Here is a 72,089-nt window from a genome sequence, read left to right as displayed (position 1 = left end):
TGTTTTAGGATGTTAGGTCAACATTGGGTCAGTTTGAACGCTGATTTTCTTGAACCCTGATTTAGCACGACCCCACTTTTATCGCAATGACATTTTATGGACCCAAACGATCGCATTATAACTGGGTTTCACTGTACGTACTGTAAGTGTGCAGAGAAAATTCAAGCAACGGTGAATGCCCCCAGGCCAAAGGATGTGTCACAGTTGTGGTTATTGTTTGGATTTGTTGATTATTATAACAAGTTCTTGCCAAACCTGCCACCTGTGCTCTACTCCTTGAATTCATTACTACAGATTGAGAAGAAATGGCAATGGACAAAGCAATGTGAAGTGGCTTTCTAAAAGGCAAAAGAAACGGTGACATTAGACACTGTACTGACGCATTATGACCATGTTGTCCAGTGAAGCTTGCTTGTGACTCTCGCCTTATGGTATAGGTACCTTGATATGACATGTAACGAGTGATGGAAGTGAACACCCCAAAGCTTTTGTATCATGTTTCCTTACTGCTGCAGAGAAAGTTTGCACACAGATTGACAGAGAGCTCTTGAGTCTGTTTTGCGGTTTAAAACATTTCAACCGGTACTTGCACGGGAGAGAGTTTACCCTCATTACTGATTGTCAACTACTAATGTCTATTTTTAATCCACAGAAGGGTGTTCCACTAACAGAAGCAGCACAAATACTGAGGTAGGTTCTGTTTCTTGGAGGCACAATTATTAAATCAAATTCCAGAGGACAACTAATCATGCAAATGCCAATGGATTGTCTCATTTACCATGGGATAAGGAAATACGTGAAACATTTACAAAAGAAGACACTCCTCTTGACTTTTCTCCCTCATATAAGTTGAAAATCTCCCTATTATGACAGAGATGATCTGAAGGGACTGTCTCAGGTCTACATGATAACATAAAATGGCTGGAATATTCTGCAGAAGTTCCAGTTCCACTATTTTTACCGGCACAAGGTACTTGCCCTTTGCGGGGTGGGGGAGGGGGTTGATGAGGCTTGTTGTACCATAGAAGCTGATAGCTAAAGTGTTTCAGGAGCTACATGCTGGTCATCTAAGCATGGTCAAAATGAAGCGTGGGTTCAAAGCTTTGTTTGAGGGCATGAAATAGATCAGCAGTTTGAGCAGATTGCAATGCACTGTTCGGGATGCCAACACATCCTGAAGATGCAAAGGGCAGCACAACTCCATTCCTGGGAATGGCCTGCATTGCCCTGGCAGAGGATTCATGTGGACTTTGCGAGACCATTCATGGGCACAAATGTCTTGGTGCAGCTAAAAAGTGGCCAGAAGTGTTCCCAGTAGCCTCCTCCTCAGCCTCCTTCATGTGTTGAGAAGCCTCTTTTCAGTCATTCCTGAAAATGAATGGAAAAAGACATTTTACATCTGCACCATACCACCCAGCTACAAATGGCTTAATAGAAACTTTTGCCCAGGGTCAAAAGAACATACTGCAAGAAATGTCAGCAGAACATACGAAATACACTGAATCAGATGCTCACCAATTTCCTCCTTGCATTATCACAATGCAGCACTCTCCACAACCAATGGCTTACCAGCTACGCTCTTCTTGTGTTGTTCCTTGCACCTATGCTTGATTCTTCTCAAGCCCAATCTCAGAAGGAGAGTGCAAGACAAGCAGCTGAGACAAGTTCAGGGCTTCTCAAGCAAGTAGGTTTTACTCCAGGACAAGCAATCCTGCTGAGGGACTACAGAGATGATCAAAAGTGGGTACGTGGAAAGATTAAGGACAGAACTGGACTACTCTCCTGCACAGTGGAAATGGCATTTGATGTCATCTGGAGATGACACATCAATCCATTGAGGAGAGCAGTGTCCATGGTTGGAGAAGAAATGTGTCCAGAGCTGTCAGGACCACTTCCTGCAGTCCCAGAGTCAACTCCTATAACCTCTACAGAAGGGGCCCCAGAACCTGAGATGATTTCACACCTGCCAAGTAGCATGACTCCCTTATCAGGAAAGATGTTATCTCACAAGGGTAAGAAACCTTCTATAGTGGTTAAATTGTTAGGTCTGAATGAGACTATTTAACATTTACTATGCTGTGGAAGTCTATATAGCAATTGTATTTTATATATGTATACCTATAGAGAGAGAGAGAGAGAGAGAGAGAGAGAGAGAGAGAGAGAGAGAGAGAGAGAGAGAGAGAATGCAATTGATTACATATTTGAGTTGATATGCATTCTATATTGAATTGGAGTTTATAGTTAAGCAGAGAAGAGCGTTGTGCATTCAATATCTCAGTATTATTTGAGTAATATTGTTAATATATTGTTTGCTTAATCATTCTTTGTTACCTTTGATAATTTTATATGTGAGAAGTATGTGAATGTCATATGCTATTATGACATCGCATCTTATGTAAGCACCTCACCAAACAAAAGGGGGAAATCAAAGTAGGCAAACATCCCGGCTGCTGTGTTTTTCTTTTGTTTAGTTTCAGGAGCTAAAAATATTAAGAGTGATCAATAAAAAGAAAAACATAGTGACCAAAAGGCAGTAAAAGCAGGAATTTATGAAAAGCGAGATCTGTTAATGCCAAATCACACTTTTCTTAGTAAAGCCCTTCTTTTTGTATACACACCAATCATAGAAAATATCTAGGCAAGTCTTCAAATCCAAAAGAAAATCAAGGTTTAAGTGGTTAGTTTCAACATGCCTCTTGTTGAACTAAGTTAAGTCTCTCCATTCCAAACATTCTATGTGTACTGACTTCTATTCAAACCATTCCAGATTAAATAAACATTATTCTACCAGCAAATATTACTTCAACGTTTAACTGAATTGGCTGGAAAGAATAAGAATTTCACCAGAAGACAACTTGGTAATTCTGTTTCTACTGAAATATGCTCAATACAGTATAGATCTGAATATTGAGTAGATAGATAGATACTTTATTCATCCCCATGGGGAAATTCAACATTTTTTCCAATGTCCCATACACTTATTGTAGCAAAACTAATTACATACAATACTTAACTCAGTAAAAATATGATATGCATCTAAAATCACCCTCTCAAAAAGCATTAATAATAGCTTTTAAAAAGTTCTTAAGTAGTTTACTTAAATACATTGAGTCCTAACCCCGGCACTTTAACATATCTTACTCCTGGCGGTTGAATTGTAAAGCCGAATGGCATTGGGGAGTATTGGTTATTTTAATGAGTTATTTTAAATAGGCTCATTCAGTTTTGGCATGCGGACACTTTTGCGCCCCTGTAAAATTAATTGAAAAGGTTTTTGTATCAAATTGATACAAATGCTACTTTGAAAATTTATGTGAGATGTTTTCAACTGCTGACAGCACTGGACAAAATGTTTTGACACCTTCTTGCAATCACCATGTCTGGCTCTGTGGCCATTTTGACTGCACCTTTGTGGAATGCTTTCCGATATTTGCTTAGAAACGGGTCAGCACCTCACCTGATCTTTCACCAAAATGTGACACAGAGAGCAAATCATATAGCCATCATGTCTGAGGGAGATCACAACTTTTGCAAATTTGAACAGGGCGCACCTGGCTGGCTTCTACACCACGTCGTCTGATCTTTACACAGTATCAGAATAGATGCAATCATGTAACAAGTTTGGCACCACATCTTTCACCCATTGTTGACCAAAATTGGACCTCCCATGTCGAACAAATGACTCCAGTATCAAGCCACTGAATTCCCCTAGAGACAGAAATGTTTCTCAATTTGATACTGATATGCTGAACACATGTGCCAGCCTCATTTTGCAGATATTTGTAGACGCATCATGATTTTGTCACTGAAGATTATGACCATCTTGCCGGCTGGTGGCGCAATGGCATCAGCGCTGGACTCTGGAGCGAAGGCTCCCGAGTTCGAATCCAAGTCGGGCCGCCCCTGAGCATGCTTTCCATCCATGTCGGGTTGAGCGTCGAGCTAGCCACTCGGCCTCGTAAAAAAAAAACACAAGGATCGAGTCAGTAACATTCATATCGTGATCCGGTTAATCTGAAAGGAGACCAATCCAGACACCACGCGCCAGACACTCTGACTCTCTGGTGCGACACGCTAAAAGAAAGAAATAACCATCTTATTTTCTTCTCCTCAGTGCAATGAACTGCCTCACTTATTGGCCAGTTCTTAAGAGTGCAATAGGAATACTCATGGCCGAGGACTCCATTAGGGCAGAGAATTGAATGAGAGATGATGAAGCACAAAGATCTCCCTCCTGTGTGTCTTCAGCCTGTCTGTGACTATGATAAGGAGAAGTCTTTACTTTAAAGACCTAACAACCTTTCCTGTGAAAAGACTTGAGCTCTCCAGATTGGGAAATTCGCAGCTCGTACCCAGCCTTTCCAATTTGGCTCGGCTCTTAAATCAATCAATTGTCCGATCTTTCCTCATCTTGTCTCGCCTCACCTCCCCTCCACCTCGAATTGCCTCCAAGTCTGTTCCAGCAACTCCAGTCCAGCCATGCTGCAATAGCCCTACCCCAGTGAGACTCCAGTCACACCAGAAAAAAGCTAATCGTACAGGAGATTCAGCTCAGCTCCAACAGGGAAGCCACAGGCTACTGTTTGCAGCGATCATTTACGAGATAAAGTATGAAAAACAAAGTATTTAGTTGCTTTCTTTGTTTCATTGGCCACAAAAAGTTGTTGCTTAAACCAGTAAGTAGCGCCATCTTAAACTGGAAGATCCCAAAGGCCTCTGGATTGGTGGATTAATTGCCTATTGTAAATGATGCCGAGAACATCATTAAGGGAATGGTTGGCTCTGGGTGAATTGATGTGGAGAGAAGAAAGCAAGGGATTAATGTAGGTTAATGTAAATGAATGATTGATGGTCAACACAGGTTAGTTGGACCAAAAGGCCTATTTCTGTGCTGTACCTCTCTGTGACTCTGTGATTAACAGCATACTTTCAAGGAATTTTTCATTCAAATTAATGATTTCGTTTGAAAGTGGTGGAGAAAAACTTGAAGTGAAGCTCTTCTGAAAAGACCACAGAACTGTTTATTTCACTTCTTTTACATCCATTGTTTTAAGATCTTAAATGTGTTTCTGGAACTGTTAGAGCCTACGATTTACAGTTTGGAGATCGATTAAGAAATCCAACGCTTTGCTATCTCCAAGAAGATTCTGGGAAGCGAGTGTGAGCTCAAAGCCTCGAGGCAAAGAAGTTTCCAGGTGGAACGCAAGCCAATGATTGACCCAATTTTGCCAATTAAAGCCACAAGGAACATTGAAACATTGAGGCAAATTTGGAAGGTGAGCAAAAGTTCAGTGCCGACTACCTGTCTTTTGTTCACTGATGGAATCCCTCTGTGGTTGGAGATGGAGCCCGCGTGGCCTATTGGTCTGCCCGGAGGGTAGGCCTCAGTGTTCGCGCAGTGTCTCTCTCTCAATGATGTCAGAGGATATTACTGAGGTTCTGCATTTATGAATTTGGATTACGGACTACGGACTTTTTCAGTCTTATGGTTTTTATATTCCATGTTGTAGCCCATTCTTTCTTGTTTTTTATGTGTGGGGGGAGGTGGGGTTTGGAAGTCTATGTTCTTGTTGCATTTTGTGCTATGGGAGGGGTACTGGGGGCTGTTGTTCTTGTTGAGGGAGGTTTGGTCATGATTATGACGATGATGAAGTCACAGATCTCATCCCTGGCTGTATAGTTGCTTGAGGTCCAAGTGCTGACACAGGAAGTAGTCTTCACCCGAGGAACAGGAAGTCTTCAACCATCATTGTTACAATGCATGTTCTGAGACAATTTTATCAATCCTGCTCAGAACCATTGCCTATTGATTCCATTTGAGACTGCCAATGAGCCCTGCTTTGAGTTATTAGCACAAGTTCCTTGCAATAGATGCAGATCACTCTTCCACTTTGAAGATTACCTCGACTTCAAAAAAAGTATTTACAGGACTGGAAGTTTTCTGACAAAACATTAATATTTGTCAATTATTTATATCCCTTCAGAATCTGTTAGTGCCCTGACTTATGGAGTCATAAAGTCATGGAGTTACAAGGACAAAAAGGACTATATAAAGAAAAAACTTCGGTCCTCTCTTCCCCCCCCCCCCCCCCATTCCTGATGAAGGGTCTCGGCCCGAAATGTTGGCTACTCTTTTCTCACGGATGCTGCCTGACCTGCTGAGTTCTTCCAGCGTTGTGTTCGTATTCTAAAGAAAAAACTAGTTCCTGCGATCTTTCTGGTCGAGGAGCCCCAAAGTGCTAATGAGTAGGCACTTCTGGGATGTCGATCCAGCAACGATGAAGGATTGTCAATACATTCCCAAATCAGGATGGTGTTTGATGGGTGACAGGAACCTACAGATGGTGGTGCTCCCATGCAACTTGTTCATCTTGATGGAGAAATTTACAGATACCTGAGATTCTGTTGCAGTGGCCTTAGTTGAGGAACAGCATTGAGTGTTGTAGATGATCCACACTGTGGGAATTGTGTGGAAGTGATAGAATGAGTGAAGGTTTCGGGTAGTGGATGGAATGCTATTCCAAGGGGCTGCTTTGTTTCCAATGGAGTATTGTTGGAACCACACTCTACTGGACACATGTAGGGCACTCCATCACACTTCTGACTGTAGATAGTGGAGTGTTTTTAAGAAGTGAGAAGTGAAGCTTTTGCCATTGGTTAAATACCATGTGATCTACTCTTATGGCCACTGTGTCAATTTAGTTGGTTCAATTTCTAATCAGTGGTAATGCATAGAGTATAGAGAATGGAATTTCAACAATGATTATGCCACGACATGACTTATGCTCGCAATCTCTGCAGAATGAACACATCAGCTGAGAAGGTCATACTCATCCTCATCCCGAAACTAGTTTTCAAGCATATTTCAGGAAAACAAGTAATCATCAGTAAAATATTGTAATGATAACTGCAGACTTCAAAATTGTAGAAAGATGTTAAAATGAATACTGGTTTATTATCAAGACAAGTTCAAAGTCCAAAGAAAATTTATTCTCAAAGCACATATGTGTTACCATATACTACTCTCTTGAGATTATTTTTTGTGGGTATTCACAGTAAATACAAAGAAACACAACAGAGTCAATGAAAAGCTGTACACAACAAAGATGGACAGACAACCAATGTGATAAAGGGAACAAATTGTGCAAATGCAAAAAAATTATAAAAATAACATAATGTTAATAATATAATGTAAGAAATATTGGAAATGAGTTGTAGAGTCCTTTGTGGAATCATAGGTTGTGGAATTATTTCAGTGTTAGAGTGGGTGAAGGTATCCCCTTTGATTCAAGAGCCTGATGGTTAAGGGGTAGTAACTGTTCCTGAATCTGGTTGTTCAGGACCTGAAGTGAATCATAGAAAGTTTTGGCCGAAAGTGATTGCAACTTCCTTCCATCCATATCACAGGTTACAGTTTTCAGGTTGATTAACTTTCAGATCTCCCAGTCCAGTCAGGAGGTTCTAGTAAGCAGGGGATGGGCTCCGTGTGAATGCGAAGTTTGCTTCAGGGGAACTTACCAAGCTAACTTATCTATCATGAGGCAACCTTTATGATGACCATGGATTGCTCTGTATCTAAAACTTGCTGAGGTGGTAGCCTTGAAAGAACTAAAGAAGGAAAGATATTTAAAAAAATGAAAGGGTATTATGTTGAATATGCTAATGATGGTGGTTCCTTCAATTAGCACGTTCAATTGGCTGGTGCAATCTATCAAGGTCTATTAGAAAATTCGATCAGACAAAAATGGTTAAAGCTATTAGAAGCGCTCATTCATAAAACCATATCCAAATGATTAGCTTTCCAAAGTTTGCTCTAATGTTTATGCACATATTGATTTTTGAACTATAAATATTGACACCAGAATAAACTTTGAGTGACTAGCTGGCAGATAAGAGTTTTGATCAATTCATATTGACTGCTGGAGTATACTAGCTCCATTAGCTACAAAGCATCTTGGGACATACTGGAATAAGTCTATCCAAAATCATATTGAGAAACCAGCCATTTTAAAGTTTATTTTGTAGTTATTGAGTATATATTAACTTATCAGCAATTCTGGACTTGATGCATGAGCCAATATCATCCGGGCACCCATAAACAATGTGGAAGCAGTCGAAGTATTTATCAAGCAGGACTGAGAGTTATGCTGAGCATCTCCTGGACTATATATAATGCTTTCCACTTTTATGCTATGCTAATGGCAATAAAAACAATTTAGCTTTTGTCTTCTCTAGACATGTGATAAAAGCCTCGATATATCTCAGGGGTAAGAGGAAACAGTTTGAAAGCTTCTGATGCTCCTCCTGTGATACACTATACTGTGACTGCCCAGGGATTGACCCTAGCTGATAATACTGTCTATGCAACAACTCTGCTGAGAAGGTGAGCCTAAAGCATACTTTCAGACAGGATGCTAATTGTTAAATGTGTTGTCTCACATTGGAGGTAGACTTAACACTTAAAACAGCCAGGAGCTGCTGGTTCTGAAAGCAAATATTAAAGTGTTGACGATTGCTGCTTTTAGTTAGGTATTGATCCTACTTTATAAATATATCATAGCAGACACAAATGCCATGACAACTGTTAAAAATAATTTTGAAAAACACAACAAAGTTTGATAGGCAACTTTTTTCCCAAAGGTTAAAGAAAGACTTATGGTCAAAAAGTTACCACAAGAAGGACATTGCAGGTAACAAGGTAAATAATTTGTAAAATAATTAGATAGGTGTATATAGAAAGGAAGAATTTAGGACTGTGAGCAGACTGGGCTCATTGATCAAATACAGATGTCTTACTGAGCCCACAGCAGCTCTGAATTAGCTTTGGTTCAATTTATTAAAGATTAAACTACCTTATTTCTAAATATTACTTGCACGAACGTGGGTTGCATGTTGAAAATAACCTTATAACCTTTATTAGTTGTCTGAGATAATGGAATTTAGTGGCCATTTTGCAGGTAGAGTCGGTGGTGAGGAAGGTAAATTGCAATGTGAGCATTCATTTCAAGAGGGATAGAATACAAAAGCAAGGATGTGATGCTGAGGCTTTATAAGGCACTGGTGAGGCCTCACCTTGAATATTGTGAACAGTTTTGGTCTCCTCATCTAAGAAATGATGTGCTAGCATTGGAGTGGATTCAGAGGAGGTTCACAAGGCTGATTTGTGAATGAAAGGGTTATCAGACGAGGAACGTTTGATGGCTCTGGGTCTGCGCTCACTGGAATTTAGAGGGATGGGGGGGGGGGAATCTCATTGAAACCTTTTGAATATTGAAAGGCCTAGACAGAATAGATGTGCAAAGGATGTTTCCCATGGTGGGGAAGTCTAGGGCAAGAAGGCACAGTCTCAGGAAAGAGGGGCATTTATTCAAAACAGAGATGTGGAGAAATTTTTTTAGCCAGGGGGTGGTGAATTTGTGGAATTTATTACCACAGGCAGCTTTGAAGGCCTGGTTGTTGGGTGTATTCAAGGCAGAGCTTGATAGGTTCTTGATTGGAGAAGGCATCAAAAGTTACGGGGAGAAGGGAGTGAGGCTGAGGAGGGGAGAAAAGGATCAGCCATGATTGAATGGTGGAGCAGATTTGATGGGCCAGATTCTGTTCCTATGTCTTGTGGTCTAATGGTCTTTTTTCCCCCAAGTGTCGTAGGATAGGGTGAGAATGTTAGGGTTATGAGTGTCCTGGTTAGGGGGGCCCGATGCAATTCACATCTGTAACTTTACCTTTACACTTTAGATGGCTGGAGATCCTACACATTTTGTGATCGTAGTACTTGATTGACAAGGTAAGTGTCAATAAGTGATTTAGCGTTTATTTTGTTTAGACTTAATTTTAAATTTATGTTTTTGGAATTTAAGTGTTTGTTGAGCTTTTCAAAATTTCTTTACATCCACTTCGACAGGTCTTAAATGTCTTTGATCATCAAAGGCATTTAAAGATTTTTCAAGTAACACACACAACATACTGGTGGAACACAGCAGGCCAGGCAGCACTTAAAGGGTAAAGCACTGTTGACGTTTCGGGTCAAGACCCTTCGTCAAAGGCCTTTGAATCCAGGATGTACCAGTTGAGGCCTATATGTTGTCTGTGGTCTGTACTGTGTTGCTTGCTCTCAACAGTAGACAGGCTTCAAGGACAATTGGAGTCACATGGCTACAAAAGGTAAATGAGCCTGCAGGCATAGCAGAGGAAGTGAGCACGGGTGGTGGATCATATCGAGTTTAAGTGGACTATTGTATGAAAATTAATCGTCATGAAGTCCTCTATGTTAGGGTCCTTGAAACTAACCTAGGTCACTTGAATGGTTGTCACAGTGCCAAATGCGACTAACGTAAACAAGTATTATGCTAAGAATGGAACTTGCCTTCTCCTCTTGTACAATTCCAGAACAGGAAAGGCTTTCAAAACTATGATCTCAGGAGATTGATTCAGTTGTGTTGCAAGTGCCATTAGTGCTGACTTCAAATGTGGCTTTATCATGGTAAAGTGCCTTTCGATGCAGTTAGTTTTACTTATAATCAGAGTGCTACATGACGACATGATCAATAATTAAATATAATTACCATAGTGATAGTGCATTTCTCTATTTTACATAGTGTCTTTCTACTTCTCTCTATCCTCTCCATATTCTTGACAGTAAGTGGCCTTATCTCAGGTGTTATTAATAGTCAAGGGTTTATGCCTACACAATTTGGGGTTTTCTCTGTGGTAATCTAAATAATATTTACCTTGAGGAATGAAAGCTTACATGCACACACAGTAGGCCTATTTTAAAGTGTTTGTGTGTTTGTGCTTTTAAGTGTGACCCTCCAAATGTTGGTAAATTTAAATTTCTTTGGACACGTCTTCCGTCAACTATCTGCCCATTAATGTACCACAACAGTACAGAATGAACTTTCTCCCTGCTGTAACCTTGACTGCATTATCCAGAAGTTGAACACGGGGAGGGGAAAAGGGTAATCTCTTGGGCTGATAAAAAACTGGGATAAAGAGATTCGTCACAACAGAGGCCGGAGCGAGTGCTCTCTGAATGTTGGGCAGGGAATTTGTGACTTTTACCTCAGATGGGTATGTTTCTTTGAGAATGGAATGATTAGAGGAAAATGTGAGGATAGGACTGATGCAACACCTTACAATTATAGTGTGGATTGTGATAGAGAGTATTCCCGTTCTCCCATTCTAGCAACACCTCATAAACCTACCGCCTCCAAAGTCAAGTGCAATATGGGCAGCTGACATATGGAAACAACACCACCCCTCCATGTCCCATACTATCCTCACCTAGAAGTTCACTGCAGTTCACTCATTGACACTGGTATTAAGTACTGGGACTAAGGGAGCACCTGCATAAACAACTGCATCAGTTCAAAGACCATTCACTCCCAGCTTAAAAAGATTAAAGTTTTTTGCCTCCATTTTTTTCAACAATCCTTGTGCTCCATTTAAGAGAGTGTAGACCTGGAAAATGAGTCAAAGTCTGTGCAGAAGGTGACAGAATTAGGTACACGGCACTGTTTTGTATATTTCAATCAGCCCAGTTTAAATTTCTCATCAAGTCAGGTCAAGTTTATTGTCATTTAACTAGATACATGTATAGCGCCAAGCAAGATATTGTTTCTCAGATCCAGTGTGTACAGCACTGTAGTATAAATAACAGCATAACACACAATAACCTACAAAAGTAAGGATGAAATCTACAGATGAATTACACATAAACAAACAAACTAAATTGCACAAATTACATATTGTAAAGTACAGAAAAGACTAATCAGTGACACTTTGAATGTAATGCAGCTGGGATTTCAGAAGCCTAATGGTCTAACGTGCTAAACAAGTCTAAACACAGTCAGGATCATTCTGGTGGTGAATCTGTTGCTAATGCTGCCTGGGTACAGAACCACCACAACCCCACCACTCCCGGCTAGAAATTATGAACATCTGAAGTGCAAATCAATCTCAGTTCCTGGACCTCTGCATCACCACGCTATCTATTTCAAAGACACCAATGTCAAATGTCTACTGAAGAAATAAACATAGAAACATAGAAAACCTACAGCACAATACAGGCCCTTCGGCCCACAAAGCTGTGCCGAACATGTCCTTACCTTAGAAAGTACCCATAGCCCTCTTTTTCAACCACAGCTCCTCTATTTGCTGGAGCCATCTCTCTCTATAAATGGTAAATGTAAGGAAGGCCCTGAGTTTCTGTTTATTATTATAATTCTTCATTCCCCTCCCACTATGACCTCCTGCATGGTTCCAACGACAAATGACATAGGCTCAAAGAACCACATCTCATCTTCAGGCTGACCGTCCTGACTCAGCACTGATTTCAAATTACCAGCCATTCCAATCTTGTGCTTCACATTCTGTGCCTTCAGCTTTTGCTCCCTCACTCTTCTGTTAATCTCATACTTCATCCACCTTGTTTCACACTCCCTAAAAATATATTGACTTATTTCCCTTCTTTAGCCCCCCCATCCTTCTTTACCATCACCCCCTGTGTCATACAACCTCAGCTGATCTGCAGTCTATTACAAGCCTTGTTGCCACCTCACTCTGTTTTTCCTACAGATCTCTACTTGAATTAATTTTTACTTTCTCATTTCTACGAAGGGTGATTGATAAGTTCGTGGCCTAAAGTAGAAGGAAACAATTTTAGAAAACCTAGCACATTTATTTTTCAACATAGTCCCCTCCTACATTTACACACTTAGTCCTGCGGTCGTGGAGCATACGGATCTTGGACCTCCAGAAAGTGTCCACAGCAGGAGTGATTGAGAAGTTTGTGGCCTAAGGTAGAAGGAGATGAGTTATACAGCTCTCGTTACGTGCACATGCAGGTCAACTCATTGAGTGATAATGCAGAAAGTTTGAAGTTAATAACTCATCGGGGTGATTGATAAGTTTGTGCCCTTAGGTAAATGGAGATGAGTTATTAACTTCAAACTTTCTGCAGAATAAAATGCAGAATCTGATAATAGTCTCCACTTAAAATAGCCTGACAGTGCATGAAAGTCACTTTTCCTTATATTTCAGCAGCAAGCAATTGCAGTTCTAATCAGAAACAGCATGGATAAAGGATTGGTTCAAGAATAGGAAGTAAGTAAATGTAGAGTGGATTTGGTTAAATGGAACACATCAGGACCAGTACCTTTTGGCCCAATTAAGCAACTGCCACTGATAATAGAAGCTTAACAGTTAAAACGGTATAGAAAAGACAAATTAATCTTCGATTAAGCTATAAGCCACTGTGAAAAGTGAGAGTAAAGGCAAATACCTACAGTAGGAGAAACACTAGTTTGGCAAAAGTAATTTTATTATGTTCAATGCATTACAGTTTAGATGAATTGGAAGGGGGACTAATACCCTAGCGGGAAGGTCTGTTAATGCTGCACGGTGGGGTTTAAACCAGAGTTGCATGGCGCTACTAGTGTCCTGAGCTGTCTATATTTCAATCCAAGAAGTATCGTAGGAAAGGCAGTTAATAGTGCTGAAGATGAGGTAGCTGGTTTACAAACAGAAGCAATATGTAGCGAGGAGAGGCTATTGATTAGGAAAAATTACAGTCAACAGGATGAGTTCCAATGTAAAAGGTGGACAAAATTGAAAAGGGTGAATGCAGGACTGGAGATGTTGTATTTGAATGTGCACAGTGTATGGAATGAGGAAGATGAATTTGCAGCACAGTTGCAGATTGGCAGGTATGATATTGTAGGCATCAAAGAACCATGGCTGAAAGAAGGTTAGGGCTGGGAGCTTAAAGTCCATGGATACATATTGTGTCAAAAGGACAGGCAGGAAGCAGTGGGGGCGGCATTCCTGTGTTGCTAAAAATAAAATAAAATAATTAGAAAGAGGTGACAAAGGGTCAGAAGGTGTTGAAACATTGTGGATAGGGCTAAAGAACTGCAAGGATAAAAGGACCCTGATGGGAGTTGAATATAGACACCCAAAGAGTACTAAGTATGTGGCCCTCAAATTGTAATGGCAGATAGATTATCCATGCCAAAAGGACAATATTCAATAGGTTCAACAGGTACATTTAATGTCAGAGAAATGTATGCAATACAGGTAGTTCCCGAGTTACGAATGTTCGACTTACTGACAACTTGTACTTACGAACTGAGGAAGGAGAACACTGTCCGCCATTTTAAGTTGTTGCCGTTGACACTGTGTTGAGTATTTAACTTTGTAATTGGCTTAAGTTTTTTTTAGTAAGATTCACCCTGACCCCGTCCCTCCCACGTTCCGGTCGACTGGTGGCACAGTCAGATCAGCACCAGGCTCGAGACAGACCGCTCCCATGCCGGGCTGATGTCGATCCAGTGACTCCCATACCATCCGTGCCGGGTTGATGTCGAGCTCGCAACTCGACCTTGTAAAAAAAACACTGCCACCTCCAGTTTAAATTCCCACGCAGAATATTATGGAGGATCAAATACCCAAACCCAGCACAGCCCCCACTTGTCCCATTTTGCCTGTCTCAGCGCAGTGGTCCTTAGGACCCAGCGGACCTCGGGAGCCGGCGGAGCTCGGGACCCGCTGCCCACAGTGTTTCTGTTCCATTTATGGGAAGCAATCACGATTGAAAATAAAGTGGAAATAATAAAGCGTTTTAAAAGAGGTGAAGCACCATTGGTCATTGGAAAAACGTTAGGCTACAGCCGGTCAACGATCGGAACAATTTTAAAGGATAACGGATAAAGTGAGAATAATGGAGCATGTGAAAGGCCCTGCCCTGATGAAAGCTACATTTATTACTAAGCAACGCAATGGTTTAATTATTGGAATACATACATTTCTTAAATGTTTTGTATGCATAGAAAGGTAAAGTATATACTATATACTAAGACAATCGTTTTACTAACTGACGCTAAATAATACTGGATGTTCTTGTTCTGACTTACATACAAATCCGACTTAAAGACGGACTCAGGAACGGAACTTGTGCGTAACCCGGGGACTGCCTGTATACATCCTGTAATTCTTTTTCTTTACAAAGAACCACGAGAACAGAGTGCCCTAAAGAATGAATGACAGTTAAAACTTTAGAACCCCAAGAGCACCCCTCAGCTCCCCCCTCCCACGCACAAGCAGCAGCAATGCAATAGCACTCCTCACCCCCACCAGCAAAAGAGCATTGGCGCCCTCCACCGAGCACTCAAGCGTGCAGCGAAGCATCACTAAGGGCACAGACTTGCAGTGCCCCAAAGACTACTCGTTCACCCGGTAATTTGACATGCCACAGGCTCGCTTTGTCCCTAATACTGGAAAAAGAGGTGTCCCCGTTTCACAGCGAGAGGGGAGACATAACAACCAACTCGCAGATTTGTGACATTAAGAATCCGTTGCATCACTTTTACCAAGCTCTGCGCCCGGAGAATCAGCCCTGGAAAGGCTCACCAGCCAGCAGCTTGTCCGCTGCTCCCGATGTTCCATGTTCTCCCGCGACGCCTCAGTCAGGGGCACTGGCCTTAAATCAGCTCTTCTCCAGAGCCATGAAAATCTGGCACCCTGAAGGCACGTTGGATTTCCAGGTCGCATCCTTGGGATATCAATAGTCACAATAGTCATGAAGTATTTCAATGTGCAGGTAGATTGGGAAAAGCAGGTTGGTGCTGGATTCCAGGACGGTGAGTGTCTATGAGATGACAGCTCATTTTTTTCCATTATAATAATTGAGAAATAATGTTAAATTTAAACAAGAATTAAAGGCAAAATATGTAAAAATATACTGTAAATTATACAGCTTCTGAAATGGAAAGGAAATGAAAATATCCTATTGGTAAAATTGCAGAATAACAGAAAAGAGGTTCAGGTTGGAGTGAAGAAGACAGACAATTAAATGGTGAATTATATTCCTTTTTTTTAAAAAAAGGGTGTAAAAATAATGAGAAGATAATGAATCTGAAAAGATATTTATGAGGACACCAGTCATTTGAGATTTCCTCCATAGGTCAGTTAATTGAAAAGGAGTGTTTATCTAGAGTTGTTAAGACCAGAAACGGAGAGAGAAAGAGTTAGAAAGAATACTTAATGTGAAGACTTAATTCCATATGGAATGCTTTACTGCAAATTGCTACTAAAGTTGTATCGATCAATAGATATAAAAGGAATGAGATAAGTGCTGGCAAAAAACAAGGAGCAGGGAAAATGACGGGAAATGGGACTTGAGTGGATATCTCCAATGGGACGAGTTAGCACCATCAGGTGTGAAGGGGTAAATATACTGAAACTTCGATTAATTGGGGTACAATTCTTCACTTCTGACTGATAAACTGGTGCAATTTACCAGTTTTATTTCAATTCTCAGAGAAAAAAAATACTCAAATTCAAAACTGTAGGTAATGGAATTTGTGACAGAGAATAGATCTGCTATTTCAACATTAGCTTATCTGGTTTTAAAACCATAAGACCATAAGACATAGGATCAGAATTAGGCCGTTTGACCCATCAAGTCTGCTCCACCATTCCATTGTGTCTAATTTATTATTCCTCTCAACCGCATTCTTCCAGCTTCACCCTGTAATCTTTGATGTCCTTACTAATCAAGAACATATCAACCTTCGCTTTAACTATCAACCATCTGCGACAATGAGTTCTACAAATTCACCATACTCTGGCTACAGTAATTCCTCCTCATCTCTGTTCTAAAGGGACACCCTCATATTCTAAGAATGTGCACTCTGGTCTTAGACTCCTCTACTCTAAGAAACATCCTCACCACATCCACTCTGTTTAGGCCTTTCAATATTTGATAGGTTTCAATGAGATTCCCCCCCCCAACCCCCCACCATTCTTCTAAGCTCCAGCAATACAAGCCCAGAGCCATCAATTCTCCTCATATATTAACCATTTCATTTCTGGGATCATTCTCATAAATAAACCCCGATTAAGGAATGAGCTTTAGAGCAATTGAACGATTAAAAGTGATAGCATGTTGGAAACCTAATGCCAATGCTCCAATTTGCCAATTTAATGTGCATTGCAATATGTTAATCATTTATTGTGGCTGATATTAACAGGAGCTTAGGTTTTTAACTTAGTTCAACTTGTCAGTGAAACAAGTCAGACCACAGTGACACAGGCTGCGGACTAGAAATTTGACAGGCAATAAATACCGCAGCCTCACAGTTGCTCTCTTGAGTGTCTGTGAAAGGCTTTTCTCACAGAGTTATGTTGGGAAAGTTTTGTGCTAACTTAGCAAACTTTGCTGTTTGCAAATCTTGGAAGTGCCTACTCAGTTGTTGTAGTTGATAATTCTTCTCACCAAGGTCAATAAATAATGTTTATATGGGCTCAAAGATGTGACCCACATAAAGGCAGGTGGCCTCGTGCAACATAAATCTTGACTCTTCCTCTTCCTAAAGATCAATGATAAATCTCCTGAGGCTGCAGCACAGACGAGCGTTGACTCTTGTCCCGAAGACTGTGATGCTGATGGCCATTGTTCCATGTTTTGACGACTGCAGAAGCTCTTCATTGGCTTCTGGACTCATCCAAGGCAAGCTTGACTTTAGCCATGCACAAGATATCTAGCTCTGACTGAGACAGCACGGTGACTCAGATGTGGAGTTACTTTGATCGACTCTAAATTCTCTATCATAATCAACCAGCTGACAAATCACTATGAGACATTGCTGCTAGCATTGAGCTGGTAAATGGCTACAGTACCTTTGCTGAGAATTTCATTACTCAAAGCAGAGGCTAAGTGCACCGCATTATAGCTTGGGTCAATACTCTGCATGGGCTCCATCACTGAAGTTCATTCCACCTTGAAAGGTGAATTTCTAACACATCTGTCCATTCACTGAGATTCATACGTGAGAGTGAAGAACCTCTCACACTCACTTTTGCATTGCTGGCTGCTCTTTCCATGGATAAAGAAAGCACGACTTGCTATATAATGCCAGGCTTCTTCAATATCCCTTCCAGCATACACAATACTTGATCTATTGCTTTATAAGATGAATGAATAACACATGGTTTTAACATCAGTGACCAGAAGGTGAATCTAGGTTAGAAGATTACAATTAGGAAAATTACCTTCAGTGGACAATGTAAAGACCAACATCAAATATAAATTTCAGATCAAACTTCTTATTCCATTAACTGTGTCTTTTCACAAATTGTGTGGTGATTGAATGTCCGGAAGTCCTTCAATCAACTGACAAATGTAATCAAATATAAGCAGATCTTGCATACAATCAAATTGGTAATTGTGGACATCAGCCTGGTGTTGTTCAAACTCAGGAGCTCATCTACAATATTTATCTTCATAATTTACATAACATTAGGCGTTGTTAAAAATTACAGCAATTACTTATGCTGGAGATAAACAATGATAGGATAAAACTTGCTTTGTATAAATGATATATGTATGAACTATTTCAACTTCCCAATACTGTGTCTTTGTCAGTGTGTTGAATATCCTCCTTTTCTTGTGCATTACATTTCCAACTATGGTAATAGCGATCTCCATATCACTTCTGTAGTAATTCCTACTTGGGGAACTTACACTGCACAGGGCTAATTTCTGACAAATGTTCAGTTTTAAAAATAGCTTTCATAGCCAGTGAAACTTATAGTCTGAAAAGACCCTTCTGGAAGCACAGCTGACCATTTACTCTGGTTATAGCCCACACAGTAATTGGAATGGTTGCTTGGCTGAAAACATATTTTCCGAAGGATGACAGTACTTGGGAACAAGCTGAAAGATCGGTGCAGTCCAAGGACGAGCAACTAGTTAGCTCAGACTAATAGCTAGTCAGTGGAGGATTGAGGTCAATATTATTGCCTAATTCCATATGTAAAGTTTATTTTAATTCCTGTTTTACTGATATTACCATTACACAGATGGTTCAGCGAGTCCTCCTTCATTATAATATTGTCCAATTTGTATTTTTAGATTAATTCGTGAAAGATGGACTTGACTAATAATGACAACATTTACTGTTCATCCTGAACTATCCCTTAAATTAGAAGATAGTTAGGATTATATTACATCATATTAACATTTTATATTCTAATGTTAATTCAAACATATTTTTGTGGATATTTTCAGAAGATTACTTCTGAAGAAAAGAAATCAAAACCTAATTAATGAATTAAAAACAACGAGGCTTTAATAGTGATGACTTCTTACCACGTTTTCTGGCATTGGTCTGTCTGAAATCTTATTTTGCTCTGCTTGCTCTGTGATGCTGCATGTGGCTAATTCCTTCACCATATCTAAGACCATGAGATATAGGAGCAGAATTAGGCCATTTGGCCCATTGAGTATGCCCCCACCCCCATTTCATCATGGCTGATCCATTTCCCTCTCAGCCATAATCTCCTGCCTTCTCCCCACAACCCTTCATGCCCAGATTGATCAAGAAACTATCAACCTCTCCCTTAAATATACCCAATGACTTGTGGCAATGAATTCTGCAGATTTGCCACTCTCTGTCTAAAGAAATCACTCCTCATCTCCATTCCAAATAGACATCTGTCTATTTTGAGGCAGTACCCTCTGTTCTGAGAACCTTCCACCATAGGAAACATCCTCTCCACATCCACTCTATCGAGGCCTTTCAACATTCGATAGGTTTAATTGAGAACCGACACCCCCATCCCCCATCCTCATTTTTCTGAATTCCAGTGAGTACAGGCCCAGAGCCATCAATTGGTCCTCATGGTAACCCTTTCTATCCTGGGAATTATGCTGTTCTGAACTCTGTCACAGGAAAAACTTAGCTGGCAAACTGGGAAAAAGATTAAAGAACGCGTTCAAACTTGTCCTGATGAAAGGCAGCTTTACACGCTACTCCAGGTAATCTTTGGGCTTTGTGTCGAAGTGGTGAAAGAGTGCTCAGGATGGTATCAAGGGCCGTGTTCATTCTGTGTTCATGCACACATAACCCCTGTGTAAATAGTAAAATGAAAACACCACCTCATAAACTACCTACAGATCTGCCCTGTTATGAACCTCCACGGAAGAGTCTACCGTCCCCACATTGGCCTCATTATTCACCTCCAAACCCAGAGTGAAAGTAAGTCAATATCGAAACCATCAGATTGGCTTAGAAGTATGGAGGCAAGTTCCACATGTACAGCAAGTAACAAAATGCTCAAATCTTTGCTAAGGCAGTTCTAACTTAAACTGTTTACTTTTAATAAAATCAATTTAATTAACAATTAATTTAGTTTTCTACTCATTCTTTTTCTCTCTTTTTGGAAGCTTTTCCCAACTACAGAGTGTCATTCTGGAGATAATTCTACCCATTCCATGATGCCAATATTCATTCCAAATTGGAATTTATTAAGAGGTTTTTATTAAGGACCTTCGCAATCCACAACTTGCCTTCTTCTCCTTTCTACCATTGGAAAAGAGGTACTAGATCCTTAAGATCCACACTCAGCAATTTAGGAATAGCTTCTTCTCCTCCATCATTACATTTCTGAATGGTCCATGAAACCCATTGTAATTTGCCCTGTACTGCTACTGCAAAAGAACAAATTTTATATATGTATTTCAGTGAGAATAAATCGGATTCTGATTCTAGAGATGTATAGGATTGCGTATGTCTTTCTTTTAGAGGGATTGATGTTGTTTCTAACATACTACTGCTGCCTTGGTGTTGAACATTCTGACTGCTGAATATGTGGGCTATTAAATAGCAGAGGAAGAAATAGTAGATAATAATGGAAGGCTTTTGTCAAGCAGTGAAAAGAATTAAATACAAAAGATGCCATTTCATTTTAACATCCATTTTATTTTTAGTGTAATTTTATTGGAGAAAAACTGGTTGGTTGTTTGACATGTCAGGTCAAAATCAGGCTTTAAAATACAAGCAGAAGCATTTACATCAATATGAGTATCCTACATCAAGATATTTTAGCATAAGATTTAATTCCCTTCTCAGTGCATATCATCTTGAAAAGGAGTTAAAACTGAGTGACTGCTTTTCCCACTTAGAGTTTCCTGAATCAGACTGATGCTTCATCAATCTATAGTAAAAGACGTTTTATCACTCATCTGGTATCCCGGGGCAAATTTAACATCCTACCTGTCGGAGTAGTTGTTCCTGCAGTGAAACCTACTAAATATATAGTGAAGGTTCAGCTAGGTGAGCCAAAAGAGATTTCTTCATCTGCTGGGAGAAGCACAATTTCTTTTATGGGACCCACAAGGATATTTGGGCCCCTGCCACCCACAGGGTTTCCTCTTCCTTCCCACCCCCGGAATCCTGTGTCATCAGTCAATAAGAGCCTGTAGAACAAACAAGTGTGGCAGTTAATGGTGTTGGTAACACTGCAAGCCCACCCTTACTTTCAATTAAGAGTGCTTCTTGTGCATTTACACAGTGCTTAAGGTCTCACCCTAATGGATGATAACTCACAACTTTATAGCGTGTAAACCACTTCTGCCAGGTCTGTCAAACCAACATGACCTACAACAATACAAAATTAAAAGAAGGTGTAACCCAGTGACCACTGGGCCTCTTGGGACTGACTTCCTTTTATAGCTTGGAAATCTCTGCAGGAGAATTTAAAGAAGACTAGGCCAGGTCCACTTTACAAGCTGTTTCAAAAATAAATGAAGGGGAGTACACACACACACACACACACACACACACACACACACACACACACACACACACACACACACACACACACACACACTATATATATATGAACAACAAGATTATGTAGAAATTAGGATTTGTGAATTATTGAAAAGATCAACACAGATTGCTTTTTGCTGCTGATTAAAATGAATGGACTTCCTTTGTTTTGTAATATTTTATGTACAGCACTTCTTTCAAAGAATTTCAGGATTTTTATATGTAATGGGAAATGGAATTCTCACAAATCAATGCACAAACTCCCAAGTCCCAGAAACTAATTTCTTATATATAATAGTGCAATGCATAACCTGACATGATTTACTTTACTTCCCAACTTCTTAAAAAGAACAGAACAAAGAAAAAAAATTCTATTAAGTGAAAAAGGAAATTAAATTTACTTCAGGTAAAGATCGAATCATACAAGTTCTTGTAACCTGATCCCAAAAATCTGAAAAAGGCTAAGTCAAGTAAATAGCCTTGGAACACATCCTGTTCAAAAGACAAGCCATTTTTTTCTTCGTCTAGCTGGATTGTAGACTGTAATGCTCCCGAAAGAACAAAACTATTGGGAATGAAATAAAGAATAGAAACTGGATAATGAATCAGTTTCTTTTGTGACTCTATCAAGGTTTCAACCAGAGGAAACGTCAAATGCAACTTTCCAAACTACAACAATATATGACAATTCATATGTGTGCTTTTGAGAGGAGGGGAAAATAACATCCAAGTATTGTGAATCTAAGCTGGGAACCACAAACTACTTAAAAACATCACAAGGACAGTCAGAGTGATACCATTTAAAGCGACAGCAAATCATGTTGTAGCCAGGGAGGCAGGAGCTCCTTGAACCCACTTAGAGTTGGAGCCACAAGAGGCAATAAAACTCATTAATGCCATTCCCTCAGTCTGTAGGGAGCCAGTTGTGTCAGTTACAGCAGCTTTTTTTTAGCATTTACTTACATGATGTATGTAAGGGCTGAGATCGCACAAACCAACAGTGGATTGGAATCCTTCCATAGCTGGGTCAGCGCAGTGCCTCTGGGCTGACAATTTTTGAACATGAAGATATTTTATGTATTTTTTAGATCATAATGAAGTACCTTGAGAAAGAGGCTCGGCAGTAAGATCTCTCCACGGTTAATATTAAATATCACATAGTCTGATGCAGTTAGATTAGATGGCATGTCAGGAACCTGGTGAGCAAAAAGCTAGAATTCTAAAGGCAGAGAGAAAAGTTAGTACACATTGGAGAGAGAGAGAGAGAGAGAGAGAGAGAGCAAATCTTGATTTTGTCCATATTCCTTCCTGCAAAGTTTAATGTGATGAGATAGCCTTTTTGAATTAATACCCTGTACCCTAAGGGAAAGAAAGTTTGTACATTATGTACTAGTTGGAGATACTATAAATAAATACAAGCAATTTCAGGGGCAATGCCTAATTGTGTATGAGTGTAACTATTTACTGAAAGACTTTCCAAAGTAAAACTTTATCAGTATTGCACACAACGGTACTTCTTTATTGATTTTCTAATGAATAAAACAGGAATTTTCTGTATACTTCTTTATAACTAGCTTCCCATTTCGAACATAGCACTGCATTTATCTGATTTTCAAAGAACACACATGAGAATGATGCAGTGGCATCGCACCATCACCATTTTTGATTAAGCCTCCCAAATTTGTTCAGCTCCCACAGTCAGGTTTCTTGCTGTTTGTTCCTGGGAAAGCAAATGAAGACTCCAGAAATGCCCTTAATGGTTGCCAAAGATTTGGCTATGGACATGTTGGTACATGGAACCAATTATTCCCTAAGAATGCAGACGCTGACATCAAAAACAGCAAACATGATGCTGGAGGAGCTCCATGGGCCAGACAGCATCTGTGGAAGGAAATGGACAATCAAAATTTTGGGTTGTGATCCTTCATCTGGACTAAAGTATCCCGGTTAAAATGAAATTACATATCACATTCATATTATGGTTTTACAGAGGAAATTATTAATGAAATAGTGCATTGAGAAGGATGGTCATCTTCTTCATCTCATCTTCTTCATCTTCATCTGTGTTATTCTTCAGTTGTGGTAAGAACAGCAGTCCCAATTATTACCAAAAAGCAAACCTGAAAATAGAAATGCAGAAATAAATTACTGTCAGGTCAGGCCTTATGAAATGATGGAGCCTGTGGAAGGGCCCGTGTGGACATCAGATGTTCCTGATTTCTATACTCATATCGGAAATCGAAACCAAAACTACTGCAACAATCCATGCTGCATCTCTGGAGAAAGAACCAGACATTATACTCTATACTGGTCATTAAAATGAGGACTGTTGAATTGTTGGTTGCTTCCCCCCCATCCAGGAACTCAGAGTGAAGCAGTGATTCACTTGCATTTCTTCTAATTAAGAGAACTCCATTCAGTGCTCAAGATCTGGTCCCATTTACTTTGGAAAATGAACCACATACTGAGTGATTACTTTGCGTAATGCCCATGCTCAGCAAGGAGGAGTAATCCTGAGCTGTCAGCTCCAGCAATGTTAATCCTCTGGCCCATTCCCAGATGAACCTCTCTGCTTAATCCCTCTTACGCTATTCCAAACAAGCTCAACGAAAACAACCAGAATACTCTCATTCTCTTAAGATTCAACACTAAATTCAGCAACTTCATGTCAGGACTTGCCAGTTCTGGTGAGAGGTCACTAACCTGAAATATTGTAAAGCCATCCATCTTGCATGATCACCTAAATGCAATGGAATATCGGTATACAGGAGTTGGGGCAATTGAAAACCTCTGCTCCTCTTGGACCTACCCAAGGTGTTACAAATATAGGTGATGTTAAAAAATAGTGCCATGATAGGGAAATTTCATGGTGATTTTCACATTCAGCAGCCCAAAATCCATAAAATACGCCCAAAAGTATTCAGGAAGCAAAATCTTTGTTGATACAAAATGTTAAGGCAAGTAAACCAGTTCAAGCCCACCCAGATTTAGTTACACTCTGGAAGGTATATAGCCTTTGTACGGAGATGCTCAGATATATTTCTCCCTGCATATAGTTGGAAGTGCAAGCACCTTCCACAGGGGTTGGGGAGTAGGGCCTTGGCACATGATGGGGGCTGACTCTACCATTAACTCTTTAACTTTTCCAATTTAATAAATCTAACAGTAGAATGAAATCCAGAATTTTAGTTTTTGTTTTCTGGTCCTATTCATTAACTATTGGCATTTTCTTAAAAGAATAGTTAAAATATTAATTGCTTGATCAGTTGAAACACATCTTATGCTGACCCTAGTCAACACAAATTGAACAATTTTTTTTCCTGTGTATGGAAAAAAGTAATTTGAGAGCAGAACTCGGTTGTCACATCCAACGTGGTTTCACTCTGGTTTTAAATTATGCTCAGTTCCCATGTGAAAAATGTCCAAATCCACTTGTCATAATGATAAAGTTTAACAGGAAGGCATTCTTGCTTCCTCTCTTCATTTATTTCCATTCATCCATGCCTATTTCTCCCAGTTCACTCATAACACTTTCTTACCATTTGTCATTTTATTTAACTTTATATGTTTTCTCTTGTCTACTCAAAGAGCTGCGATTTGGCCTGTCCTGCTATTTATAAGGTGAGCTGCAGTAGCTAGCTGTGTTGATTTCTTACTAAGAACTGAACAGGCTGATCTCTGTTATATTTCAAAGATTTCGAAAAAGGTAGACATTGAACTAATGGGTTCTAACAGATGAAAACCCAAGTAAAACCTGGCTTTCAAAGCAATTGCCTCTGTGGACATTCAGGAGTAGGTCGGGGCTATTCCCTTAAATGTTAACATTGTTCTTCAACTTCACAGAGAGAAAAAAATCATAATTATAAAACCTATTTCATAGAATTATGAAATAGTTTCAATTGCTGGGTGACTTTCAAACCTTTTGCTAGGAACTGCACTCCACCAGTCACCCTCCCACCTTCAGTTCAATAGTTTCAAAGCCATCTGAGCAGGAGGTTGCGTAAAAGGGAAGGTTTCAATCATGGGAAATGCTGTCCAGGTGAAGAATACAACATCTCATTTATCCCACAGCGTTTTGTGTTCAAGCAGTTCCCACTATGCCAGAGTAAATGGAAGCCGATGAGATCTTTTTTTATATAGTGATCAGGAGACTGACATTTCAATAACAAAAAAAACACAAGTCATCTGTCTGCTGTGCTGGGAATGGTGTGGCGGATGGAAATCATGAAGTCCGATGCATCTCAATATTTACACATTGCATTGTAATTGATTCAATAAGTGCTTACAGCATGACGTGAGCTGTACCCGCAGTCACAATGCATACTGTTTGTTCAGTTGGTTAATTATACATATATGTGCATTTCACTCTTCAAAGTCAATAGATCTTGAAAATTCAAAGACATTGATTTTTTAACATAATTTCACTAGAGTTCAGCTTTTCTGTGGCATACAGAAATCTTCAGAGCTGTCCACTGGTAATTAAGTCTCTCTTATTTTTGCGAGTGCAGCAACAAAAAACTTACTTGTAACTTCATCCTGAATTACGGTGCATGCCAGCCACTTCCACACCATCCCCTTCATTAACAACAATCCATGTTCATCTGCTTCTATCAACAGTCCTCTGTCCCATCGATGCACAATTGTTAAGGAGAAGAATGCATGCAAGGCATAAATGTGAGAACAATCTGTCGAAACTCGAATGTGTGATTGCATATAAGTTCTGATTTTGCTTTGATTTATTAAAAGAATGAGCCTTTTTCACACGGCCCGTGCCTGATTGTAGTCTGGTTAACTGAAGAAGGCATTGACTAGAGGCTGAATGTTTCCCCGAGGGGTAGAGGGACAGATATTGCTCACGACATGTCCCTCAGGCTGCTGTTAACTAAGAGACGGGAGAACTGACGTTCTCCACATTAATTCGGCTGCAGAATAATGCATAAAATGGGAGATATGAGTTATTTAAGTTAGGTTACAGGACTGTTTTAATATTTTATGTTAAATCAGACACCACAGAACTTAAAGGACCTGTGTATGCCAATCAGCAGAGATTTAAAGTGCTTTTAAAGACACTAACTGACAAATGTGCTGGTTTGTTACTGACAATTGTTGTTAAACATGCTACTTATTCATACAGCATGGAAATCGATCCTTTGGCCCATCGTCTGCACAGACCACTGGCCATTAATCCAGACGTACTCCAGATTAGCGCTATATTTTGCTCTTCCCATTAGCTCCCCTGGATTTGATCACTCATCTACACACTTCAGCAAAGCACCTACTGGTGGATGGTGCAGGTTAGAAATAACTGACACATGGATGGAAGTTGTGTGCCATTCTATGGAAAGCCAACAGCACCACCAGAGAGAACCAAAATGAGGAGAAAATAAATGTTAGTGGAGTAATTATGATCCAAGCTATGGAAAATGCTTATAGTAAATCGCAAAGTTCTATGTAAATTTTATTATCAAAGTATATATATGTCATCATATACAACTTTGAGATTCATTTTCCTGCAGGCATACTCAGCAAACCTGTAGAATAGTAACTGGAACACGATTAATGAAAGATCACCCACAGTGAAGAAGGTATTAAACGGTGCACATGCAAGTATAAATAAATAGCAAAAAATAAACCAGAACGTGAGATAATGAGATAAAACGTCCTTAAAGTGAGATCATTGGTTGAGGGAGCATCTGAATGCATGGGTAAATGAGTGTAGTTATCACCTTTTGTTCAAGAGCCTGATGGTTGTGGGGTAGTAACTGTTCCTGAACCTAGTTGTGCAAATCCTGAGGCTCTCGTACATTCTTCCTGATAGCAGCAGCGAGAAAAGAGCATGTACTGGGTGCTGAGGATCTCTGATGATGGATGCTGCTTTCCTGTGACAGTGTTTCATGCAGATATGCTCACTGGTTGGGAGGGTTTTACCCGTGGTGTACTGGGCCAAATCCATTACCTTTTATAGAATCTTCTTTTCATAGGCATTGGTGTTTACATACCAGGCTATGATGCAGCCAGTCTATACACTCTCCACTGCACATCAGAAGAAGTTTGTCAAAATTGTAGATGTCATTCCAAATCTCCGCAGACTCCTAAGCTGCCTTGCTTTCTTCGCATTGCACTTAAATGCTGAGTCTAGGACAGATCCTCTGAAATATCAACACCCGGGAATTTAACGGTGCTAACCCTCTCCAACCCTGATACTCTGATGAGGACTGACAAATGAATCTCTGGTTTCCCTCTCCTGAAGTCTACAATCATTTCCTTAGACTTGCTGACATTTAGTGAGAGGTTGGCATTGTGGCATCACTCAGCCTGATTTTCAATCTCCCGCCTAGAATCTGAGTCGTCACCAACTATGATTCGGCCCACGACAGTGGTGTCATCAGCAAACTCGACTGTGGCATTGGAGCTGTACCTAGCCACACAGTCATAGCTGTAAAGCGAGTGGAACAGGGGGGCAAGCACACAGCCCTGTGGTGCAGCTGTGCTGATGGAGATCACGTGAGGAGATGTCCCAGACCACGAGCAGCAAATGGTTGATGCATTTATCCTGGAAGAGTTACCTGAGAAAAGGATTCTCAACACTTCCTTGATGCTACACCCAGTGGTCACTCTACGAGGCATCTCCTGTTTTCTGGTGGTCTTCTGCTGCTGCTGTCCATCCTCTCCAAGGCTCGACGTGTTCTGCATTCGGAGATGCTCTTCTGCTGTAATGTGTGGTTATTTGAGTTACTCCCATCTTCTCAGCTTTAACCAGTCTAGACATTCTCCTCTGACATCTCTCATTAACAAGTCCACAGAACTGCCACTTATTGGAAGTTTTCTTTGTTTTTCGTACCATTTTCTGTACGAAACTCTAGAGAGTGCTGTGCATGAATATCCCAGGAAATCAGCAGATTCTGAAATGCTCTAACCACCCTGTCTGGCACCAACAATCATTCCACTGTCAGTGTAATTTCAGTCATAATACTTCCCCATTCTAACGTCTGGTCTGAACAACAATTGATTTTTTTTACCATTACTGCATGTTTTTATGCATTGAGTTGCAGTTTAGGTATTTGCATTAATGAGCAGGTGTACAGATGTACCTAAAAAAGAAGCCATTGAGCATATTTGTGACAATTGGAAGGAACATGAAAACACCTCAGATATGAAAAAGAAGTTTATTCTGAATCTCTTATGCTAAATGTGTGTGCATTGAACTTTGCTTATGATGTTCAGTTTTGTAAAAGACAGTAGAAATAAACTTCAGAGGCAGAAAATAAAATACACAATACCATTTCACACATTGAGCAACTTGACTGATGAGCTTCCACCACAACTTTCCAATAACTTTGGACTGCCTTGCCCTTTGCTGCAGGATCCTGCTTGGTATATGTTCAAGATTTTAGTGGGCTTCAAACCTGCAACCTTCTGATCTGGCATCAAAACTGCTCAACAACTGAGCCAAGCTAATGCAAAAGAAATGGATTATAACCTTCTGTCTACTGCCATTATTCAACAGTTAGCAATTTCTGCTAGCAAGCATGTCAGAGAGTAGCCATCTCAGTAATTGTTCCATGATAATCAACTCCAAACAGCTTCAACAGACAAACAATCCTTAACAAAGCACCAAAAATCACACTGGATGTTGTAAATGCCTTTGCTGTTAAACTTAATGGCTGAAGTACTTCTCATCTTGGATTCATGTTTTTGTAAGATGCCAAGCAGCTATCAGCCGACAACTTATGTCTGTTTTCAAACAAAAGACAAGTAGTTTTGTAATTTAAAACTAGGTCACTGTGTCCAGCACTTCAGGACCCACAGGATAGAATCTAAACAACTTCTGTTCCGTCCTCCCACCAAAATAAATAAATAAATCAAGATTATTTTATATTTTGCTACCAAGAATTCTTTAAAAGATTCCAATAAAATACAACTCAAATAATTTTGATATTGTATTTGAAACTGGTTAACATTTCAAAACGTTAATGAACAGGTGAGCTGATTAAAAATGTTTCTGGTTTGGTTTTTTGAGTTTGCCACTCATTGAAGACTTTTCCCTTGTACTTGGAAACAGCTTCTTGAAAAGCTGTGGGGAGGTAAGCTGGATTGGCTCATAGGATGAGCAGGAACTACCTCCTGAAAATGACACGGAATAGGGCGGCATTCAGATGGAAGAGGGTTGACTGCAAAACAGAACGATCAGATAGCTTGTTTAGACAGCAGTGAGTCAGGGTAACACACTAAGAGCAGAAAGTGCTTGGAACAGGGCTAAAAGGTTGTTAGTGGCCTATGGATATAGCTGACACAGTATCTTTGTACAATATCAAAAGCACTTTGCTTCCCTGTTGCTTGGCCTGGCATTAGCGAAACACTGCTTCATTGGCACTGCGCCTTGCAGTTTATTAACCGTAATCGTATTGAAGCAGTTAGTAGTCTTTGGACAAATCAGAATGAAGCTGGATTCGGCAAGTATGAAGACCATTAATAGTTGCTTGTATGCTGAAAAATAAGTACTTCAGTTTTCTTTTTTTGCCATAACAGGGAGAATTGAAAAAATCATGTCACAAACAGCAGAATGGAGTTGTACTCTAGACCCCTCACCATACGTGGACCACAGCAGGTGATTCTCGTGATAGTAATATACAATCAGTGGCCACTTTATTACATTCTGTTGCTCCTAAAGTGGCCTCTGAGTGCACAACACACTGGAGGAACTCAGCAGGTTGGGAAGCATCCGTGGAAATGAACAGTCAACGTTTCAGGCCGAGACCCTTCCTCAGGACTGAAGAGGGAGGGGGCAAGGGCCCTATAAAGAAGGTGGGGGGACGGTGACGAAGGGTCTCGGCCCGAAGCATTGACTGTTCATTTCCACGGATGCTGCCCGACCTGCTGAGTTCCTCCAGCTTGTTGTGCGTATTGCTTTGACCCCAGCATCTGCAGAGTATTTTGCGTTTATGTAAGGCTAGTAAGGGACGGCTGGCTAGCAATGTAAAGCGCTACAGCCTCAAGAACTTATAGATCATGGGAGAATCGGGATCGGCTGATGCCGAGGTGGCATCAGCGTTCTCAGGAGAGCTACAATGGTTGCGTCTGTACTGAACATGTACAGACTTTTTTTCTTTGTCATTATTCCCTAAACAGTACAGTATAACAACTATTTAAATAGCATTTGCATTATATGGGTATTACAAGTAATCTAGAGATAATTTAAAGTATACGGGATGATGTGCATAGGTTATATGCAAATACTATGCCATTTTATATAAGGGACTTGAGCATCCGCGCTTTTCGGTATCCGCGGGGGATTGGTTCCGGGTCCAATCCCCCGCAGATAAGGAGGGCCGACTGTATAGCAGTAAATATATAGTTACACAAGTAAATATGATGTAGCACAAGTCCCTGAGTGACATGTCCTGCAGATTGATGGTGCATGGATGATTGTCAGCAGGAACAAGCCCTAGCACTCTGCAGATGAATGCATGCAATCTATTTTGTCTTCCCGCTATGTAAGCACTGGAGAGCAGTACTGATGGGAGGGGCCTGTCCCCTATCCAGCACGCATTCCACACCACAGCACCTCCTTCTTCTCCTGTGCGGCCGCAGCATGAGTCGCAGTCGGCATGGCAACCGACGTCATGCAGCTCTCCCACCATCAGACTCGGACTTGCAGAATTCCTCATTACCAATGTCCAACAGGGTCCTGCGATCACAAGACAAACGTCCAAGATATTCACTTGCTGTTAAACTGCACATCACCTTCACACACTGACTCCAACACCTTCCTGTAGCAGGCAGCAATGTGGCCCACACAAAGTCCAGCTCCTCCATCTCCCCTGCTATTGAGCAACTTGCTAGTGTTGTAGACCTGCAGTATCTGAAGTTCTTAACGACCAGCAGCCACTACGTCAAAGTGCTACTGTCAGCTTGAACCAGTCTGGCCATTCTCCGCCGACCTCTCACATCAACTAGGCACTTTCACCCATAGAACTACTGCTTCCTCGATTAAAAAGAGTTCCTCACCATTCTCTGCAAACTCTTGAGACTGCTGTACATAAAATCCCAGGAAATCAACAGTTTCTCAGATACCCATACCACTCCGTCCAGCACCAACTCCACAGTCAAAGTCAACTAGATCACATTTCTTCCCCATTCTGATGTTTGGTCTGAACCACAAATGAACCTTTTCACCATGTCTGCATGTTTTTATGCATTGAATTGCTGCCACATGCTTGGCCAATAAGGTATGAGTAGGTGGACAGGTGTACCTAAAAAAGTGGCCACTGAGTGTATTTCTTAAAACCAACTCTGAACCATTGCAAAATAAATGCCCACAAAATAGACACAGCTGTCCTACAACAGTAGAGTGTAATGGTAAACTATCCACCAACAGAAACTGGTTATAATAATATTCAACAGAAAGGCCTAACTTGCCATCCTAAAAACCACCTTTCCACTTATTGATGATCATCAGGAAGTGAAGCTGGTCCTGCTCAAGACCAAAAAAATCTCACTGATAACAGAGACGCTCTTCTGGTTGCCTCTTTCAGAAGAACGAGCAATGTTCACAGTGTTTGGAATGTCTGTGACGATGTCAAATGTGCTCAGACCAAAAAAAGAAATAAAGTCTTCATCAAATAAACAAATATCTTTCATCATATTTTGAAAAGTGGATCTCAATTTTGCCTAGCAACCACTTGACAGTCATGGTTTGCACTCAACAGAGATATTACTTGGTTTAGGTCAGCCAGTAAAAATGAAACATAGCTGCTGTGAATCTTTCCCCCTTCCCCGAACAGCAAGGAACTGAATCATCACATTCTCCTTCATCAAAATAGTAGCCCTTGAAATTTGAAGCTGGAGGGATTGTGGAAAGCGATTATGTTGGCGGCATTTTCACAACAAAAATGATAACGGTCTCCAGCTGTAGTCGATTAATGTTCAATTAATCCACTAATTGTGGTCCCCTGTAGTGCACGTGCTGTTGGAAAGGGTAGGTGTAGAACCTTGCCCCAGTACTCACAGGGTCAACAGGGGTTGGTTTTACAATGTCTGCTCCCTCCAAGACATTTTTATTAAAACCACATTTTTATGCCTCGGTATGTAAAGCAGAAAAAATGCATCATGTTTACACGCAGGCAGTCTACAAGTTTCAAAATGAAACCAAGCTATAAACAAAATCCAGAACTGGCTGGATTTATTTTTTCCTCTGTGAAATGAAGCCAATTTTCTCTGTATGGGTGTACAAGTGCAGGAAACAACAGCTCAGAGACTCGCTTCTACCAAGGCTGCATTGGTAACCTGAGGTGTTAGGCAGTTTTGACGCTGGTGTATAAGCCACCAGCTGACTGGAATATGACAGCCGTAAACCCTGTAATATTTGTCCTTGTGGGCTCAGAATACATCATGTTATTGCTTCTAGCCTAATGCACAAGATACCAATCTCCAGTCCAATTTCCTGCTGTACTTTGGCAGCTATTTCCCAGAGAACACTATCCCAGAGATATCCTAACCTTCCTTATAATTACTCAGGTTTAGAAAGCCTAGAAGCCTGCGACTTTCTAATGAAGCGCTGGGTCATATGGCATATGGTTGCTGTCTTTAGGTTCCCAGCAAAGGAAAGGCCCGGAAAATCACAGTGGCCAATTTACTTGCTCTGGCATAGAAATCAGAACGTATGGCCTGAGTGTGGTCTGAATGTCATTTCAGGTAACATGCCATTTGTACCTGGATGACAGCCAGTCCAGAGGAGAAGGACAAAGCAGCCTTACTTAAGTACTTTCAATGAAATGTTCTTCTCCAGACTTAGGTCTCTGTGTCTTCTTTGTGCTAGTTGCTGCCAGGCTGCCCACGGCACTTGATAGTAATTCTGATTCAGCTTGTCTTCCCTTATCTTCCTACTAAATGTCAGAATTACACATCCTTGTTCTTGCAGTGAAAGATTTAATTAGAGCAGTGTGTTTACCCTTTTCACACTGTCACCTCTTTCCAGGCAGGATTGTCACCAGAGGCTCAAAATAAAAGCCTTTATTACCCCCAGTGTTTGACTTGCTACAAATGAATCCCTTATTTCAATGCTGCTGCATATTATTAAAGTGAAAAACAATATTTATGGAAGGATTCACGGAGCAGTCATTTTTAATGATCTCCAGCAACCTTTGTCTTCAAAATGAGCTAACCATTTCAATGCACTGGAATTATTTCCTAGCCCACTTCTTAAAGTTGCAATATCTCTTCAGTTACTCCATTTCTGAGGCTGGCTGCCTTCAAGGTCGTGTAACTTTCTATCCAAATTTATTTTAACATTCTTGGTTTGTCCAATGTAAATACAGACTGCCATATTTGTACATAGAACCCTGGGCCATGAAAAATGCAGTACACTCAGCTTTTAAAAAAATTTCCATTTTTAAACTGCTCAGTGACGTGGATTATCTAGCCTTCATGCATGATGTACCAGCTGAGAAAGAAATCACACCAAGTCAATAAGAAACATTGGGCATAAAATTGGGCGGCTTGCTGCCTTTCCTTCAGTAATACTTGGTTGATTTGTACTTAATTTGGTGACTGTTGAACGCAGCTTCAGCATGCTTGGTGCTGTTAGGCACAGTGCTATGTGCTGACCATATGCATGTTGGAAGCATGGAGGGTAGGCAGCTGGTGTTATGAGTAGCATTGAATTGATCATAGCCATGCCAAGTCAAGTTTATTGTCATGTGCACAAGTGTGGAGAGATACAGTACAACGTAAGGTTTGAATTCACCACCATAAGTTTCAATTTTCACCAGAAGAGAACCAAGAGTCCACTTGTTTGAATTCTAGTCATCCTGATGCAATTTCAAAAGAAATCAATTAATCTAGCAGATAATATTAATCAAAGCTTTACCGTTTGCATAATTCAGTTTTCCGTCCACTAGGGTTTGCTATATGTTTCCTTCTATTCTTTGTCTAATGTCGATGTGTTTTCCTCTGAAAACACTTCCCTTTCACAAAATTCCTGTTGAAAAGGCAAATCCATCTTTGTTGTGGTAGAAGAAGTCTTGTAAGCTGCACTTCTCCTGTAGTGCCATTACCCCATTCCTCCATCCCTTCTTCACAGATCTAAAAGAAGAGAGCTCTGCTTCTGTGAGAACTTATCCTGCAAACTTCTGCTAAGGTCCATCCCAAGAGACAGTTTTGCACAAATCGCACTTTCTCACTGGAGTTGACATCATACTATTCCTTCGATAACTTACTTTCATTCAAGGTAACTCTTCAATCCCCTGCTATTATGACAGAAAATGGTGATGAAGAAGAAAAAGTTAAAATATTACCAGTTTAACGTGTAGCATTCAATGTAAAAGTTATGATATCTATTTACTTCATAAATTTCATCTCTAGATTACGTATGTATGCAGAACCCAGTCATTTGCATATTTTACATTACCCTGATCAGACACCTTTTTTCTCTCTGCTAAAACATCAAAAAAACAACCAAGCTAATTATAAGGCACCTTGAATAGAGTATGAAAGCAAAATGAAAACACCCTAACAAAACTCACTCCACCAGGTTCAAGAACAGTTGTTATCTGACAACCACCAGGCTCTTGAACAAAAGGAGATAACTACACTCACTTGCCCATCCATTGAGATGTTTCCAGAGTCAATGTTCTCATTTGAAGGACTCTTTGTCTTTGTTATTTCATGTTCTTGTTTATTGCTAATTATTTATTTTGTATTTGCAGAAGAATGCAGAAGACTGTTTGTTGTCTCCTGCTCTCTGGCTGATCTTTCATTGATACTGTTATAGTTACTGTTCTATAGATTTGCTGAGTATGCCCACAGGAAAATGAATCTCAGGGTTTTATGTTGTGACAGATGCATACTATGATAATAAAATTTACTTGGAACGGTGTAGATTGTAAAGCACGGATGACAAAATGAAAAAAGAAATCAGAAGACTAGTTATTTAAAGAATCGTGGGATTTATCACTTAGTTTAAAAGTAAATAATATAGTCTTGATGCATACATAAAACTAGTAAAATTAAAATGGGAGTAGAGCTCTTAAAGTAGAGCAAAGCACATATCAAGTAATGACTGAGAATTGGCTGAAGTATGCAATAACTGTTTTGTCTCAGCCACCATTGACGAGATATGATCAGTACGTCACAGGAACATAAGCTTGAAAAGAATGTTGTGCAATAGGAATAGAAAGGAAGGAAATAATAGAAAAAAACAATGCGGCTGAGAGGATAAAAGCCAAGGCTCAGGTGGCATCTGTGTATGTCTAAGGAAACTTGGGAGGTGGTAGCAGTAACAATAAGACAAAGTTACACAGAGAGGATTGTGCCAAGACACTAAGAAACACAAAATGTTGCTTCTATATACAGACTAGAAGACAGTGCAAAAACAAGGAACTATAACTCAGCTTAATGTCAATAAAAGAAAAGATACTGGATTTTTTACAAAAAGAAGTGATTAAAAACTAATCTAGATTTAGAAAACATAATAGGAGTTTCTGTGCCAGACAAGTCTTATTGAAATTTCTGAACAGGTAACAGATCAGAATCAGAATCAGCTTTACTATCTCTGACATATGCCATGAAATACATCATTTGGTGGCAGCAGTACGTGCAAGACATAAAATAAAAATTCCAAGAAGTTGCATATAAAAATAAGTAAGTAGCACTAAAGAGGAATAGTGAAATAGTGTTCATGGACTGTTCAGAAATTTGATGGCAGATGGGAAGAAGCTGTTTCTAAAAAGTTGAGTGTCGGTCTTCAGCCTCACCTCCTCCCTGATGGTGGTAATGAGAAGAGGGCATGGCCCAGGTGGTAAGGGTCCTTAATGATGGATGCTGCCCTCTTGAGGCAGCACCTCAACATCCAACCAGATGGCATGAATATCAATTTCTCCTTCTAGTAAAAAACATTTCCCCCCCCCCCCCCCCCCCCCGTCCCCTCTTCTATTCCCCACTCTGGCCTTTTACCTCTTCTCACCTCCCCCTAAGTATCTTCCTCCTTCCCTTTACCAATGGTCCACTCTCCTCTCCTATCAGGTTCCTTCCTCTCCTGTCCTTTATCTTTCTTACCCACCTGGCTTCATCTATTGCCTTCTAGCTATCCTCCTACCCCTCCCCCCACATTTTATTCTGGTGTCTTCTTTCTTCCTTTCCAGTCGTGAAGAAGGACCTTGACCCAAAATGTCGACTCTTTATTCTCTTCCATAGATGCTGCCTGACCTGCTGCGTTCCACCAGCATTTTGTGTGTGTTGCTTGAATTTCCAGCATCTGCAAATTTCCTCGTGTTTGCAATTTGTGTGTGTGTGTGTGTGTGTTGTTTTTGGATTTCCGGCATCTGCAGACTTTCTTGTGTTTCCCAGCTTTTGAGGATGTCCTTGACGGTGAGGAGGACTGTGCCTGAGATGGAGCTGGTCGAGTCCTCAATCCTTTGCATATGCCTCTTATTATCCAGTGTGTTGAAGCCCCCGTACCAGGCGATGACGCCACCCGTCAGAATGCTTTCCATGATATATCTGCAGAAATTAGCTGGTCTTTGGCGACATCAAATCTCCTCAAACTCCTAATGAGGTACCGCTGCTGGTGTGCCTTCTTTGCGATTGCATTAATACCAGGTTAGATCCTCTGAGATGCTGACCTCCAGTAACTTGAAGCAGCTCACCCTCTCAACAGCTGACCTTCAATTAAGGACTGATATGTGTTCGTTCTCCTTGCTGAAATCACAATCCATTCTTTGGTCATGCTGATGTTGAGAGCAAAGTTGTTGCAAATAGGTGTGAACGTACAAATTTCAAGCAAAACCAGGCCTTTCAGCCCCTCAAGTCTGTTCCACCTATAAGAACGCCGTTGCTTATTTGATTGCAAACTGAACTCAGTGTTGCTCCTACCTATGATATTGTTTTATGCCTTGCTTATTAACAATCTCACTGCCTCTGCCTTGAATCTTTTCCAAGACTGAGATTTCACCAAGTCTTCAACAAAACAGCAACAGTTGGCTCATGATTAAGATCAGGTGATATAGACATGGCACGTAATGATGATGATGCTGACGTACCATTCCATAACATGTATGCCAGGAAACAAGAATCTGCATGGGGCTGAAATGCAAATGGATCAGAGAACACAGTTTATAATAATCACTAAAATTAGCACTATAGTTCATTGAATCTATTAAAAACATGAACAGTACACTGGGAATTCCCGTAGTGACATTTTGTTAAATTTATATGGTATGCATTTTAAGCGATAATTAGTACTGTGCCCGATTCTGAGGTAGAGTTTTCTCTTGGTTGCATTTCAACTGTAAAAGTAAAGTGCTACAGATTCTGGAAAGCAGAAATAAAATAGTAAATTCTGGAAATACTCAACTGGAGAGGCAGCATATATGGGAAGATTTTGTTTGGACATTCGCCTTGTTTGACCCTGCTACTTGCCTGTAATAAAAACAGGACATAAAAACGCTGCAGAAATTGGGAAAAAAAATATTTTAAGTGCTGTATGTTTACAGGACAGAGGTTGCAGCTAAAGGGAAAGGTTCAACAAGTTAGCTCATTCAGAGTCTCTTTCGTTATTGATAGCTACTGGCTGGATCTTGTGTTGTATGAGAGTTACTCCTCTGTTATCACGTCTGAATGATGTCTAGGGTTTGCTGTGTGTTAACTGCTTCTTTATCTCAGTAGGTGTAAGTGATGAATCAGAATTAGACTTATTATTACTGTCTGATATATTGGGACATTTGTTATTTTGTGGAAGCAGTACAGTGCAAAGGGGTGTATAGGGTGTCAGGGAGGGGTAGCACCTCTAGTGTGAAGACTTGTCGTACCTTCCGAAGTAGGTCCTCACCTGGCACTCAACTCTCACCAGTGGCTCCAGGTAAGCTTTTTGCATGCAATATCAGCCACTCTCCGGGCAACAGGCCAGCCAAGCCGGGTGAGAGTAGCCATTGGGGGGTTTTTGAAATCTCGGTGACTTCGGGCTTGTCTACCCAAAGCATGTGAAGACTGGACTCGGTGGACTGTGTGGAGGGAACCAGCAGCTGGTTCATCGGGCAGGAAGGAAGGCATTTCCCAGCATGCATTGTGGAGCACCAAAAGCACAGCAGGACATGTAGATCTCCCTGGTTGTCCATTGCATCCTGACCCATCTCCAGTCGTCTTGACTCTCATCTTGGCAGAAGACCTAGACAGACTAGGACGGAAGAGTGAGGTTGATGACCTGCGCAACTCTCCCTCACTTTAATCAAACTCACGCGCAAGTCGTGACATCCAAATCCAAGTGGCGATGGGTGAGTGAGGAAGCAGCGGGTGAGGATACACCAGAAGCTGTAGATGCTGACCTGTACACACAGGTGGCTCAGGGCAACGGGTCGTTTTCTCGTTGACTGAAGTAGCAGCAGAACTCGGCAGCCACCTGAGTAACTGAGCAGCCCTTTTCAGGACCACACTGGAAGGAAGGGGCTAGAAAAGGAGTTATAATCATTGTCTACTTTTACTCAACCCAATCAGCAAACTGTGGCTGGCGGTCACAATGGTTTAGCAGTCGAAATCAAAGAAATCGAACAAAAGTGACACCGCTCAGAATCGGCACATGGAAGATCCGAACCTTGATAGACAACACCAAGTCTAACAGCCCTGAGAGAAGAAGTACTTTGGTGGCAAGAGAAGTGGAGAGGTACAAGATTGGTATTGCAGCTCTCTTCGAGGCTTGCCTGGCCAACAAAGGCCAACTGGCAGAAGCAGGTGGCGGCTACATGTTATTCTGGAGTAGACGCAGCAGCACTGAACATCACGAAGCAGGAGTCGGAGTTGCTAGCAAGAACCACCTTGTCCGAAAGCTTACCAGTCTGCCAAAAGGATTCAATGATCATTTAATGACCATACAACCACCCCTGAAGAACATACACATCACGCCGTACAGCTCAATGATGACCAGCCCAGAGGAAGTCAAAGACAAGTTCTAAGGAGAGCTTGATTCCCTGATTGTGACTGTACCAAGGTCAGACAAGTTCCTTGTCCGTGGAGATTTCAACAATACTTGGGATGGAGGCTGAGGGCACTTTGGATAGGCAAATGCAACAGCAATGGCCTGCTTCTTTTGAAAACCTGTGTCATGCATGACCTGATCATCCCCAACATAGCCTTCTGCTTGCAAAGCAGTAACAAGATGTCTTGGAGGCACACTTGCTTGAAGCGCTGGCATCTGATTGATCAGCAGAAGACGTGACGGAAACGATGTCAGAGTGACCAAAGCAACATGTGGCACAGACTGCTAGATAGAACACGGCTTGATCATTTCCAAACTTAACCTCCACATCCAACCCAAATGACGTTCACAGGCAAGGAAATTTTCCAAGAAGCTCAACGTCAGCATGTTGAAATCGGGTTCTACTACAGACCACCTGGCTCACCAATGCTCGTCTTGGAGGGGATGTTGAAGAAGACTCGGCAGCTTTCAGAGATTGCATTCTCTCGTCTTCTTTGAGGGCCTTCGCCATACCACAAGGAAGAACCAAGACTGGTTCAATGAGGATGATGAGGAGATAAAAGCTCTTCACAAAGTAGAGCCCCTGGCATGCCTTCTTCATGATTGCATTGGGGTATTAGGCTCAGGATATTTCCTCAGAGATGCTGACACCCACGATCTTGAAGCTGTTCACCCTTTCTATCGCAGACCCCTCAGTGAGGACTGGTGCATTTTCTTCCGACTTCCCCATCCCGAAGTCCATAATCAATTCCTCGACCTTGCTGACAATGAGTGTGAGGATAATCCAAAGGAAACATCCCCGCTTCTATTCCTATTATGCATGAGTGTTGAGAGAGCAGCTGATGGTGTTTGAACATTGGACACTGCCATGCAACTCTTGGGAATTAAAATCATGAACCATTCAGAAGCACAACCATTTTACATTGAGTGAGATAGTACTGCAGGTAATGGAGCAAATTCCCTTTGATTCCTGTTTACTGTACATTAGCTTGATTTCCCAATTTCTTACTCAGACAAGAACTTCTTGATATCAGCTTAATCATGCAACTCAGACAGAGGCCAATGAATCTCAGGTCCAAACTAGCTCCAAACAGCCACGGCGTGAGTCCCATTTCAATTTTCCTTTTGCCCTCACATGTGCATCAAATCCCCTTTATTCTTTTAGATACTAGGAGGAAAATTTGCAGTATCCAGCTAGCCTACCTGCAGATCTTTGGGGACTGGCACGGAATCAGAGCAGGAATTCATTCGGCCATGGGGAGAGTGAGCAAACCTCATCACCATACCCGAGATCAGGATTGAGCTCAGGTGCCCCATGCTGTGAGGCAGCAGTACTGCTGAGCCACCCAATCACCTTCCCTGGGGTGGAATGTGGAGCGTGGCATCGCAGAAAGTGCTTAGGGAAAGCAGCTAAGAGGTTTTAGGAGGTTAACCGGTTAAATACAAAAGAGAAGTGGGAATAGACAATTATCGAGAAAGGCTGCAATGAGGCAGATAGAATACAAGGAACCTCTTGTGGATTACAAACAGGAGCTGAAGCCAGTTGGGCTGATTAACTTGTTTCTCTGCTAGCATTAACAGGCGATTGTAAATTTAAATGTTCTTATGAACCCATGTATCGAGTTCTACTATTGAAAATCTCAGCACGTACATATTTGTTGATTTTCTTGGCATTGGGTGGCATGGTAGAGTAATGCTTTACAGCACTAGTGACTCGAGTTCAATTCCCTCCACTGCCTGTAAGTCGTTCGGACGTTCTCCCCATGACCGCGTGGGTTTCCTCCCACAGTGCAAAGATGCACCGGTTGGTAAATTAACTGGTCATTATAAATTGTCCCGTGATCAGGCTAGGGTTAATTTGGGAGCTGCTGAGTGGCACGGCACAAAGGACCTACTCTGCGGTGTATCTCAATAAATAAATAACTAAAGATTCTGGAGATTGAATGTGCACCATTCGTCACGTACATTGTCCTTGCTCATGAGCAAATAGATTTACTAATAATAAGGCCCTTCCTAAATTGTCAGATGATTCTGCAATTTTAAGCCATGGTTGCAATGAGCCAGTCATATAACCCACTAGTACTCCTGGTCTCCCTAACCTTCACCTCGGCTGCTCCCAGGGCATGCTGTTTGTCCATCCAATCCCAGACACAGCTCCTTTATTTCTACGGCAACTATTGCGAATCAAACCAATCACATTCCTGGACTGGAGCAATGAACTGCAGTAAAGAGAGAGAGAGAGAGAAAAAAACGTGATTACTAAATCAAAACAGTCTGCAGGCATGATTTAATGGTATGACTCAAATGTTTTCAAAAAGTATAAACCATGTTTGAAGCTTAAGCTGTTTTCCAGAAGCAATATATTGACTGACCTCTGCAATTCATAGAAGTATTACTTTCCATTCCGGAAAGATGGTGGCGCATTCAGATGCAGAGGCTGCTCTGTGGCCAACTAAAAGTGGTTTTGTCCTTTTTGAACATCCTTTTAGTGATCAGAAGACACTGCTGTACATTAAGAACTTCAGGTACTGCAGGTCCATCCATCAGCGAATTGCTCGATAGCAGGGGAAATTGAGAAACTGGACTTGGTGTGGACTGGGTTGCTGCTTGCTACAGAAAGACTTTGGAGTCGGTGTGCAGTCTAATAGCGTGTGATTGTCTTGGACGTTTTTACTTATGATCGCAAGACCCTGTTGGACATTGGTAATGTAGAATACTACAGGTCCAGTTCACTGGTTTATTGGTGAGACCGATGGTGAGGGAGCTGCGAGGCCTCGGTTGTAATGTGGACTAAGCCTCATGCCGCATGCTGGCCTGTCCTGGTAACCCAGGTGAGGAGGTGCCGGAGATGCTGTGGTGCAACGTTGATGCTGGATTGGGCGAGACCCTTCCCGTTGGTGCTGCCCTCCAGTGTTCACTTAGTGGAAGACGAGGTGGATTACATGCATTTGACTGTAGACTGCTAAGGGCTTGTTCTTGTCAGAAATCATCCACGCTCCATCAATCTGCAGGACGTATCACTCCACTATTTTTGGCTGATGCTGTATGTGCTCTATGTGCCTTGCGCTGTGTATGACAGTTGGTGTTGTGTTTTGTACCTTGGCCACTGAGGAATGCTGTTTTGTTTGTATCCATGGGTGTTCATTGAATGATAATTAAACTTGAATTTTGTCTCTCTTGCACACAACTTAGCTATATCAAAAAAGTGGCTGCCAAATGTGTGGGGGACAATGTGGGGCTGAGCTTGAGGGAGGTGGGCAAGAGTGTTCAGTGCCTGTATATACAACCACTCTCCCAGTACCATGAGGATCAATCATGTAGATTGGTTCATAGAATAATACAACATAGAAATAAGACCTTCAGCCCAACTGGACTTTGCCGACCAAGGTGACCATTGAAGGTCATCCCATTTGCCAGCATTTGAACTTTTTAAATCTTTTCTCTCCGTGTACCTGTCCAACAGACATTTACAAAGTGCTGTTGTACCTGCCTCAGCCTCTTCCTCCAGCAGCTCATTCAAAGATTCATTGTTCACTTATTATCAAAGTATGTACACAGAATACAACTCTTGAGATTCATCCTCCTGCAGGCTGCCACAAAACCCGTTCAAAGAAAGCATCAAACACCCAACGTGCAAAAAAAGAGCCAATTGTGCAAATGGCAAAAAGTGATCTAACAACACGTAGAATATCAGACATCAAACCAGGAGTCCAGGAGTATTCTGTTTAATTCAGTTCTGCGCTGCACCCCTAGCAGAACTTTGCAGGACCAGTCTGGTGAGGACCAGTCCTCACCAAAGTCCACGCCAATCGCCCCGATCAAACTGCTCAAAAACAGCAAAGAAAGTGTAATCAGAATCCAGAAGCATATGCAACATGAACCTCAAAGTCCTCAGCCATGAGCCTCACCGATCAGTCCTTGCAACATGGAACTCAAGACTCCTACGCTTTCCTCCGGCAGCAATTAGAAGGAGAGGAAGACTAGTCAAATACAGTCAGATGGCGCCGAGCACCCTCCTGCACTCCGCTCCCATCTTCGCCCATTTCAACCTTGCTCGGCGCCTCAATCGGAGAGAACAAACGGAGTCGACCATGGGCTCACACCCCGGCTCCGGGCTTTCAGGCCACCAGGTCGCGCACTCCGCTCCCAAACTCACCGACCTATCTTGGAGACAGCATGGTGCCAGATCGCTCTATCGGCCCAAAAACATGCCATCCAAATGGTAAATCACAGGTTCCAATCACACATAGCTTACTAGCAGAATCATACTTGAAAGAAGAAGAAGTAAATGAACCAGTTTTGTTAACTGTCTGCAGGACATCGGTGTTAGTTTTGTTGTTTGCAGGCACCAGCCTGAAGGAGCTGTACATACATGCATACTACCCTTTGTGTAAAATGGTTATCCTTCATTCCTACTAAATCTTTCCCCACTCACCTTAAACCTGTGCCCTCTAGTTCTTTATTCCCAACATTCAGTGTAAGACCAAGGGTATTCACCTTCTCTATCTAAATCCCTCCTGATCTTATACACTTCTATAAGTTCACCTCTCAGTTTGCAGCATTTCAAGTGCAGGAGCCCACACTAAAAGGAACTCCACACCACTGCTGGTAGGGGAAATTACTTAGACATTGATCACAGCATATGATAAATACTCAGAGACCTAGCAACTATGTTACAGCATCCACAACACAGAAAACGGAGGCAGGCTCATGCAAACAGTAAGACATCGATATTTCAGGTGAGATACTGTACATCATATCTCTTGCTGTTTGTTCACTGTGCATGAGTTTCCACTCCCTCCCTCTGTAAGTATGGGTTTTCTCTCTACATGTCCCTCCACTCTCTCCTATTCTCCCATTTGTCCATTCTATACCTTTGGAATTGGGTGGTTTTCTTGGAAAACGTTCACTGCAGCTTGAACCCATTTTGCACAATCTCAGCCTGTTACTGACAAGAGCCTCGGAGAAGCTGGGCACAGGCACATTTCTGTGACACTGTACATGAAAAATTCAAAGTATCTCAACACCAGTATCTACTTCAACTTGGTATCATTTGTCATCTGAGTGTTTTTCAGTGGTTCAAATGGTTCAATTTAATATCAGAGAAAGGATACTGTATACAACCTGAAATTCTTACTCTTTGCTGGCATCCACAAAACAGAAAAAAAACAGAGTATGAATGACAGAAAAATATTAGAACCCTAAATCTTTTTTCAAACTTTGGTCATAATGACAAACTCGCCTGGATTCAGGCTTTTGGAAGCTGCATGGGTATTAGTTTCCAACAATGTTCTATTCAGAAATACAAGTAAGAATTCTGGAAATATTCAACTGGTAGAGCAGTATACAGGGAGAGAAAGAAAGAAAGGATTAATGTTTTAGGTAAATGTTCTTTCATATTGTGAGAAGAGGTGTATTTTACATTGTAGAAATGTGAGAGAGGGTGCAGTAAGAGGGGTGACACACATAGACTGAAAAGGAGAAACACACACACATGGACGGAAGAATAGAGTGTGGGATACACAGACAGAGAGAGAGAAAGAAGGCATGCACGCGCGCACACACACACACACACGGCAGAATAGAGTGTGAGGATAGACAGAGGGAGGGAAGGAAGGTACATGCATACACACACACACACACACACACACACACACACACACACACACACACACACACACACACACACACACACACACACACACACACACACACACACACACACACACACACACACACACACACACACACACACACACACGGTTTATTATTGTTCCAAGTGCTAAGAAATAGTGAAAAGCTTGTCTTGCATGCTGCTCATACAGATTAAATCATTACACAGTGCATTGAAAAGAGTGGAATGATGATGGGACAAGAAGACAAAGATGGAAGAGTCACAAATACACAGATACACACACAGTGTGCAAAGGGGCAGGGAGAGAGAGAATACAAAGGGAATGTCTGTATTCGGGTGTTTTACACAGATTAGTTAGGCATCACTGAGATTATGGCGATGGACTTCAATGAGTCTAAGTTAAAGAGAAGGTTCTAAAACAAGTGAGCCGGACTGAAAAAATGGAGAGAACCAAAGAACTGGGACAAGGCCCCTGATGTCTATTTGAACTGCTTTTGCCAGTGGTCAACTGGGTGTAGATGGTCAGTTGCCTAGATTATAGCTGAAGCAGTTCTTCTTTGGCATTGAAGGCAGTTGCTTTGCCTTCAGATCAAATTCAGTACAGAAGGAATCACATTTTGTCTGATTTTAGGGATAAATCTATTTTATTAAACAACCTTCATTAAAGCATCAAAACTGCAGAAATGCCTCACTTCTTTTCTAACTGAGTGACCCATTTTACTGGCAGGTCAAAATATATTATGCTTCCCTGTGCTGAAGTCTGCAGGAATTTTATTGTTCCCGCTGTGATGAAGTACAGTGAATGGGCTTCTGCCAAATTTGGCATTGTTAAAAAAAACACAAGTTAACAGAGTCAAATTTCATTGCATGAAAAATGCCACGGGTAACCACATTAACAAGGCAAGTGTGAGAGCATTTTCATAACTGTGTTTATGCTTGGAAAGTTTACCCCATATCCAAACGCAAAGTACTTAGGGACTTCACTTTCCTCCTTGGGAAGCAAGGAGACCTTCGAACCAGAAGGCAGCCATTCAGTTTTTCAGCTGACTACTGCAAAGAATCATGGCAGATGCTTAACTGTGTTTATTACTGAATATAAACATCACAGCGCCACTTCCTTGTGTTATGAGACCCCATTATTAATTGCTGCTTGCCAAAGTCAGGCAACATAGCCTGTCAAGCTCTCTCACAGTTTGTGATAGGAAACAGGTTTTTTTTTTACCGTGAGCAAGCAGATCACAGACAGTGTGGCCAGGAGATAAAGCTAAACATTTTCAGAGTTTACTGTATAGGAAGTAATTTTCTGTGTTATCCAAACAAGTATGCTTGAAATGTCTCCAGCTCATCCTAAATTTCATTTGACATTGATGTGCTATTAAATCCCATTCCCCCGCCCCATCTTAACAAGGGAGGCTGCTCTCATTATTTCATGTTTTTTAAAAAATATTTTGCCAACTGTTCTAAAAGTTGAAATTCTGCAATGAAATGTTCATATTTAAAACGATCTGATAAACATTCAGCGTTTATGAGAGCTGGGTGGTTAAGTATTACAGAAAGAGCAAAGTTTACTCAGATGGGAACTGGTTTGTAATGTTAAAGTTCAAAACAAGTTAGTCTCGTAAAGCCCTTTATCGAGTTCAGTGTTTGATTCTACATGTTCTCAAATCACCATTAATAACCAAAAAGGTTAGAATTGTTAACCTTGGCACACATAACTACAAAGCAAAGGAGCAACCCTTCCTTCAGCACTATTTTATGGTCAGAAGCCTGGAATAAGTAGAAAAAGGGTTAAATCAGCTCTCTTTTTTATTCATCTGTTTTCATTTAAGTATGAAACCAAGTACACAATGCTGATCAAACACTTGTATATTTCAATAAGATAAAATGATATCACAAGCATTATCAGTATACAGTACTTCACCTGAAATTAGATTTGTCATTGTGTCTGAACTGTGTTAAATCCACAAGTGTTGGATTGGAGTCAGGCCTTCAGAACATCAGCCAAAAAAGCAGTTGGCTATAAGAATTATTTAATGACTTTTTGTTTTAGTTAGTCATAATATCTGATAGGAACTAAAACCTGGCTAGTTAAATGAACTTTTTATAGCTCTATTGGACTGGTTCTAACTCTCTTTCAACACTAAGCTGACATTTTGAGTTAGTGACAAGCTAGGTCAGTGGGGAGAATGGTGAAGACCAGGAAATGTACCAAATGGGAGCAACCACTAATGCTTGCTTTAACCCGACCTCTCACTGGTATATCATCTCCAAGTTTCTTGAGCAACTGTGATACAGTTGTGATGGAGGCATGAGTGATGCAGTGCAAAGGGACGTGGCAAACTTCCCATGAACACAAAAAATTCTGTGGATACTGGAAATCTTGAGCAACTCACACAAAATGCTGGAGGAAGGCAGCAAGCCAGGCAGCATCTATGGAGGGGAATAAACAGATGCTGTTTTGGAATGAGATCCTTCATCAGGACTGCAAACTTGTCAGCTGGAACAACTAGACAGAGGAAAGAGAAAGAACCACGTCTTGGAAAACTGTGACTATCTTCACTAGAACCTCTTTGGTGTGACACTGGAGTCTGCATGGATCCAAAGTGAAATACTTTACCCTTTCAATGCGACTAAGTTTTTTAGCTGTGACAACAAAAAGAAGTGTTTTTTGAGTTCAGAGCATCGTACGCTCTTAAATAGTATTTAGAAATAATTCAATGAACTATGTAGGTGAAGGAAGGTTAGAGAAAGGGATTATTTACTTGCATTCTGTACCCGATTTCTCAAACAGTCGCATTCTACCCTTTATAATCAATTCTTTTACACACCGTGGTAACCTATGTGTACCCTGTGATCAATTCTCCTCATACGTAACCATTAATTTTGTCGTGTAGAACTGGGAAAAATCAGTTTACATGCGAACCAAAGCTTGATATCCTCAAGTTCCTCATTTGTTTAATGAGGTACCCCTTTTGTTAATTTGACTTAGTGACTATTTTGCAGCCATTGATTCCTGAGACACAGTGCCAGAAATGCTGATGTTGGAGATCATGAAGTATAGATGCAGGCCGTCAACTGAAATGTAAAATACTATGGCTGATTCTTCCCATTTGAGATAATACATAGACATTTGTTGAAATAAAGTGATCTGTGTAACTCAGTTGAGTTTATCCATAATGAATAAACTGACATTGGAGAGGGTTCAAAGGAGGTTCTTGAAAATGATTCTGGGATTAAAAGGCTTACCTTATGAGGAGTGTTTGAGAGCTTTGGGCCTGTACTCACTGGAATTCAGAAGAATGAGGGGGGGAGTGTGGGGGATCTCATTGAAACCTATTGAATGTTGAAAAGCCTTGACAGAGTGAATGTGGAGATGTTTCCTGTGGTGGTGGAGTCTAAGACCAGAGGACACAGCCTCAGAATAGAGGGACATCCTTTTAGAATGGAGATGAGGAGGAATTTCTTTGACCAGAGAGTAGTGAATCTGTGGAATTTGTTGCCACAGGTGGCCATGGTGGCCAAGTCACTGAGTATATTTAAGGCAAAGGTTGAGAGCTTCTTGATTAGTCAGGGCATGAGGGTAGGAAATTGGTAGAGAGAGGGAAGTAGGTAGGACATGATGAAATGGGGTAGATCTAATGGGCCAAATGGCCTAATTCTTCTCCTATATCTTATGTAATATATAAGGCTGAACATGCTTTTGGATTTCTAACCTGTGTAAAGCTGGAGGGGAGGGTTTACATTGTGCTGGCCATTGAAGAAAAACTAGAAAAGTAAAAAAAAAATCACAGTATTGTTATACCTCATTGGTCATAAGGAGGTGGGGAAAATTTTTATTCTACCACTGAGGCCAAGCAGGAAGCTCTAAAGATTACATTTGATATATTACATGCACAATACAACCCGCCCTGGAAATGAAACAATTGACCAGTTCTGACAATACTAACAGGCAGGAGCAGGAAGAATCATTTGATATTTTCTTATTGGAGCTAAGGTTGTCAGCAGATATTTTGCAGTTTGATATATTTGAAGTAGCTGCTCTCAGAAATCAGGTTGTTTGTTGAAATGAGGAGTTGAGCCATGGAAATCGGTGCCATGGCAGCGTGGTGGTTATCGCAACGCTGCTACAGCCTGGGGCGTTGGAGTTTAGAGTTCAATTCCGACATCCTCTGTAAAAACGTTTCTACGTGCTTCCCATGAAGTGTGTGGGATTCCCCAGGTACTCCAGTTTCCTCACACAGTCCAAAATTGTACCAGTTAGAATTAGAATCAGGTTTATTATCACCAGCACGTGATTGAAATTTGTTAACTTAGCAGCAGCTGTTCAATGGAATACATAATCTAGCAGAGAGAGAAAAAATAATAATAAAATAAAACATAATAATAAATAAACAAGTAAATCAATTACGTATATTGAATAGATTTAACAAAATGTGCAAAAACAGAGATACTGTATATTAAAAACAAGTGAGGTAGTGTCCAAAGCTTCAATGTCCATTTAGGAATTGGATGACAGAGGGGAAGAAGCTGTTCCCGAACCATTGAGTGTGTGCCTTCAGGCTTCTGTACCTCCTACCTGATGGTAACAGTGAGAAAAGGGCATGCCCTGGGTGCTGGAGGTCCTTAATAATGGACGCTGCCCTTCTGAGACACCGCTCCCTAAAGGTGTCCTGGGTACTCTGTAGGCTAGTGCCCAAGATGGAGCCGACAAGATTTACAAAATTCTGTAGCTTCTTTCGGTCCTGTGCAGTAGACCCTCCATACCAGACAGAGATGCTGCCTGTCAGAATGCTCTCCATGGTACAACTATAGAAGTTTTTGAGTGTATTTAGTAGGTTAATTGGACATTGTAAATTGTCCCATGATAAGGCTGGGATTAAGTCAGTGAGTTATTGGTTGACATGGCTCGATGGAGTGGAAGGGCATTATTCCACACCATATTACTAACTAAATAAATAAATAATATTATTTACTCCAAAAAATTGTATGAAATAAGGAAAAGTGCAAATCCATAAAAACCAGTCTAGAGGTGCTGGATGGCCAGCAGACGCAAGTTACTGCAGTAATGTGCAGAACAAGGGACAGAAAAGAGAAAATACAGCCAAGATGTTGCAGGCACTATCACTGACAACACAATAGGCTGAAAGTGAGGTGTCCCATATATCTGATTTCAGGTGCAGACTGAAAATCAGTTTTGGTTTTCATTATTAAGAAGTGATGTGACTTTTATAATATCCCTTCTTAAAAATGATGGGATGTGACCAATTACTCTTAGCAGGTTGTTATAGATGTTTCAGGGAAGAACTATACAGAACTGATCTGCCTGAGTAGAAGTTCCTGTCACTCAATATAAGTTCCCCTTTGGTTACTCAAGTACTTTTGTTATTAATTTAAACAGCAACTAGTTACTTTCATTCTACAGACTGTGATAATGAGATGAAACTAACTAACTTGCAGGAACTATTAGCCAAGATATCTAGATACTTTTGCACATTCACCACTGAGAGATATCCTCAACCTTAAGTAATAACGCCTTATCTATGTTAATGAATTTTCTCCCATACATCCATACAACACATGCCCTTTCTCTCATTCGAAGGGGAATCTTGTTTCCCTCCAAGCAGAAGTGAGGACAAAACACAAGAGAGTCAGAAAACTAGACCTAGAACTCCACATACATATATATCACAGCTAACAGATGCAGAGGAGAAAATATGAAGCTGCAAATCTTGCTTCTGAAGATGGGGAGATGCCAGCAAAGGAAATATGAGTTTGTTGGCTTTTAGTCTAATTAATTTCTCCAGTAACATTTCTTTACGAATACTATTTTCTCCAAGTTTCACCTTCTCACCCGACCCTTAATCCTTACTATTTCCAAAATGTGTTTTTGGAGTAAAATATAAGTATTTCACAATATAGGAACTGTATTTGGCCACCACGGCCATCTCATTTGTCCTATCATTCAATAGGATCAAGGCTGATCTGCCCAAAGTCTCAATTCTTCTTCTGTACTTCTTCCCCACAGAGCTTATTTCCCAATTTTTCAAAAATGTATCTAAGTTAAATCCCTTTTATGTCTTCTGCAGTCTCTTTCTAGAAGATGCACAAAATGCTGGAGAAACCCTGCAGGCCAGGCAGCATCTATGGAAAGGAATAAAGAGTTGACGTTTCAAGACCCTTCATTAGGAGAGATCCTAATTCAGGTCCTGATGAAGGGTCTCAGCCCAAATAGGACTACCTAACAGGTTGCAAACAGGGAGATAATCTTGATCTGCACCACTTATCTACTCACTGGATAACCTTGGAGAGGCCGTCAAGTTTTACTAAAGTTTCAAAGCTGGGATATCGAAAGTCAACTTTATAATTCTATCATCTCACCCAATAATCTTACTCTATCATTTGTTCAAGACTGTTCAACAAAACATATCACCCAGGGTCTGTTAGCTTCCCAGGCAGCTGTGTATACTCATGGAGTGCAAGTTATTACAATTTCTACTAACAGGAAGGTATGGGCCATTGCCCCTTGTTAGTTTGCAACAGACATCTGTCATTTCATAGGGAAACAATGCAAGGGACCATAACTGTGTGGGCTATAAATTCTAAACTGCATCATCGACCTTCACAAATTATTGCAGAAAAACATATGTGTCACAAATTGGCATTGAAGGCATTTCAACTCTTTTTCTATGGTGTCTCAAAGCACTCAGCTACATAGTACTAAGACATTAAGAAGCAGAGATGAATGCAGCTGAAGAGTTAAGCACAGCAGTTACTGAAATCATGGTCACATACATACCTTCCATTAAATTCTTATTTCATCCCAAGGTCAAGATTTTAGTGCACATAAGATTTATAAAATAAAAATGAGCTGACACTGAAACTCCTGAACTATCCAGACAGAAGAGATATTGGTCAGTTGGTATGAGAAGTGACCCAGGGTGCTGTTTTTCACATGAGAAAGCAGAGACCTGGCCCAGCCAGAGTTGCTATATACAGAATCTGTGGGATAACTCAGTAGTTGGCACTAGTTTGTGACACAGCTGAGATATTAATCCACCCTTAGGGCATAAACAAGGGAACAGAGCAACACTCTTAAATTAACAACTCACTGGTCATTGTGAGATATATTAAACCAAACTGTCTGGAGGGAGCGCCTGATTATTCAGAAATTATTAAGTCTAATTCTTTTGCTTTTAAAAACTGAACAGCCAAACGATAAAGGTCAAGCCCTGGTACCTACAGGATCATGGTTCCATTTATAACAAATATAAAAGCATGGCATGATGACAGAAAATCATTTATTGAAAGTATTCATTTATTTATAGAAAATATTACCCAACCTACTCCATAACGTGTTCGAGTAAATATTAGGCAGAAAACAGCAACAATTAAGCAATGAATTTGATGAAAATGGCAAGTGAACTTTTGTGTTAAATTACCCTGCAGCTTTTAAACTGCTTGTGTGAAAAAAAATTCTTGCTGGTTCAGCAGTGGCTGCAGGCATTAGAAAGTGCCTTTAAATTATAATCCAAAGAAGTGCTAAACCTAATGCTGTCTTTACAGATTTGAAGGCAATATAAAAATCACATTACCATGCATCTTATTTACAAATGTTTGTAAAATAAAAGTCATTAAGTATCTTGATGTTTCATAATTAAAGGCTAGATTTAAGATTTTGGAATATGGAGCATTGCCAGGGTTATTCATAACAATTCTCAATAAGAATCAGGAATTTTCTTAATTGTATATACACATTCACGTCAGTCGCTAAGCACAGCCCTTACAGTATTTTGTGTGCTTCCCTCAAGCAAACACTGAAAATGTCAAAGGTTGTCCCTTTGCATCAAATTATGGGACATAATGTTTTAATGACATGCATACCCTAAATGCAGATGAGCAGAGCTTTATCTAGCAAAGCACATTGTAGACAAAATTCTAACACAGCAATTAATGTCGTCTGCACATTTAGAACAAAGGAGATAGTAAAATATGATAGTGTGGAGAGAAATGACCGCTAACAGAGTATACATCAGCTTTCAATTAATGTGAAAGCAACCTTCCAAAATCCATCACGGTGAATAGCATTGGATATTGTTAGAATTTACAAAATTCTATCAGAGGGTTAACTTGAAATGTTGAACAAAGCAAAAGGAAATCAAGACTAAATTTTACTAGATTACGACTGGTTCAATAATTTTATACCAAAACTTGAATGACAGCAGTTAAGATACTTGCAAACTACTGTGGACTTTCAAATGTCACTATCTTGGTTCAGGTTAATTTTCAAATTGCATCGTACAATTTCTTACTGCATTCCTTAGCGTGCTTATTTATGCAATTGATGTAAACAAATTAAGAATTTAACTCTGCCATACGCTGACCTGAATTTTCCAGTTTAAAAAGGACGTTGCTATGAAAATGAGCAGGATGTTTTATACATATACAGTATGCCTCAAGCTGTTTTTACAATAGCAATTGTCTAAATTAGAGGGAAAAGAAAAGTCTTAACATTTAAGCCCCACCTATTGTATCACTAAATGAAAGAAATGCTTCTGGTCAGCTCACAAAGAGTGAGCACCAAGAACATTTCATTCAAGTCAGGCGTGAAGAATGCCAAGTTATCTTACTCCAACTACAGTAAGCAGACTGCTTCCCAAATACTTGGCACATATATAGCCTGCTAAATTAATGAAGCCAGAGAAAGAATAGTGTCAGTGGAGTGAGATACTGCAGAAGGGTGGAAAAAGGGTCAAAACCATTATTCAAATAAGTATGTTTCAACAGAGTCTATTTTTTAAATCTAAAATCTCAGGAGCAGGAGCTCATTATGTGCCAAAGTAAGCAAATTAATTGAAAAAAATTTATCTCTAGGGGTTTAAAAATTAACTTTAGTAGCTAAGGTAGACAGACTGGTGGGTGGTAAGACAGTGGGTCTGGCTTGTGCTTTAATCTTTACTGGAGTGTCATTTCAGAGGTCGGAGTAAGTGATCACTTTCCCCCTCTGATAACAGTCAGCATAGAACAAATAAATTCCTTACAGACTATTTGAAATATGATTTTACAAAAGAAAACTGGCACATTGGTTCAAATGTGGCAATTTTTACCAGCTCTTTTCTCCACACTATAAAGAGTATTAAGCTAATCTTGTTGAACTGTTGTAAAAATAAGGAGTGAATTGTTGCTTCATCTAAGCAATATATTTGCTCCAGATTTCCAGTGGATCAGAATGGAAATGTACAAGAAACCAATGTTGTCACTCGTCACCTGCAAGTCATGCAGCATTTGAAATTGTCATAGATTATTAAAGGAGTAACAGAATTGTAGTTTACTTACAGTGCATCACATAAATGCAAAATGCATTCTATATGCTTTCAATAACTTTATCCTAAAGGGGGTAAAAAGAAAATAATACTCTTCCAGCGCTGATCCATTTAGTGATCATGCTCAGGAATTTTCTGGCCATGAATAGCATCACAGATGAGCCTAATCATCCATTGTCCAGACACATACACTATATTTTCCTGCAGGGGTGAAGAGAGTTTAGATGATACTGACTTCATATTACTATAACTGCTTTGTTGGCTGAGATTACTGACCATGGATTGAACCCAAACTCCTATTTCACATGGTTATTTGGACCAAAACATTCCATCCCTCTACTTTACAAGTTAGTGGGAAAGCTCTTACATTGCATACTCCAGCATTGTAGTTGGTTAACTGTGCATTTACTTCAGAAGTGTGTTTAAGTGCTACAGATTGCCCATCTCGATGTTCTTAGGTTTATAAATGTCTCACTTCTTGATTCATAATTTACAAGCCACAACATAACCAAAACACCCTAACTAACTCCTGCACAAAACCCTATCAATCCGATCACATCTATCTATTCAAAATCTCACTTTTCACGCTGTCCTACAAACTGATTTTATTTTCCATTTCTTCTCCTTTGTGTTTCCCCATATTCCAGACAAATGCCTTTGCTCCTCGGGTACCAAGAATTGCAAACGGAAGTGCTTCTCCTTCGTTGTTCCTTCAGTCCTATTGTCAGTGTGAGGCTTGCGTGCTCTCCTGGTGACTGTGTAACTTTTCTCTAACTGAGGCATATTTTTCCCACATCCCAATGACATGTGAGTTGGCAGGCCCATGGGCCACTGTAACTTGTCCCTCATTTGGAGGTGGGTAGTAGCATCTGGCGGAAGTTAATGGAAATGTGGGGAGTATAAAGAGGATTGCTTTAGGACTGGCGTAAATGGGTGCCTGACGATCAGTTTAGTCTGAGTGGACTGAAGGACCTCTTTTCCGGCTGTACGACTCTATGACCAACATATTGCATTCCCTGTGTTTTAATGCAGGATTTTGACCCGAAGAGTCGGCGTCCCCTTCCCTCTCGCAGATGCTGTTGGGCTTGTGGAGTTCCTCCAGTAGGTTGCATGTTGCTCCAGATTTCAACATCTGCATCTCTGTTCCCTTTGTCACACTTCCAAGAAATAATACCCACTCCCAGAGGTTCAACATAAATGTATTATCAAAGTACATATATGACACCATGTACGACCCCGAAATTCGTTTTCTCACAGGCATTTACATGAAAAAAGAAATGCAATAGAATTTATGAAAAACAATACATAAACAGACTAAGACTGGCATACAATTAATATGCAAAAGAAGACAAAAATAGCTAAGAACAGGAATTGTAAAGAGTCTTTGAAAGTGAGTCTGTAGGTTGTAGAATCACCATTACTCTGAGCATTGAACACTCTGACCTAACCTACTTCTTGTCAACTTTCTTCTAAACTATATTCTTCCACTGGATTTTGTCTACTTCTATTCACTCTTCTTCATCTTGCTTGGTGTCCTCCATATTGGAGGTAAATTGGGAGCAGGATTTGACTACTTGCCCCCTGGGCTTGCTCCACCATTCAATAAGGTCAATAATGATCTCAATTCCACATTCCTGCTGATCTCAGGAAGCTCCCACCCCTTTTGCTTACCATAAATCTATCTACTTCCCCGCCCCTTAAAAATTCTAAATATTCAGCTATCACTAAACTAAGAGGAAAAACATACCAAAGACTCCCCACCCTGATGGGACCATTTACTCTTTGTGAAAAGTCCTCTTAAACTACATGTTGTAGAGATTCACATAATAAGCAGTGAAACATGCATAAGTGTAACATAAATAAATCGCATTACCTCACAACCATCAGGCTCTTGTACCAAAGTTCACTCAACTTCACTTTGAAATGTTCCCACAACCAATGGACTCACTTTCAAAGATTCTTCATCTCATGTTCTTGATATTTATTCCTCATTTATTTATTATTATTATTTATTCTTTTTGTACTTGCACAGTTTGTTGTCTTCTGCACTCTGGTTGAACACCCTTGTTGGGCGGACTTTTATTGATTATTTTATAGTTATTATTCTGCAGACTTATTGAGTATGCCCACAAGAAAATGAATCTCAGGGTTGTATATGGTGATATATATGTACTTTGATACTAAAAATTATGTTGAACTTTGAACACATGGTACGTACGTATAGAGGAAAGGACCAATTCAATCATTATCATACGTGCATGTGTGGAATATTTGACCAATACAACACACTCATTGCTCATGTGAACTTTATGTAGTCTGCCACTGAAATATGTTAGAAGCGAGGTATTGATACAATAGGACATGGCTTGTGCTTTGCTACAGTAAGGATTCTCAGCATTGATAATTGATTGTACGCGTTACTAAAATGCTTAAATGTCTGTGCCTTTCCATCTTAGGGAAATTAAAAGATTATAAGTTAAGTTAAGGCTAGAGGTGGCTGATGGTGAGTAGCATCAGCACTGGACTTCAAGGCAGATGGTCCTGCATTCGAACCTAGCCAGACCTGCACGGAAGAAAGGCCTGGCAATCTACTTCTGTATCTCGCCATGAAAACCCATTGGTCTATGAGGTCATGAAGAGCCCGGCTCGACTTAACAACTGAACAACAACAACGAAGGCTAGAGTGATTGATGTGCTTTTGCTTGACAATACCTGAGGCCTAAGGTTTGCCATAACAGGGCAACAACTGACCAAATATTGTACTCATAGCAGCCAATTGTAACAGGTCAATTGCTGCTGCTGGCGACCTAGCATGGGTTGCTATCCTTGTAGCCCTCCCATCACTCCAGTAATGCTGTTCCAAAAAAATTGAAGAACTGTATTAAATCCTTTATTAGCAACTAGCAAAACATGCGATCTTGAAGTAATGAAACTTCAAGGTTTATTAATCATAGCTAAATCAACAAAAGATATGACATCTGTCAGTCCCCAGCTCCAATCTAAACAGCCCAGAACAAAACACGAATATGTAACTTATTCCCTTCTCTTTTAACATGCCCCTGATCATGTGACTAGTTACCATAATACACATAATAAACGCCCTACACAGAATACAATGTAGATAGAAAACAAATGCATGGCTCCTACAGTGCTTATTAGTCTGCAGTGATGCTTCTAGTCTGTTTTTAATATTGGAGGTGACCTGAGTAAGTTATAACATTATCTTTATAATTTATTTTCTCAAGTTTGATACTTAGTGCTTTTATGAACTGCTTCTGTCAAGATGGGACCAGTTTTAAACCACAGCTGATTTTCACCATCTGAAATAGTTTATTTTTCTAGTCGCTGCTGGTTGCTTATTGGTTGATTTTTACCTCATAGACTTTTTAATCAAGTAATCCTTTCACACGTCATGGCCTTTGATATGAATGGGCCATTCAAGTGAATCAGCATTGCTTGCTTAGTTCAGGGATTCACAACCTGGGGCCCATGGACTTCTCAGTTAATGGTTGGGGTCCCTGGCATAGAAAAGGTCAGTAAGCCCTGGCATAGTAGATTATTACTTGTGATACATTTGGTTAACTTTCAAGGTTCGATGGCCTCTGTCGATCAGAGTTGACCATGGATATTGCAGCCTACCAGACTAAAATATGGAGATCAGGCTATTGCCCATGTAGCAAGCTCCCCCTCTCCACATATCTGATGAACCCAAAGGAACAGCCAAGACTGATGTGGTTTGGTACCAGAAGCGTCGGAGGACTTGCCAGTAAGCATTGAACTCAATGTAGGACTGCCTTAAGGACTCCAGCTCTGGACTTTTCCCTCAGGGTTTACTCCCAAAGCCTTCCCCATGAGTGAGTGTAGCTGCAAAGCAGAGGAGGTTTGATATCAGTATTTTCCTCTAGATGAGCTGCCAGCAACAGCTGATGAGCCCCATCTGTCCAAAGTGACTGGTTTTAAGGTGCTAGTAACACGCCTTTGCCCCTTCTCCTGTCAGTAGGAATGGTTCCGCCGGGCTTAGTAGCTAAGCCATGCATGAAGGGCAGGAGCTGGATTTGGTTGTCAGAGGCTATTTGAGGTACACGACATTGGGAGCACATTCTAAGAACTTGCCAATTTCATCCCATTATTCTCATCAAAAATGACCAGTGCCATGCATTCTTCAATCCTACCCTCAGTGTACCCATATCAGAAGAAATAAAAATCAGCAAGAGCATTTCCCTAACCAGTTCAATTCCCAAGAAGCCAGGCAGGCAACAGAAGCAAGACGTTTAATTACATAGATAAGACATAGGACATCAGAGCAGAATTAGGCCATTTGGCCCATCAAGACTGCTCAACCATGCTTAAATTTGATTAAGTTGTATATTGCTACCCAAAGCAAAACTGGAAGTAATGTTTTGAAAAAATCTGGAGCAGCATAAATTATTATGAATTTACAAACAATCCTTAGAAAATTTCTAAGCAGAAAGTTTATTATTCTCAAATTTCAACTTTTCCTTTCTTAAAATGAGAAAAGTGAAAGCTGTATCACATGATTTCTTTAAAAAAGGAATGGTGTAATGACATTTACCTTGGATTTTGTGGGAAGTCTTGTGGCTCAGTTGATCAAAGCAGCAAACTATTCAAATTACATGTGAAATGGTCAGCAATTGTAGCTAGTATGGATTTCTGCCTGTGTGGTGTTCGACATGCTGTGATGAACTTCAGTGACCTAGTGCCACTGACAGGGAAATCAATGGAGACAGCGGAATAACTTTATCTAACCCTACAGTCAAGAAAGTCAAAACACTAGAATAATTTTCTTTATGCAGATAGGATCAATCAAGTCCATATGATTTTAAATGTTCAGAATCTGAATCAGAATCGTTGTCTTATATGAGCGGAATGTTCAGTCATTACGTTACACTTAGGGCCATCCTCCTCAAAAACATCACAGAGTCTGGAGGAAAACTAAGTTAAAAAAAAAGCTCAAAAATAGCAGCTCATACTTTACAAGTTTCAATGATGCATTTGTCATTTCTTGATGTCTCTCCCTTTGTAAATGTTATCATGCTACAGCTGTCTTGCTCTTTAATTCCTGTGCATGTTTATGTAGCTGGCGCCACATTTTCTTGGCACAGTCTTCATCTGCCACAATCTACCTCTTTTCTAATGGGTGGCATCATCACCCTGGGCAGAGTCTGACTCTTCCCACCAAATCTACGCCTCTCACTATTAATAGCTGTAGCAATGTCTCCCACCAGATACGAGCCATCTCAGCTGGAAAAAAAGATACTTGGCCTCCTATCAGTCTAATCATGTACAAGGAAGGAAAATATTTACAATACTGACTCCAGAACTGAGTAGAAGCCAAAGAACTCTGATGCACACTTATTTCCTCCCTGTAATATGCATTTCAAGTCTTCCAAGTGTTTTTCTTTTAACACTTCTCAGAAGTAGATCCTAAAATGTGGAACAACAGCTGAAAGGCTTAATTATTATTTCTGCTGATTTTAACAATACTTTGAGTAAATGGCAGCTAATTGGGTAATTGCAAACTGATCGACTTCTTCAGTAAAGCTGCAATGTACAGAAAAAATGCAGGCTTAAATACTTACTCTTTTACCATACATTTTATTTTCATTCACCTCTAGGCATGTGACAAAAAGTGGTACCTTACATTTCACAGAACCAGAATGTCGTAAAGTTTAAATAAATAAAGCATAAATACTCATGAATTGCAAGAATGAACAGCATTATGGCTTGTTATTTCTGACAGAACATGCATGCAAGGATACCTTCTTCAACTATGACCCTTTAAAAAAAACATATATATCTAAGACAGGAAAGTTTTTATAACCAGCAAACAGACTGACAAGAAAATGAAAGTTTCTATCATTATTATTCTCTTAAAACTCCCATTCTATTTGACTGACTTTGTTATGATTTAGGCTTCTTTATTTTCATTAGATATTTGATTTTTTTTAAATTGTCTTCTGATGCTCAGCGTGATACCATCTGGAGCATATGCAAGTGATTAGAGTTCAGACACAGGAGTGATTTTTCTGTGACAAATGTTCAAGTGCAAATCACTGGGGCAGAAACAGAAGAACGTTATACATCAAACTTGCTGCATATACAGTCATCTCAAATAATCAACAACAAGCATTTGGAAAAGTTTGGCAGAGCCCTTTACCTGTGAGATCTTTGATGTAGAAGCTACCATGGCTTTGGAAAGTGTGATGGCAGTATTTCAATTGATCTTCTTGTTGCTGCTGGTAAGATATTTGATGTAAAGGCTACTACAAGAGGATTAGTAAATAACAGTGGGTTTTCCAAGTATGATGTTAGCATTTGAAGTTAGTTTCTCGTTGCTGCCATCAGAACCCAAGTCGCAATGTTCAAAAACAGCTTCTTCTCCATTGCTATCACGTTCTCGAACCAAGCTGTGCAACTTTAATCCTACCTCACACTACATTTCCCTTGCGCTAAAGTTGTCAGGTTTACTTCCGTTTATTTTGTTTTATAAATTATGTATAATTTTTGTCAATTTAAGTTACGCACTTTATTTCGAATGTTTGTAATGTGCTACTGTTACAAAAAGATCATCTTCGAGGTATGTAAGCCTATGGCATAAACCAGGATCAGAATCAGAATCAGATTTACTGTTACTGACATATTTTATGAAATGTATTGTTTTGAGGCAGCAGTACAGTGCAATACTATAAATTAAAATAACAATTAAAAAATATATTTAAGTTAATTAAGTAGTGCTAAAAGATAGCAAAGATAGTGAGATAGTGTTATGGGTTCATTGTCTGTTCAGAAATCTGATGGCAGAGGAGCAGAAGCTGTTCTTCAAGCATTGAGTGTACACCTTCAGGCTTGTACCTCCTCTTTGATGATAATGATGAGAAGAGGGCATGTATTGGGTGGCGGACTTGAAAACCTGAAGAAGATTGTTGGGGAGAAAAAAGGATTAAAGGGACTTGGCGGTGTCATTAGAAGGAATGATTCAAGTTAATCTTGGAGCATTGGAGTGTCCGAGCAAGATTGGATGAGAAAGAGAAGGTGAAGATTGACAGCAGTCCTCAGGAATCATTAGGTGCAGGATTACTGTGATTTGGCACTCCGGTATTTGATTACAAGAGGAGCGTCACTTCAGTCACTCTTCTCTCACGGTTACCACAAGAGCAGATAATCCTGTCTCCTCCACCATCTGTTTTCCCGAACCTCTCCCTTCAAGCATTGCTCAGAGACGGAACAATTGCAACTTTCCTGACGAGCAACTGAAGTAGCCCCACACACTAATGGTTATTTTAGTAAAACGAGTGATGCTTTAATGGTTAACTGAATTTTCTTCAACCTTCTTTTCATCATGTTTCCTGTTCAAGCCAGCTTGGGATGATGATCTGACCTAAACTCTTCAATTTTGCTTCACATTGAGGGAGTGGGAGGTCCAATTTAAATAGGTAACATATGGTTAATATCACTTTCCTCATTCCTTTGATAATCTATCACTTTCCCTGGTGTTCCAGAGCCTTCTTTCCACCAGCCCCTATCCTCCCCCTCATCCCACCCCACATCACCACCCCAATCACTGAAATGAGCTGCTATTGAAAATTTCAGACCTTAAACTCACAACTTTCTGGCTGGATTGGAGTCAATTAATTAACAACTGAAACTGTTCTGTGTTAGGCAAAATGAGCATCTTAATCACAATTTTCCTATAATTAGTGCTATTTAAGAAAGAACATAAAGTACAAAATGTTTTTACAACCTTGATCCTTATAAACAGTAGTGAAAAATGTTCCCACTTTCCTCCGAGAAATAAATTACAATACTGATTGCAACATTCATTTTTCATCCAAGCCATCATGTGTTTTTCAAGTCACATATGGGGCCAAGATTATTAAAATCTGGAGCCTGTCAGTTCCAGGTCACACATATGTACTTATAGAGGTTACACAAATAGTAATTTTTAAGAAAAATACAGAGGAAATTAAAGGCCCTGTCCTATCATTTCATAATTTGACTTCTGTCTTACAGCACAAGAAATGGTTTCTGGAACGTACAGCCAGCCGTTTTCTCTACTCTCCACTTTTACACGTTCAACCCTTCCATTTGGTCAGGAAGACAAGCCTAAGTTTTTCCTGCCAACGCCACTGTCACTAATCACGCCAAGGACAAGACGAGCTTCTAAAATCTCCCCTCACAAACAACAACATGGATTCTGCCAATACTTCTCACTCCATCAGTGAAGCAGCCAGCGTTATCAAACTCCCCACCCACTTAGACATTCTATCTTCTCCCCTCTTCCATCGGGCAGAAGACACCAAGCCTGAAAGTATAGCTCAAGGATAGTTTCTACCTGGCTCTTATAAGGGTATTAATTAGTTCCCTGGTATGATAAATTGGACTCTTGACCTCACACTGTTATGATCTTGCACTTGATTATTTATCTGCACTGAACTTTTTCTTTTACTGTTAAACTTTAACCTGCATTGTTATTGTTTTATATTGCTTTAGCTCAGTTCACTATGTCATGAATTGATCTGTACGAACAAGTTTTGCACTGTCATATTATTGTACATATGACAATAATAAACCACAACTAATACTAATTCCAATTCCTCCCCATCCATTACATTATGAGAATGGGCAAGTGCAAATGTGCTGCTTGGGGTTTCGATGTACTCTACTGATACATTATACAGAGTATCGTCTTCACCTTCTGAGACAGTCCCTTGGGATTGAGGACAATCTGCTGGCACTTCAGTTTTGTGGATTCTAAGATGACTGATGAGTCCAATATAGGAATAGTAATGTTTTCCACAGAGGAGGAGTGTGGTGACTCGTAGGAAATTTGTTCTGTGCACAGAACTTCTCTGTACTCTGGAGGCATGGACTCAAGGTTCTCAGTACCATCTGGAATATTCCTTCTCTCTCCACTTTGTGTGGTCCTGGGCTGAGGGTTTCCATGAAACAGTGAGAATTATCCTTTTTTGTAACAGGCTTTGAGCACCTCCGTGAATATCTCGCTCCATCTGTCTGTCAATTCTCTCTGGAACTGGGCTCAAATTGGAAGCCTGTTTCAGGAATCTAGTGCTGACTATATCAGCAACGGAGGGAGCCAATTTGTGACCTTGATACTGGGAATCGATCATTTGGTATTGATACTGGGTATTGATCATTCGGGGACTCATTTTTAACATTAAACTGTTTCCCCCGAAACTTATCCTTTAGTTATAAAGGGAAAATCTTAATTCCATTCGGATAACATATAATAAGATCGTTTTCATATCCTGAACCATGGAGCTGCCATGTTGTTAGATGTCCCATATTCTACTCCACCATGTTGCCTCAATAGGTTCTCTGAGGTAAGTCAATAAATCTCCACAATGAAGTCAGAAATATCACAGGTTTGAGGCTTTACTACCTCAATCTTCCCTCTGATTGTTTGCCAGATGGCCTCTGTCCTCTCAACTAACATGCTAATGCATCGGTCGACAGCATTCACTTGTCCATGTTTTCTTATTTGCACATTAAAGCGTACGTTGAAATGCATCATTCGCATTAACAAACAACATAGCCAAGGACGTGCTGGGGGGCCAGCCCACATTCCAGCACCAACATAGCATCCCCACAATGTTCCACAGAACAACACAAGCAACAACGCCACCGGCAAAACAAATAACAACAGCAAAACAAGCCCCTTTCCCACCCAGACACTCACCCACTCATACACACAGACAGACCTCCAGCCCCAGGCCAGACCACCTCTGGGCTTCCACTTCTCGTCGCCGGGTCTCAGACTCACTGCCGACTTCGGACTTTACTCCAAGATTCGCAGCACTGGTTTTCCCTCTAGGCCTCGACTTCTGGGCTCGCACGACCTCTGACTGCCCGTTATATTTTTCCAAAGGAATTAGCACCGATGCACTCCGGAATAAATTCTGTCCCGCCTTGCTGCTGCAAAACAACACATTCACATCACCCAAATAAATCTGATTCTGAACATTTAGTTGGGTGACTTAAAACTTTCAGTCATCAGTAGATAATAGGCATACTCAGGTCAATAGTCACATACATGTTGTCAGCACCCCTTCCCTTAAGCACACAAAATCCAACAGCTTTATTTACTAATCTGTCTATTCAGGGTAGATGCCAGATTGTTCCTCACTTTACATACACTGTTGAAAGACATTGTCACACTTTACACTTCAACATTAGACCCTTGATTGCTCACTTTCTGTCCTCAAACATTGCACTGATGTTCCAGCTACTAACATTACAGGGTGTGAATGCACTCGGCTAATTACAAGATCAGTGGTGTGCATGCTGTCAAGTCAGGTGCCAACTGCAAATTTAGGTAAAAGACTGTTGCTTTGGCAACAGGTCATACTAAACAAGATTAAAGTCACCAGCAAGTAAAGGATTAGCAAACTCAGCATCCTGGAAAGATTATCACTTCTTAATGAATCATATTCACGTCATCCCTCGAGGTGTGAATGATTTCAAAAATATGTACAAAGTAAAAGCCAAAATTAATCCCATAATCCTATTCATACTAGGAAGTGGCACTCCCTAGCAACAGTCCAATGTTACATATTTGATTTAATCTTTGTTATTATTTCTTTTTACATTACTTGAAAAGATAATGCATCATTGCCAGTAGTACATAAGAATGATTATTTTCTCCCTGAAGAAAGGGAATAAAAATCCCACGCATTCCTTTAGGCAAGGTGTTAACAACACGAGGATAGCTATAGATATAGATCAGATGAAAAGAGGATTCATTGAGTCTCATGGAGCAGAGGTAAATTCTCTTCTTCTTTCTACTTAATGCAGTGATTTCAACATGTGCAAACCGGGCAACATTTATGCTCCCCATGGAATAATGCTGTAATAAAAAGTTAAAATAATTTCAATTTTACTTCTAAAAAGCACTAGAATAAACAAGTCTTACACTGTACGAGGGGTGATTGATAAGTTCATGGCCTAAGGTAGAAGGAGTCAATTTTAGAAAACCTAGCACATTTATTTTTCCTACATTTGCACACTTAGTCCAGCGGTCTTGGAGCATACGGATCCCTTCTTTGTAGAAGTCGGCATCTTGGACTTCCAGAAGTGGTCCACAGCAGGGGTGATTGATAAGTTTGTGTCCTAAGGTAGAAGGAGATGAGTTATTAACTTCAAACTTTCTGCGTTTCCACTCAATTAGTTGAACTGCACGTGCATTTAACAAGAGCTGTATAACTCATCTCCTTCCACCTTTGACCACGAACTGATCAATCACCCCTGCTGTGGACTACCTGGAGGTCCAAGATGCTTTCATTACATGCACCTGCAGTTCAACTCTTTGAGTGATTACGCAGAAAGTTTGAAGTTAATAACTCATCGTCTTCCACTTCAGGCCACAAACTTATCAATCACCCCTGCTGTGGATCACTTCTACAAAGAAGGGATCCGTATGCTCCACGACCGCTGAACTAAACCATAGAACACTACAGCACAGTACAGGCCCTTCAGCCCTCCATGCTGTGCTGACCCAAATAATCCTTTAAAAAAAGGTACTAAACCCACACTACCTCATAACCCTCCATTTTTCTTTCATCCATGTGCCTGTCCAAGAGGCTCTTAAATACCCCTGATGTTTTAGACTCCACCACCATCCCTGGCAAGTCATTCCAGGCACTCACAACCCTCTGTGTAAAAAACTTACTCCTGATGTCTCCCCTAAACTTCCCTCCCTTAATTTTGTACATATGCCCTCTGGTGTTTGCTGTTGGTGCCCTGGGAAACAGGTACTGACTATCCACCCTATCTATGCCTCTCATAATCTTGTAGACCTCTATCAAGTCTCCTCTCATTCTTCTACGCTCCAAAGAGAAAAGTCCCAGCTCTGCTAACCTTGCTTCATATGACTTGTTCTCCAAACCAGGCAACATCCTGGTAAATCTCCTCTGCACCCTCTCCATAGCTTCCACATCCTTCCTATAATGAGGTGACCAGAATTGAAAACAGTACTCTAAGTGCGGTCTCACCAGAGATTTGTAGAGTTGCAACATGACCTCTCTACTCTTGAACTCAATCCCCCTGTTAATGAGGCCTAGCATCCCATAGGCCTTCTTAACTACCCTATCAACCTGTGCAGTGACCTTAAGGGATGTATGGATTTGAACCCCAAGGTCCCTTTGTTCATCCACACTGTTAAGTAACTGACCATTAACCTGTACTCAGTCTTCTGGTTTGTCCTTCCAAAATGCATAACCTCACACTTGTCCGGATTGAACTCCATCTGCCAATTTTCTGCCCAACTCTGCAGCCTGTCTATATCCTCTTGTAACCTTCGACCACCTATAGCTCCATCCACAGCTCCTCCAATCTTCATGTCATCAGCAAACTTACTCACCCATCCTTCCACCTCTACATCCAGGTCATTTATAAAAATCACAAATAGCAGGGGACCCAGGACAGACCCCTGTGACACTCCACTAGTCACTGACCTCCAGGCTGAATACTTTCCTTCCACAACTACCCTCTGCTTTCTTCTTTTAAGCCAATTTTTTATCCAAACAGCCAAGGTTCCACTTATCCCATGCCTCATGACTTTCTGTATGAGTCTCTCATGAGGGATCTTGTCAAATACTTTGTTAAAGTCCATGTAGACCACATCCACTGCCCTACCCTCATCAATTTCTTTTGTTACCTCTTCAAAAAACTCAATCAGGCTCGTGAGGCATGATCTTCCCTTCACAAAGCCATGTTGACTATTCATGAGTAGACTGTACTTCTCCAAATGCTCATAGATCCTATCCTTAAGAATCCTTTCCAGTAGTTTCCATACCACCAACGTAAGACTCACCGGTCTATAGTTCCCAGATTTCTCCCTATTACCTTTTTTAAACAAGGGAACTACATTTGCCATTCTCCAGTCCTCCGGCACTTCTCCTGCAGCCAAAGAGGATTCAAAGATCATGGTTAATGCTCCTGCGCTCTCTTCTCTCAATTCCCACAACCTGGGGTGTATCATATCTGACCCTGGGGATTTATCAATCTTAATGTTTTTAAGAAGATCCAGCACTTCTTCTTCCCTAATCTCCACATTGCCCAGCACACAGGCCCGCTCTACTTCAACCTCATCCTGATCAAGATCCTTTTCACTTGTGAATACTGAAGCAAAGTATTCATTTAGGACCTCCCCAACCTCCTCCGCCTCTAGGCACATCTTGCCCTCTTTATCCTTTGGCAGTCCCACCTTTGTTCTCATCATCCTCCTATTCTTCACATACGCATAGAACGCCTTGGGGTTCTCCTTAATCCTGCATGCCAAGGCCTTCTCATGCCCCTTTCGAGCTCTCCTAAGTCCTTTCTTTAGCTCCTTCCTGGCTACCCTATATTTCTCATAAGCCCCTCTTACTTCCTGCTTCTTATATCTAACATATGCTTCCTTTTTCCTCTTGACGAATTGCCTCACATGTTTCGTCAGCCACAGTTCCCTTTTCCTACCATTTTTTTCCTTGCCTCAGTGGGACAAACCTATCCTGAACCCAGCTCAAGTGGTCCCTAAACTTCTCCCACATTACTTTTGTGCTTTCCCCTTTTAACATCTGTTTCCAATTTACTCTCGCTAGTTCCTGCCTCATCCCTTCAAAGTTAGCCCTTCCCCAATTAAGCACTTTACCATTTCGTCTGATTTTATCCCTTTCCATAGCTATGCTGAAGCTAAGGGAGTTGTGGTCACTCTCACCAAAATGCTCCCCCACCAAGAGGTCTGTCACCTGACCAGGTTCATTACCCAGAACTAGATCCAGTATGGCCTCGCCTCTCATCGGCCGGTCCACATACTGTGTCAGGAATCCTTCTTGAACACACCTGACAAATTCAGCCCCATCTATCCCCCTTGCACTCAGGAGGTGCCAGTCAATATGAGAGAAGTTGAAATCACCCGTAACTACTACCCTGTATTTCCTGCTCTATTCTAAAATCTGCCTGTTTATCTGCTCCTCAGTGTCCTGAGGGATATTTGGGGGCCTATAGACTACTCCCAGCACAGTGATTGATCCCTTCCTATTTCTGACTTCCACCCAGACTGACTCCGTGGACACTCCTTCTGCAGCGTCCTCCCTTTCTATAGCCCTGATACTATCCCTGACCAGCAATGCCACTCCCCCCCTTTTCAACCTCCCATCCTATTCCCTTTAAAACACCTGAACCCTGGGACCTGCATCATCCAATCCTGCCCTTCCTCCAACCGAGTTTCAGTAATGGCCACAACATCGTAGTTCCACATACTAATCCATGCTCCTTGTTCATCCTCCTTGTTCCTAATAGCCTAGCATTGAAATAGACACATTTTAACCCCTTTAACTGGCTACAACTATGTTCTGTCCCCTGCCTGTCCTTCCTCATCAACTCTGAACTCTTAGCATCATGCCCTTGTCCTTCTACCTTAATCCCTGCACTCACATTCTGATTCCCACCCCCCTGCCAAACTAGTTTAAACCCTCTCCAACAGCTCTATCAAACCTACCCACCAGAATATTGGTCCCCCTGGGATTCAAGTGCAACCCGTCCTTTTTGTACAGGTCACACCCGTCCCAAAAAAGGTCCCAATGATCCAGAAATCTGAATCCCTGCCCCCGCTCCAATCCCTCAGCCATGCATTTATCCTCCATCTCATTCTATTCCTATTCTCACTGTCGCGTGGCACAGGCAGTAATCCCAAGATTACTACCTTTAAGGTCCTGCTTTTCAACTTCCTTCCTAACTCCCTGTAGTTTTCTTTCAGTGTGTACATGTAGGAGGGGACTATGTTGAACAATAAATGTGCTAGTTTTTATCAAATTGACTCCTTCTACATTAGGCCACGAATTTATCAGTCACCCCTCATATGTCTCGTGATGAGCTGTAGGATTAATGTTAAAAATTTGACTGGTATTTAATAATCTGACAATGTGAACCCAGTATCAACTATAATTTCAGCGTAAGTGCTTTCCACCAAAGCATTCAGGGGCTGTGCTCTTGCTGCCCTGAACATGGAATTCAATAAGAACTTTTGCCAATTACCCTTTAGCTACCTTAAGATTGTTTCTAGGTCTGAGGAGAAGAGTTTTATTTTAGTTTAGATGAAATGAAATGTCTACTGGAGATTCAGGAAATGCCTGTTATAAATTTTAAAATAAGATCTTCCCTTTGGTCAGTAAATTAAAAGGATTTTAAATATATGTATCAGCGGATGCGGTGCAAAGCGGGGGGCGAACATAAGTGGAGATGTGGAGAAAGCGAACCAGCTGAACAACTTCTTCAACAGGTTCGACAGCTCAATCTCATCCTCACCGCAGAAATCCACACCAGGCTTACTTCCCTCACAGGAAAATAGCCACTCACAGGAGACCTTGCCCACACCCAGGATTACGGCTGCACAGGTGGAAGGTCAACTGAGGAAGATCTGTACCAGCAAGGCGGCTGGACCGGATGGAGTTTCCCCACGATTACTGAGGGCCTGTGCGACTGAGCTGGGAGAACCACTACAGCGCATCTTCAACATGAGCCTGGAGCAGAGAAGAGTACCCAGACAGTGGAAAACATCCTGTATTGTCCCGGTACCGAAGAAACCACAACCAAAGGAGTTGAATGACTTCAGACCTGTTGCCTTGACGTCGCACATTATGAAGACCATGGAGCGGCTGATAATACAGAATCTGAGGCCACAAACCAGGCACGCCCAGGATCCTCTTCAGTTTGCGTATAAGGAGAAGGTGGGAGTGGAGGATGCTATCACGTATTTGCTGCACAAATCACTCTCTCACCTAGAGGGGGTCAGTTGTGCTGTGAGGATTACATTCCTTGACTTCTCTAGTGCCTTTAACACCATCCAGCCCAAGATCTTAAGGCACAAACTAACGGAGATGGGAGTAGACTCTCACATGGTGGATTGGATAGTGGACTACTTGACAGATAGACCTCAGTATGTGCGGTTGGGAGACTGTAGGTCTGACACGGTGGTCAGCAGCACAGGGGCGCCGCAGGGAACCGTACTCTCTCTGGTCCTGTTCACCCTGTACACATCAGACTTCCAATATAACTCGGAGTCCTGCCATGTGCAGAAGTTCGCTGATGACACGGCCATAGTGGGATGTGTCAGGAATGGACAGGAGGAGGAGTATAGGAAACTGATACAGGACTTTGTGATATGGTGCAACTCAAACTACCTGCGTCTCAATATCACCAAGACCAAGGAGATGGTGGTGGACTTTAGGAGATCTAGGCCTCATATGGAGCCAGTGATCATTAATGGAGAATGTGTGGAGCAGGTTAAGACCTACAAGTATCTGGGAGTACAGTTAGACGAGAAGCTAGACTGGACTGCCAACACAGATGCCTTGTGCAGGAAGGCACAGAGTCGACTGTACTTCCTAAGAAGGTTGGCGTCATTCAATGTCTGTAGTGAGATGCTGAAGATGTTCTATAGGTCAGTTGTGGAGAGCGCCCTCTTCTTTGTGGTGGCGTGTTGGGGAGGAAGCATTAAGAAGAGGGACGCCTCACGTCTTAATAAGCTGGTAAGGAAGGCGGGCTCTGTCGTGGGCAAAGTACTGGAGAGTTTAACATCGGTAGCTGAGCGAAGGGCGCTGAGTAGGCTACGGTCAATTATGGATAACTCTGAACATCCTCTACATAGCACCATCCAGAGACAGAGAAGCAGTTTCAGCGACAGGTTACTATCGATGCAATGCTCCTCAGACAGGATGAAGAGGTCAATACTCCCCAATGCCATTAGGCTTTACAATTCTACCGCCAGGACTTAAGAACTTTTTAAAAGCTATTATTAATGCTTTTTGAGATAGTGATTTAGATGCATATCATATTTTTTTACTGAGTTAAGTATTGTATGTAATTAGTTTTGCTACAACAAGTGTATGGGACATTGGAAAAAAAGTTGAATTTCCCCATGGGGATGAATAAAGTATCTATCTATCTATCTATCTATCTATCTAGTCTTTACCCCAAATCAGTCATATGGCTTGCTAATTTAGATTTTCAATGTTTTAAAATATTTAAAGTTTTTCAAGTTTCCTTAAGTTTTAATAATATTAGATGATTTTAAGTTTCAGGGAATATTTAAGGTGGAGGGCAGTTCTGATTTTTAGTGTTCAGGAAAGGATCAATTTTTGCTCTTCCACAACATCCTTTTCACGCCCAAGTAAGTGCATTGCCTTACCATTGACAACTCCCATAATGTTGGCAGAATCATAAAAGATAATGAAGATAATGTGTTTTTTTAATTGAGGTGGCTTTATCGGTTTACATCACAGAGCTTTCAATATTTTTCTGGTATTATTGCTGATATTAATATTATTTGTTTCAGGTGGTGTTCAGATCTATCGTAGTGCTCATTTGCTGAAAATTGTCAGTGTATTCCACATTTCAGGTAAAGGAATTTTGCCCTTACAGAATTGATAAATTACTATCAAAAAAATTGAAAAGCAAAATAAAAATTTGTTCTGATGGAATTTATGTGAAAAAACACAGAATATTTACAGAGAACTGAACTAGTTTGCAAGGGACAGTAG

The sequence above is a fragment of the Hemitrygon akajei genome, chromosome 14 (assembly GCF_048418815.1).
Source record: "Hemitrygon akajei chromosome 14, sHemAka1.3, whole genome shotgun sequence".
Taxonomy (NCBI): domain Eukaryota; kingdom Metazoa; phylum Chordata; class Chondrichthyes; order Myliobatiformes; family Dasyatidae; genus Hemitrygon; species Hemitrygon akajei.
The sequence above is the reverse complement of the archived record's forward strand: the minus strand, read 5'-3'. Positions refer to the sequence as shown.